Here is a 72,089-nt window from a genome sequence, read left to right as displayed (position 1 = left end):
GCTGCAAAGCACTGTGAAGCGGTATATAAGTCTAAGGACTATTGCTATTGCTCTTACTTACTTCCTCCCTCTCTCCCTCCCTCCCTCCCTCCTTCCTTCCTTCTTTCCTTCTTTCCTTCTTTCCTTCCTTCTTTCCTCTCTTCCTCCCTTCCTCTCTTCCTCCTTCCTTCCTTCCTTCCTTCCTTCCTTCCTTCCTTCCTTCCTTCCTTCCTTCCTCCCTCCCTCCCCCCTCCGTCCTTCCTTCCTTCCTTCCTTCCTTCCTCCCTCCCTCCCTCCCTCCCCCCTCCGTCCCTCCTTCCTTCCTTCCTTCCTTCCTTCCTTCCTTCCTTCCTTCCTTTCTTCCTCCCTTCCTCCCTCCCTCCCTCCTCCCTCCCTCCCTTGCCATGGCGCAGTGGTTAGAATGCAGTACTGCAGGCCAACTCTGCCCACTGTCTGCAGTTTGATCCTGACTAGCTCAAGGTCGACTCAGACTTCCACTCTTCTGAGGTCAGTAAAATGAGGACCCAGATTGTTTGGGGTAATAAACGGTTTAGAGAGGGCTGTAAAAGCACTGTGAAGCGGTATATAAGTCTAAGTACTATTGCTATATTCCTTCCTCCTTCCCTCCCTCCCTCCTTCCTTCCTTCCTTCCTTCCTTCCTTCCTTCCTTCCTTCCTTCTTTTCTTTCTCTCTTCCTCCTTCCCTCCCTTGCCGTGGTGGTGCAGTGGTTAGAATGCAGTACTGCAGGCCAACTCTGCCCACTGTCAGGAGTTCGATCCTGACTAGCTCAAGGTTGACTCAGCCTTCCATCCTTCCGAGGTGGGTAAAATGAGGACCCAGATTGTTGGGGGCAATAGGCTGACTCTGTAATCTGCCTAGAGAGGGCTGCAAAGCACTGTAAAGCGATATATAAGTCTAAATGCTATTGCTTATTGCTATCTGCAGCTCTCATTGAACTTGATTGACAAGTTACAGGAACACAGGTAGTCCTCGAGCCCAACAGCACCCCGAAATTTATGTTGCTAAGTGAGATATTTGTTAAGTGAGTTTTGTCCCCATTTACGACTTTTCTTGCCACATTTGTGAAGCGAATCACTGCAGTTGTTAAATGAGGAAAGCGGTGGCTCTGGTTTCCCCGTTGACTTGATTTGTCAGAAGGACGCAAAAGGGGATCAATTGACCCCGCTGCATGCTGCAACGGTCATAAATGTGAGTCAGTTGTCAAGTGTCCGAATACAAATCCTGTGACCACGGGGATTCTGCAAGGGTCATAAGTGTGAAAAACAAGTTGCTTTTTTCCGGGCTGTTGTAACTTCGAACAGTCACTAAGCGAACTGTTGTAAGTCGAGGACTACCCGCACACAAGAGAATGTACATAGAGAGGACTGTTGGTTTGAAAGAGAGGCGAAAGAGGCCATCAGTGTTAAAATTGAACACCCCTCCCTCAACAGAGGGGAAGGGATAACACACCATATATCTCCTGTCTATAACACCGTCCTTTCAGCAATCCCAAGAAGATTCCACAAAACAATTCATCTGAGGGCACAGATAAACCCCACCCCAAGTGGCCGCAACGGCTCTCAGAGAGAGTGCTAACGACCAGATGACTGCAAAGAACTATTCATTCCATTCGCCACCTCCCCATTCTATCAGAACTATTCCTTCCAGCCGGGGATGGAATTTGCTTCCTTTCCCTACCGGTTCGCATGCGCCCGACGTTTCGCACATGTGCTTTGCTCGCGTGCATACCTTCCGCGCATGCGGCCGGCCTCAAAAACATGCCTAAATAGGACAGCATTTCCACTACCGATTCGCCCAAACCGGTCTGAACCGGCTGAATACCACCTCTGCTTCCACCCCACCCACCATCCTGCCAGAACCGATGAAGCAGGGGTGAAATCCAGTAGATTCTGACAAGTTATGGAGAACCGGTAGCGGGAATTTTGAGCAGTTCCAAGAACCGGCAAATACCACCTGTGGCTGGCCCCAGGAGTGGGGAGGGAATGGATTTTTGCAGTATCCTTCCTCTGGAGTGGGGAGGGAATTATTTATTTATTTATTTATTTATTTATTTATTTATTTATTTATTTATTTATTTTTATACCGCCCCCTCTCCCGAAGGACTCGGGGCGGTGAACAGCCAAAATTAAAAACACACAATACAAACATTAAAATATTATAAAACGAAATTAAATTTATCTTTGGCTTCCCCAATTTAAAACCCCTTACCCATAAAATTCCCCAATTAAAAGATTGGAGGAATGGAGATTTTGCGGTATCCTTCCCCTAGAGTGGGGTGGGAATGGAGATTTTGCAGTATCCTTCCCCCAGGAGTGGGGTGGGAATGGAGATTTTGCGGAATCCTTCCCCCTGGAGTGGGGTGGGAATGGGGATTTTGCAGTATCCTTCCCCTGCCGCGCCCACCAAGCCACGCCCACCAAGTCACACTATGCCCACCAAGCGACGCCCACAGAACCGGTAGTAAAAAAAAATTGGATTTCACCACTGTGGATGAAGCTTCTCGGACGAGAAGCGAAACGTCTCCAAGGAAAAAAACGCAGGAAGAAAACCTGGTGCCTTTTGAAAAGGCACCTTTGAGAGAACCATGACCTGAATGGCTGAGACTCTCGGTAAACAAGAGGAATGTTTATTTGCTGAGATCCAGATGGCAAGGTCACCCAGGGTTAGGTTTTGGGCTGCGTGCACAAATATCCCATCAGAGAGAAGCAATTATTGTCCCCTGGCTTGAGAGATGAAAAATAGAAACGCAATTTTGTAAGAGGCGAAGATTTATCCCTAACAATAGAGTACAGCTATGCCAGGATTAGACTGCCTCTTTCATTGTTTTAATTTTCTGATGGAACCCTTGGTGGTTCTATTATTGATTGCTTTATTTTATGATTTCAGTGAAAGGCTGTTTTTATTCTGCCTGTATTTATGGTGGTTCCTAGTTTCTTTTGGTTGGAATAGGTTTAAAGATTGCATTGTTGTTGTTAGTCGCGAAGTTGTGTCCGACCCATCAGGACCCCATGGACAACGTTCCTCCAGGCCTTCCTGTCCTCTACCATCCTCTGGAGTCCATTTAAGATCACGCCGACTGCTTCAGTGACTCCATCCAGCCATCTCCTTCTCTGTCGTCCCCTTCTTCTTTTGCCCTCCATAGTTCCCAGCATTCGGCTCTTCTCCAGGGAGTCCTTCCTTCTCATTAGGTGGCCAAAGTATTTGAGTTTCATCTTCAGGATCTGGCCTTCTAAAGAGCAGTCAGGATTGATCTCCTCTAGGATCGCCTGGCAGTCCAAGGAACTTGCAGGAGTCTTCTCCAGCACCAGAGTTCAAAGGCCTCCATTCTTTGGCGCTCAGCAGTGGTGAAATTGAACTGGTTCTATCTGGCTTGGGTGAACTGGTAGTGCCGGCGGCGGGAGGCTCCGCCCAGCCTCCCAGATGTCATCATGTCCCATTTTTGACCATCTGCGCATGCGCAGAACTGTTGGCACATGCATAGAGGAGGCGCGCGCACTCACATTTAGCAAAGGGAAGTAAATTTCACCCCTGGCACTCAGCCTTCCTTACGGTCCAACTTTCACAGCCACACATTGCAACTGGGAAAACCATAGCCTTGACTCTACGCACTTTTGTTGTGTATAGTCAAGATTGCATAGGCCAGTGATGGCTAACCTTTTTGCCATCACGTGCCAAAGCGGGGGGGGGGATCACATGTGCACATGCCCATAATTCAATGCGCCCCACACATGCGTGCGCAACCCCCTGTCCCCCCCCGCTTTTACAATGTGATGGCACGGTGGGCCTAGTAAGCGCATTTTTCACCCTCCCCAGGCTCCAGAAGCTTTCTTGGAGCCTGGGGAGGGCAAAAACAGCCTTCCCCACCCCTCCGGAGGCCGGAAACAGCCCCTTTCCCAACTTCCAGTAGGCCTGGAAGTCCCAAAAATCTGCTGGCTGGCGCGCACATGTGCGCTGGAGCTGAGCTAGGACAACACTCCCATGCCCACAGATATGGCTCCACGTGCCACCTCTGGCACTCGTGCCATAAGTTCGCCATTACGGGCATAGGCAGTGGTAAGTAAGCTACAATGGCACTGACAAAAATGTTGTGTCCATTTTTTCACACTGTTGCAGAATCCCCCGTGGTCATGTGATCAAAATCAGGATGCTTGACAACTGACTCATATTTATGATGGTGACAAGAAACGTTGTAAAATGAGAAATATATGTTAGAATGGAGAAGATGGGTCGATTATATTCAAGGCAAATATCGGACTAAAAAAATTTCAAATAGCTTACGAATGAACAAAGAGATGTTATAAAGTACCTAAACTTAGTTTAGTAAAAGGGGAGTTAAAAGTTCAAGAGGGGGATAGGAGGCTATAGATAATTAGCTTATGTTAGCTTATGATTGTTAAATGTTATACTCTGTATTTTGCTCTGGGAAGCGGGGGGGGGGAGGGTTGGGGAGGGGAGGGTTGGAAGGGGAGGTAGGAGGGGGAAGGGGAAATGTTTGTAAACATTTTTAAAACTTTTCAATAAAAAAAAAAGAAAGAAACGTTGTAAAATGGGACAAAAACTCACATCATAACTGTCTCGCTTAGTAACAGAAATGTTGGGCTCAATTGTAATCATAAATCAAGGACTACCTGTATTATTTTGTATCGTCCCTACTTGAAAAGCGCCTGAATGTTTAAAATGCTGTGTTTTTGGTTCATTCCAAGTCAGAAATAAGGCACAAATAGTGGAGAGTTTCTTGGATGAGACACAAGCTGTTTTCAATGCAGGCTAATTCTGCTGACTGCCGACTGCCAGCAGTTCAGTAGTTCACCTTACACACACACACACACACACACACACTATTGTTTTACGCACACACACACACAAACCAACAAGAAATTATGCCTTCGTTTTTTTTAAGAGTTTGCCATGACAATGAAGTTTAATATAGAGATTCAGGGAGTTGTATAAGCCAAACGCTCATTTAAAATGAGCCATGATGGCACAGTGGTTAGAGTCAGTGGTGGGATTCAAATAATTTAACAACCCATTCTCTGCCCTAATGACCAGCTGGGTATGCGTGGCTTGGTGGTCATGTGACCGTGTGGGCGTGGCAACTCAACGTCACTCACGTCGACGGGCGCTTTGCCTTAGCTGTTACAATGTAATAAGGGTTAACCAGAGAGGCAGTTTCTGTAAGCAGGGCAATAAAGATTAGGCTAGAAACACCAGAACGTTTCCTTCCTGCCTTCCTTACAGGATTAGCCCTGTAAAGTGAAAAAAAACAAAAGGAGATTTCTTCCAACAACCAATTCTCCAAACTGCTTAAAAAGTTAACAACCGGTTCTCCCGAATAGATGCGAACTGGCTGAATCCCACCAGTGGTTAGAGTGCAGTACTGCAGTCTACTTCTGCTGACTGCCGGCTGCCGGCAATTTGGCAGTTCGATTCTCACCAGGCTCAAGGTTGACTCAGCCTCCCATGACCCTTCCGAGGTTGGTAAAATGAGAACCCAGATTGTTGGGGGCAATATGTTGACTCTATAAACCCCTTAGGGAGAGCTATAAAGCACTCTGAAGCGGTATATAAGTCTAAGTGCTATGGCTATTAAAGAAAAACCAAGGAAGTCCAGTTGTCTTTTGGACAAAGCACCTTTGGGACAACCATGTCCTGGAGGATTGAGAGTCTCCATAGATACTGGGTTCTTCTACAACCACACAAAGCTCCCTGGCTTTGTTTCCTGTGTTGCTTTTATTGCACAAACTAATGAAAAAGAACTCGACACTTCCCGTTGTAGCTTCACACATTCCCTGTTTATCCCAAAAGGTGCTTTTTCAGGAGGCTTGTGGTTGTTTTCTTGTTGTTTTCGTCTTCTTTTTTTGACCTGGAATGACTGAGAATCTCTACAAGACATTTCCTGTTTATGAATCTCTTCATCTAATTTTATCCTATTTTTCTTCCAAGAAATTCAGCATGGAAACCAGGGGTGAAATGCTCCCGGTTCAGACCGGATCGCCCGATCCGGTAGCGATGGTGGCGGGTGGTTCAGTGGTATTCACTTACCTTTGACACCGGTTCACAAATGTGAGCACACGCACAAAAACGGGACGTGATGACGTCCGGGCAGCTAGGTGGAGCCTCCCGCAGCCGCCGCTACTGATTCACCCGAACCGGATAGAACCAGCTCAATACCAGCACTGGTTGTACATACATGCCTGCTTCCAAGCACCTGAATTTTGATCACATGACTATGTAGTCATCATTGCCAGGATTGGTTGTAAGTTGCATTTTTCTGTGCCGTTGTAGCTTCAAGCAGTCACTAAACAAATGATTGTAAGCAGTGGGGAAACCCATTTTTTTTACTACCGGTTCTGTGGGCGTGGCTTGGTGGGCGTGGTGTGGCTTGGTGGGCAGGCTTGGTGGGCGGGGCAGGGGAAGGATACTGCAAAATCCCCATTCCCACCCCACTCCAGTGAAAGGATCCTGCAAAATCTCCATTCCCACCCTATTCCAAGGGAAGGATACTGCAAAATCTCCATTCCCACCCCATTCCAGGGGAAGGATATTGCAAAATCTCCATTTCCACCCCACTCTGGAACCAGCCAGAGGTGGTATTTACCGGTTCTCTGAACTACTCAAAATTTCCGCTACCAGTTCTCCAGAACCTGTCAGAACCTGCTGGATTTCACCGCTGGGTTGTAAGTCTTCACCTCAGAGCTGAAGAAGCTTTTTGGATGAGAAGTCACACATCTTCAAAGAAAAACCAGAAAGTCCAGTTGCCTCTTGAAAAAAAGGGACAACCGTGACTTGGATGACTGAGAATCTCCATAGATAAATAGTTGTAAGTCAAATACTACGTGCATTACAACTTGTTTCAGGTGAAATGTGTTCGGTTCCTGTATTTTGGGCTTTTCAGAACCATGATGAGTGCAAAATAACATATGCCACGAAGATGAGTAAGACAATAGGTTGCCGTAATGCCCTGGGAACTACAATTATGGGTATCCTTTGAAGAAATACAGCGAGGTGCATGTCATGTCCACGCTATGAGTGAGCTGCTGGGCTGATGCAGTAATAGCCCTGTTTCATAAGAGTTACGTGGGAGTAGCTAGACCAGTTTATTATGTGTGGGTATGATGTATTTTGACAGTCTTCCAAAGTGCCTTGTTTTTTTTCAAACCTCTCTTAATTTAACATTTCCTGGCACTCCAAGAACTCATGCAGCATGTTCAATATCCAAAAAATAAACCAGGACAGGAAGGTAGATACGAAGGGTAAAAAGTACTTTTGGTCCCAGAGAAATCCTGCTTCTCAACAAAACCAGGCCTAATTTTCAAACCTAATCTAAGATTTCAGATTTGATAGATAGCCGTTATAGGGTTATAAGGAGGGACGCGGTGGCTCAGTGGCGAAGACACCGAGCTTGTCGTTTGAAAGCTCGGCAGTTCAGCGGTTCGAATCCCCTACTGCCGCATAACAGAGTGAGCTCCCGTTACTTGTCCCAGCTTCTGCCAACCTAGCAGTTCGAAAGCACATAAAAAATGCAAGTAGAAAAATAGGGACCACCTTTGGTGGGAAGGGAACAGCGTTCCGTGCACCTTTGGCGTTGAGTCATGCCAGCCACATGACCATGGAGACGTCTTCGGACAGCGCTGGCTCTTCGGCTTTGAAATGGAGATGAGCACTGCCCCCTAGAATTGGGAACAACTAGCACTTATGTGCAAGGGGAACCTTTACCTTTACATTATAGGGCAGTGGTTAAAGGGCTGGACCAGCAGATAGTCCTCGACCTACGGCCACAATTTGAGCCCAAAATTTGTTGCTAAGTGAGAAATTTGTTAAGTGTGTTTTGTGCTCCGTTGTATGACTTTTCCTGTCACCATTGTTCTAAGCGAATCACGACAGTTCTTAAATTAGTTAAATAACATGGTTGTTAAGTCAACCTGGCTCCCATATTGACTTCGCTTGTCCGAAGGTCCGCAAAAAATGATCACGTGACCCCAATCGCGTGCCAAACATCCGAATGTAAATCGGGTGACCATGGGAATGCTGTAACCGTCATAATGGTCATAAGTCTCTTTTTTCCGTGGTGTTGTAACTTTGAACAGTCACTAAATGAAGTGTTGTAAATTGAGGACTAACTGTGGAGATGAACTCGGTGAGATTTCCTCGGTGATTTCCTCGGTGATTTCCTCGATTTCCTCGGTGAGAAAGCCTCCTGGGTAACTTTGTACCAGTTAGTCCTTCTTCACCATCAAAAGAAAGAGTGCAGAGAAGAGCAATCAGGATGATTAGGGGACTGGAGGCTAAAACATACGATGAACGGTTGCAGGAACTGGGCACGGCTAGTCTAGCGAAGAGAAGGACCAGGGGAGACAGGATAGCAGTCTTCCAATATTTGAGGGGCTGCCACAGAGAGGAGGGGGTCAAACTATTTTCCAAAGCACCCGAAGGCCAGATAAGGAATAATGGATGGAAACTGATCAAGGAGAGATTCAACCTGGAAATAAGGAGGAATTTTCTGACAGTGAGATCAACCAATGGAACAGAAGTTGCCTTCAGACGTTGTGGGAGCTTCATCACTGGAAGCTTTCAAGAAGAGGCTGGACTGCCCTCTGTCAGAAATGGTGTAGGGCACTGATGGCTAACCTTTTTGCCATCACGTACCAGGAGGGGGGAGGAGGTTCACACTCGCGTGTGTCCACACCCATAATTCTATGCGCCCTGCTCTGTGCATGCGTGCATGACCCCCCCCGCTCCTGGCACGCTATGGCCCGGTAGGCCCGTGTTTTTTTCTTACCTGGCTCCAGACCCTCTCTATGCATCTGGGGAGGGCGAAAACAGCCTTCCCCACCCCCTTGGAGGCACTCCAGAGGCCCAAAACAGCCTGTTTCCCAACTTCCGGTTGGACAGGAAGTGACATTTTTTGCTGTCCCCAGCCTCCAGAGCCTTTCTAGGAGTCTCTGGAAGCTGGGGACAGCAAAAAAGTCACTTCCTGTCCAACCGGAAGTTGAGAAACGGACCATTTCAGGCCTCTGAGGGGGTGAGGAAGGCTGTTTTCACCCTCCTCAGATGCATAGAGAGGATCTGGAGCTAGGTGAAAAAGAAAAACGGGCTTTCCCCAGCCCCCCAGGCCCTCTAGAGCCAGGAAACAGCCTGTTTCACTACTTCTGGTGGGCCCAGAAGGCCTGAAAATCAGCTGGCTGGTGCGCGCATGCACGCTGAGCTGAGCTGGCGTGCCCACGGATATGGCCACCAGTGCCACCTGTGGCATGCATGCGATAGGTTCGCCATACGGGTGTAGGGTTTGCTTGGGCAAGGGGAGATTGGACTAGATGACCTACAAGATCCCTTCCAAGTCTGTTAATCTGTATCTGTATCTGAAAAGCCTCAGGCCCTGTGATAAGCTAGCTGGTAAGCAAAACTTCTTGTGTCATGCATGAATAACTTCGCTGTAACAACCAGGCAACCTTGATGCCAAAACAGCAGAACTTGCAACCCTGCAGCTGAGCTCAGAAAAGCTACAACAACTTCAAATCTGATTGACAGATTTTTTTTAAAAAAGAAATGGTCACAAATTAACAAATCTCTTTCAGGATCCAGACATTTCTCACCCCATCCCGGTGTTATTTTGACTAAGTTTGCTGTAATTGATTAAACTGCAATTTTCAAGCTTTGGCAGCCTACGCTTGAAGGACTGACTGATTTCTGTTGTAAGCTTCATAGAGATTATGTAGATCTCCTTCGGTCATTCAGGCCCGGACGTGGGATGGAATTTATTTATTTATTTAATTTGATTTATATGCCGCCCTTCTCCGGAGACTCAGGGCGTCTTACAGTGCGTTAAGCAATAGCCTTCATACTTTTGTATATTTATACAAAGTCAGCTTATTGCCCCCACAAACTGGGTCCTCAATTTACCTACCTTAGAAAGGATGGAAGGCTGAGTCAACCTTGAGCCTGGGGAGATTTGATCTTACTTTAATTGCAGACAGCTGGTGTTAAATTACAGTGCTTCTGTCTGTTGAGCTAAACCAGGCTCCTGGAATCAACACTGATCTTGTTTTTAAGATGTAAAGTAGATCTGATAGGAGCAGAATGGGGGTCATCCATCCATCCTGGTTTTAACTGAACTTTAGAAGCTTTTTTTTTTTTAATTTGATTTATATGCCGCCCTTCTCCGGAGACTCAGGGCGGCTTACAAGGCATTAAGCAATACTTTCATACTTTTGTATATTTATACAAAGTCAGTTTATTGCCCCCACAAACTGGGTCCTCAATTACCTACCTTAGAAAGGATAGAAGGCTGAGTCAACCTTGAGCCTGGTGAGATTCGAACTTACAGTAATTGCAGACAGCTGGTGTTAATCACAAGGCTATCAGTCTGCTGAGCCACCAGCCACCAGGCCCTTTTAAGAGCATCTGCCATGATAGTCTTCCAGATCAGTTCCAAGGATTCGGAGTGGGCAAGACAAGATTGTGCTAGCTCCTTTCCTTCTGATAGTGTTGGAGAAGGAAGGACAGATTCTGGGGGTGGAGTCAAGAGAGGAATCAGTCTGGAGTCATTACGTTCCTACAATCAGTCTAAGTTCAACCCTTCTTGAATTCCGTTGACTCTTATCTAGGGCCAATTTAGTGTTGACCGTTCATTGACCACATTCTTGTGTACAAGCATGAGCAATGAATCAGCTTAATTTCAACTTAATGTGTGGTCCTGATTCTTCACAGATGCCAGTCAGGGTTGATCAGGAGCGAGAGATCCCACCTTCATCCCTAATTATGTGGGGTTGTTTCACCTCAGAGTTTGGTACTCTCTCTGCTTGTTTATCATCTACATCAGGGGTGTCAAACTCAATTTTATTGAGGGCTGCATCAGGGTTGCGTTTGACCTTGGGTGGATGGTGTGGGCATGGCCAGGGTGGGAGTGGCCAGCTCAATGTCACTAATGTTGGGGGCGCCTGTGGCCTGAGCACTGCCAGCAAAAACGGGCTCCATTTTCGGCCACGACAGCCTCCTGCAGCCTCTGCCAGCAAAAACGGAGCCACCCCAAGCTCTGTTTTTTTGCTGGCAGAGGGTTGCAGGATGCCGTCATGGCCGAAAATGAAACTCGGGAACCCATTTTCACTGGCAGAGGCTGCCCTGTGGGACAGTTCCGGCCCATGTGGCTTGAGTTTGACACGCCTGATCTACATGAAACTACTGGGGGAGATCCTCTGTCACCATGGGGTGAAGTATCATCAGTGATACTCAGTGATATATCTCTGCCCTGGAAACAGGTAAGTGATGTGGTGGATAGAAATTCTGGATTCAACTGTGCTCGTACATCAAAGACTACTTGTGTTATATACAGCAATCCCCTCTCTTGTGAACTCGATGTCAGCATCTCAGAACTGACATAGAAAAGGGAGGAGAAGCCTGAACTTTTGCCTGCTAAATCCCTTTGAAGATTCGGTCTCCTTGGAGATGGGGAGGGGGGGAGACATTCCTCTGACCTGACGAAGAAGGAATCAGGAAAGTGACTTGGAAGATAGCCAATGAGAAGCAGAGAATTGGGGATCGGAAAAGGAGGGATTGGGGGGCAAAGGTCAGTACTGACCGCGAAAGAGTCAGGATCAGATTGCTGTGCTCGAATAAAGAGAAAATTTCCTTAAAGATCGGCAGTTTGGAAGTTCATTTATTTTGAGATAGCATTGAAACCTGACACTCGATTTATTCTGTTTTTAACCCTGCTTATTGTTTCAACTGGTTTTATTGCATATTTTAATCTCTGTTTTTACTGGACGCGACCCAGAGTCACTTTGCGTCAGACGGGCAGCCATATAAATTTAACCAAGAGACAACTTGGGTGGCAATAAGGAATCTGGTACGTAGATCTCCACAAATCATTTCCAGGAGAACAAGCTGGTTCCTCTGACGTACAGACAGGACAAAGCTGCAGAAAATGAACTGCTATTCCGACTGGGGATCAGAGGGATAAATAATAACAGTGAAAAAATAAAAATAAAAATAAAAATTCAAAGTTGTTCAGAAAGACCAACAGGTTCTCCATTGAAGTCATTCACCAAAGACTATTAAAGTTGTGTCAGTTCTCCAAGGACCGTTCCCACGGACATTCTTGAGTCTGTGGGAGGGATGAGAGTGAGAAGGATAGTAGCTCCACCTTAATTTTTACTAGGTACAAGCTAGATAATCTCTCAACATCAGATTACATACTCAAGAAAGACTGTTCTAGAAACCCAGGTGTTTCCCACACTTCACAGCCTTATTGGGCTGGATGCAATAAAAATAAATGTTCTAAATGTTCTAAATGTTAATAAAACAAAGGAGGTCATTGTAGATTTTAGAAAGAGCCAGCATGCTCATACTCAACACAGCATCAAGGATGCAACTGCAGAAGTGGTCAACAGTATTAAGTATCTGGGGGTGCAGATAACTAACAATCTGAACTGGTCTCTCCACACGTCATCCTTAGTGAAGTGTGCAAACCAGCGTTTGCATTTTCTGCATCGGATGGATGAGGAGAGCATATCTTTCTCCTTCTATCCTGGCCACTTACAGAGGCACGATTGAGAGTGTTTTAGCAAACTGCATCACTGTTTGGTTTGGTGGCAGCAATGCCTCAGATAGAAAGTCCCTACAGAGAATGGTAAGGACAACCGAGAAGATTATAGGAAGCTCGCTTGACAAAATAAATAAATAAATTATCTGCAACACAAAAGACCTTCAGCTCCAGAGTGATGGGATTAAGACATGACCCTCAGGACACGATAGGATTAGAACCCTACCCATCTCACCACATGGCACCTGGGAAGATTACATCACCAAGCAAGGCTCAAACAAGCCTGGGACTCAGGACAGCCTACAGAGTTGCCCCTGCATGGCCCCATGGGAGTCTGACAACCAATCAGAATACAAGCTCAAATTCAAAAATCCAGAGAGGGTATAAAACTCAGGCACTCTCAGCATCTCTTCCCCCCACCCTGCTTTTTTTCTTCACCCAACATCCTCAAGGCATGTGATCCTGTCCACCATTAAAAACCTTCTTTCCAAGCAACTTCCATGAATCCAGTGTCTTTTCCCCCACTTGGAACTGAACCCAGATGGACATTTCTTCCAACAGTTCTTTAAACATTACACTTACATTACATTTGTTGGTAAATATCATTTGCCTCAAACTCAACTTGTGATCCATGAATCAGGAATAAAAGCCATACGGTGTTATCGCACAGGAGGGAAAATAATTGGTGCTTCCCTATCTGGCTTACGGGCTTTCCCATGGCTTAAATAAAATATTACCTCATCGACAAGCAGTCTGTTATTAGAATATTAATAATCGTATTCCTGCAGCCAGATTCCTTAATGCAGTGGTTCCCAGGGACAAGAAACTCACAGAAACATGTGGGTGGATCATCACCAGCAGGTGATCCGGTGGCGTACGAAATGTACCTATTGCCACAATAATATGCCCCATGTTGGGATAAAAACAGGCTACAGCTAAGCGTTCTCCAGGGTAACTGAAACGCTACAGTACAAATTACAGGTAGTTCTTAACTTACAACCATTTATTTAATGGTCGTGCACAAGAGAGAGAGGGGGAGGTAGGGGGAGAAAGAGAGGGAAGGAAGGAAGGAGAGAGAGAGAGAGAGAGGGAGAGGGAGGGAGGGAGAGAGAGAAAGCTAAGAGTTCTCCACAGTAATTGAAACTCTTACAGTCCAAATTACAGGTAGTTCTTAACTTACAACCATTTATTTAATGGTCGTGCAGAAGAGAGAGAGAGGGAGAGAGAGAGGGAAGGAGGGAGAGAGAGGGAGGGAGGGAGAGGGAGAGGGAGGGAGAGAGAGGGAGAGAGAGAGAGAAAGAGGGATAGAGGGAGGGAGGGATGGAGAGACAGAAGGAGGGAGAGGAAGAGAGGGAGAGAGGGAGAGGTATTCAGCCAGTTCGCACCAGTACAGGCGAACCTGTAATGGTGATCGCAGGTGATCTTTTATTTTTTAAAAAAGAAAAGAAACCCTAACTGATACATTTAACAGTCTGGGATGAAATTATTTATTTATTTATTTATTTATTTATTTATTTATTTATTTATGTCAACAAGTACAAGGACACAAGTAACAGTATAGACATAGACACGGACACATATAAAAGGAAATAAATAAGCAAAACGTAGCCATGAACACATAGAATGAGTACATATAAATGGGGACAGTAGGACAGGGATGGTAGACACGCTGGTGTGCTTATTTCCGCCCCCTTAGGGACCTCTTAAGAAACGTGTAAGGTCCACGGTAGACAGTTTAAGGTAAAAGGTATGGGGATTAGCGAGAATCCAACGTATTTTGAGAACACACAATTCCAGATATATTTTTTTTAAATTAAATTTATATACCGCCCTACTCCCGAAGGACTCAGGGCAGTGAACAGGCACAAAATAAAATACATAGATACAAAAGTTAGAAACATAATTAAAACCAGATTAAATAATTTAGCCCAAGACAATTAAAAATCCCAATAATTTAAAACAGATTAAAATTTCGATTTAAAAGAATTTTAAAACAGGGGAGAAAATTAGGCCAGGCCGGCTTGCTGGAATAGGAGGGTCTTAAGAGCACGGTGGAAAGTGCGCAGATCCGGGATCCTCCGTATCTCTGGGGGGAGCTCGTTCGAGATAGTGGGTGCCCCCACAGAGAAGGCCCTCCCCCTGAGGGCCGCCAGTCGACATTGTTTGGCTGATGGCACCCGGAGGAGCCCCTCTCTATGAGAGCGTACCGGCCGGTGGGAGGCTGTTTGTGGTAGTAGGCGGTCCTGTAAATAACTAGGTCCTAAGCCATGGAGCGCTCTAAAGGTGGTGACCAAAACCTTGAAGCACACCTGAAGATTGAGCAAATATAAGTCTTGCAGAATCTATTTCTGTTACTGTTGTTGTTGTTGCTGCTGCTATTGTTGTTAAAGCGACACAGTCATTCTTATTGAAATAAGGTCCAGGAATGTATTTTGAATTTCAGAAGAACCTCACAACCCTCCCTACACAAACACACACAAACAAAATATTTAAGAAATAGCATTTTATTATTTTATTCGCATGTGTTTGTGTAGAAAAGGTTGTGAGGTTCTTCTGAAATTCAAAATACAATTACTATTACTATTTTTTTCCCCCCATTTCTGCTATGGCAGATTATTATAACTTTATGATCACAGCAGTAAATTGTTTATTGTTTATAGGGGAAGTAGGAAAGGGAAGGAGAGGAAGAAAGTAGGAAGAAGTAGAGGAAGGAAGAGAAAGAGAGGAGAAGAAGAAGAAGAAGAAGAAAAGGTGGCAAAATAAAGAAGGGTAAATGGTAAAAGAGCAGCCCCAAACAACTAAAAATGAAAGTTAAAAGATAAGACGAATGGCAAATGATGGATAAAAGATTGTACATTTAAATATATTTATGAGAAATAAAAATAAAAACTTTTCTGGAAAAAAAAAAGATAAAGGCGAATCTGAAATTGTTGTCAATATCAATGCACAAATGCCCAGAAATTTCACCCTTGGATCCCAGGGTCTCTTCTAGGCATGCCTGATCCAGGAGGAGGTGTCTTGTCACTGCTCTGCTTTTAAAACTTTCAATAAACTTTCTAACTTCCTCTTAAACGCGTGTGCGGCTCTTTAGCATAATTCGGGAACGATGAGTGTTCAGTCAAATCGGATCGAGAGTATATACTGATCTGGGTGAGCATTGACCCTGGTCTCATGTGCCACTGCATCACGTAGCTGAGTCATACTGACTGTATTGACTGTGCAACGGGTGTGCCCGTTGCACGAAGGAAAAGCAACAGCTGTTTCCAGAAGTGTTGAAAAAAAAAAGAATTCCCACTTTGCACAATAACGTTGAAGAGAAAGAAAACAGATTTGCAAACTCTGGAATCCTTCAGATGTGATGGACTTTAATCATCAGCTCCTATGACCTGTAAACAATTGACTGGAAGTTGAATTACGTTAGCTGAAACCAGTGGTGAAATGTAAAATTTGTTCTGTAAAAAAATGCTTTTAAAAGCCTCTGACGATCCCAGCTGAGTTGCCTGATCATCAGAGGCTTTTTTTTTCTTTTAAGAACATTTTTTCTACAACCTCAAATGCTTTTAAAAGCCTCTGATGATCCCAGCTGAGCCGCGCAATCATCAGAGGCTTTTTTAAAAAAAAACTTTTAAAAGCATTTTTTCGGCCGAAGAGATTGTAGAAAAAATGCTTTTAAAAGTTAAAAAAAAAAAAAGTCTCTGATGGTCGTGTGGCTCAGCTGGGCATGTGGAGGGGGGCAGAGATTTTTGCTACCGGTTCTCCGAACCATCTGCCGCCATTGCTACCAGATTGGGCAATCCACTCTGAACCGGGAGCATTTCACCCCGGCTGTGTTCTAGTCCAACCCGCTGCTCAAGCAGGAGACCCAGGGATGAGTTGCTGGGGGTTCGGGAGAACCTCTAGCTAATTCTGTGCAATTCAGAGAACCCCAAATCCCACTCCTACCTGGCCCCGCCCACCCCACCCCTCCCAGGAGTCCCCACATGGCCCGTTTTGGATGCAGGTAAGTGCAGGGCATGCATGGAGGATCGGGGAGGGTGAGAAACAGGTGTACTGGAAGTTCTGAGGCCCTCCAGAGGGCTTCCGGAGCCTGGGGAGGCCATTTTTGCCCTCCCGGAGGCTCAAGGAAAGCCTCTGGAGCCTGGGGAGGGCAAAAACACCCACCCGCCCGCCATGGTGCAGGAGGCTGACTAGGGCACGCCCACCATGGCCACACCCATCCAGCAACCGGGCAGAGAACCCCTTGCTAAAATTTTGAAGCCCACCCCTGAGGAGATTTACAACATTCCAGACAGATGTCTGTCCAATGTCTCCTTAAAAACCTCCAGTGATAGAGGACCCCCAACTTCTCGAGATGAGCCATTCTACTGATTAATGGTTCTAAGTGTCGGGAAAGTTCTCCTTGGTTCTGTAGTTTCTGCGCACGCATGCATGCCAGCCAGCAAGTCTTCTGGTTAATGCTGTGCATGCATACCAGTGGTGGGTTTCAAATTTTTTTACTAACAGTTGTGTGGGCATGGCTTGGTGGGCATGGCATGGCATGGCTTGGTGGGCGTGGCAGGAAAGGATACTGTAAAATCTCCATTTCCTCCCAATCAGCTGGGATTCGGGAGACAGAGAATAGATGGGGTTCACCCTCATGGCTATGGATGTTGTTAATGTCTATGTGTCTATTGATGGCTGATTTGTCAGAGTGCCAGGCTTCTAGAAATTCCCTGCCATTTTGGGACTCGGCCCAGTCTAGGACGGTCACATTTTCCCAATTGAAACTATGGTTAGAGGGTAGGTGCTAATTTCCACAGAGATTTATTAGGGAAAAAACCTGTTCGAATCCTTTTTTTTTTTTTCCAGAAAAGATTGAAGTAGGACTAATTGGAATCTTCCTGAGGAGCATATTCCAGAGAGTCAGGGCATCAATAAAGAAATATTAGTTCACCATCTTCACTTCCCACTTCAGAAAACACTTACAACTATAGTATCCCATGTAATCCTAACCCGAACGCCATCACTCTGCTAAACAAATAATTCCCTCAACACTACCAAACTATTTACTAAGTCTGCACTACTATTAATCTTCTCATCGTTCCCACCACCCATCTCCTTCCATTTATGACTGTATGACTGTAACTTTGTTGCTTGTATCCTCACGATTTATATTGATATTGTTTCCTGATTGCTTATTTGTACCCTATGACAGTGGTGGGTTGCCCCTGGTTAGCACCAGTTCGCAAGAACCGGTAGTAAAACCAGCGGGAGGCCCCGCCCACAGCCCCAGATGTCATCATCAGCAATCTGTGCATGGGCAGAAGCTTTTGCGCATGTGTAGAAGTAAGATGCACGAGTGAAGCAATCCCGTTGCGAACCAATAGTAAAGGTAAGTAGAACCCACCTCTGCCCTATGACTATCATTAAGTGTTGTACCTTATGGTATCTTTTCTTTTATGTACACTGAGAGCATATGCACCAAGGCAAATTCCTTGTGTGTCCAATCACACTTGGCCAATAAAAAATTCTATGCTATTCTAACATAAGTATATTTATTAAACACTTTTAAATCCTTTGGGGAAAGTCACCCCAATGTGAATGTCATCTTAGCAGAAATAAAGCAGGAGAGATTATTTATTATTATCATATGTATTTCTCTCCTAGATCAAATGGGCAAGTGATTTCTCTCGAGGAACTTCCTGCCAAGTCAATTTTACCTACCTGATGTTCTGTTGAACTTTTGAAGCCCTGACTCATGTTCATACTCCTCTCCCATCGGAAGGGATGTTGGGAGATGCCCTAACCACTTCCCGCCTGGACTACTGTAATGCTCTCTACATGGGGCTTCCCTTGAGGAGTACCCGGAGGCTCCAACTGGCGCAGAGTGCGGCCACGCGGGTGGTTATGGGAGCAACATGGCGTTCCCATGTAACACCTCTCCTGCGTGAGCTGCACTGGCTCCCGGTGGTCTTCTGTGTGAGCTTCAAGGTTTTGGTTACCACCTTTAGAGCGCTCCATGGCTTAGGACCTGGTTATCTACGGGACTGCCTGCTGCCATCAGTAGCCTCCTACCGGCCGGTACGCTCTCATAGAGAGGGTGCCGTCGGCCAAACAATGTCAACTGGTGGCCCCCAGGGGGAAAGCCTTCTCTGTGGGGGCACCTACTATCTGGAATGAGCTCCCCCCAGAGGTACGGAGGATCCCGGATCTACGCACCTTCCGCCACGCTCTAAAGACCTTTTTATTTCATCTGGCTGGCCTGGCCTAATTTTTTCCCTTTTTTCCCTTTTTAAAATGCAAATTTTAATCTGTTCTTAATTATTGGGGTGTTTTAAATCTGTCTTTGGCCAAATTGTTTAATTCGGTTTTATTCTGCTTTTAAATTTTGTATTTATGTGTTTTATCTTGTGGCTGTTCACCACCCTGAGTCCTTCGGGAGTAGGGCAGTATATAAATCAAATAAAAATAAAACTAAAACCAGAACTTTTCGACGATGGTTTGTTGTTTCATAGAAATTCTACTGAGGAGGCCTAGTTTCTGGAGAGAAGATGGTGAAATCATGACTTTTAGAAATATTGTCTGGGTTGACTTTACCTGCCATGAGCTGTAGTTGAAAGCTATTTTATTGCAACGCTCGTCTGTTTTTGCTTTATGTTGCCTTCAGCAAAGAATCACAGGTCAAGGCCACACATGATTTAAATGTTGACATACCGAGGACCAGGTCCCAGCATGTTGAAGTAAAATAAATAAATAAATCAGGAATAGATTATGAAAATAGCTCTCCTCTGTTTGAAACCTTGAAGAAGTGTTAGTCAACTAAACAATACTGGAGCAGATGGACCATTGTCCTAACTGGGTATGAGTATTGCATGTAATCTATTTTCTGTCTTTGCACTTTGCTCTCTCTATTGTTATCTTTAATTCATTTCATAAGTCGCTCGGGGCTTATGTCTTTCAGGATCTAAAATGAATGATATAAAGTTCAGCAAATATAATTCCGATCACACTACATGTCACTTACAAGGGCAATGTAGAGAATGTGTAATTTCCCTAAAAACTGATGGTAATAAATGAGGACATACTCAAGAATGAGATTAAACTTTGTGGGGCTGGAATTCTAAGCAGGACTGTAAACCAATAACTATCCAATGCCATGACAGGTGCTCCTCACTTAACAACCAATCATCGAGCAACCCATTGATGTTACAACAGTGCCATTAAAAGTGATTTATGGCCTGTCCTTGCACTTACAACCTCCCACAGTCGTGTGGTTGCCATTTGTCACCTCCCACACCAACTTCTGACAGACAAAGTCAATGGAGACGTCAACAGTAAAATCGCAAGTTGTCAAAAGGCAATTGGACTTTCCTGGGTTTTTGCCTTGAAGACGTTTCGCTGTTCATCCGAGAAGCTTTTTCAGTTCTCCTGAAGAAGCTCCTTGAAGAACTGGCAAAGCTTCTTGGATGAGAAGGGAAATGTCTTCAAGGAAAAAAGAGCCTGTAGTACAGTGGACTAAAGCACTGTTATTAACAGATTAACATCTGCTGCTTGCAATTACTGCAAGTTCAAATCTCACCAGGCTCAAGGTTGACTCAGCCTTCCATCCTTTCCAAGGTAGGTGAAATGAGGACCCAGATTGTGAGGGCGATAAGCTGACTTTGTATAAATATACAAAAGTATGAAGGCTGTTGCTTAACGCATTGTAAGCCACCCTGAGTCTCCGGAGAAGGGTGGCATATTTATTTATTTATTTATTTATTTATTTATTTATTTATTTATTTATTTATTTATTTATTTATTTATCTATCTATCTATCTATCTATCTATCTATCTATCTATCTATCTATTTATTTATTTAATTTTGATTTATATGCCGCCCTTCTCCGGAGACTCAGGGCGGCTTACAATGCATTCAGCAATAGCCTTCATCCTTTTGTATATTTATACAAAGTCAGCTTATTGCCCCCACAACTGGGTCCTCAATTTACCTACCTTAGAAAGGATGGAAGGCTGAGTCAACCTTGAGCCTGGGGAGATTCAAACCTGCAGTAATTGCAGGCAGCTGTGTTAATAACAGGGTGCTTTAAACCACTGTACTACCAAGGCTCATATAAATTAAAAATAAAAAAAAAATAAAAAAAAAAGCAAGAAAGTCCGATTGCTTTTTAAAAAAGCACCTTTGAGACAACCATCACCTGGATCAGTGCTGGTATTCAGCCGGTTTGTATCGGTTCAGGGGAACCAGTAGAGGAGATCACAGGTGGGCCTGTCCACCCGCCCTGGCACTATGCTGTCCTATTTAGACATGTTTTCGAGGCCGGGCACATGCGCAGAAGGCATGCGCGCAAGCAGAGTGCATGCATGGAAGTCCGGGCGCAATCGGGGAAGGTGTCCGCGCAAGCATGAGGCGAACTGGTGGTAAAAATCTGTGAAACCCACCTCTGACCTGGATGATTGAGAATCTCCATAGACATTGATCCAGTAAAGTTTGGCTTAATGACCATGAATGATTCACTTACCGTATTTTTCAGAGTATAAGACGCACCTTAGTTTTTGGGGAGGAAAATAAGAAAAAAGCTGATTGGCGGGTGGATCGGCCTCCCGGAATACCCCCAATCAGCTGTTCCCAGAGGTGAATTTTAGCAACAGGTTCCTTGGTTGTGAGCTCTGTGCCTTGCATTTTTTTCTGCCTCTGAAACTTCTGAAACTCTGTTTCAGAAAAAAACTTTTCCTGCCTCTGAAAGCCTCCAAAACAGCTTCAGAAAAAGAGCCTCTGAAGCTCTGTTTCTGAGGCTTTTTTTTTTTCTGAAGCTCTGTTTGGCGGCTTCTTTTCTGAGGCTGTGTTTGGCGGCTTCTTTTCTGAAGCTCTGTTTCTGATACTTTTTTCAGCCTCTGAAACCTCCATTTTTGGAGTATAAGACGCACCTAGATTTTCACCCTCTTTTTGGGGGGAAAAAGGTGCGTCTTATACTCTGAAAAATACGGTAATAATTGGGTGGGGGGAAGGCTGTAAAATTGAATGTCATCACATGACGGTTCAATTTAATGACTGCACTGCACAATGATGAATTTTCCGGTCCTGTTGAAGTTATAAGTCAAGGACTACCTATATGCCACAGGATATAAGTATAACTTGCTCTTTTGGCTGAATAGCCTCTGAGATTCTCACGGATAATGTTCTTATCCGGAAAACAGCTGGGGGAAAAAATGACATTTCTCACCCAGTTCTAGATAGAGCACTCAGCACTGAGACTGTACATTGACTGTACTTTATGTATAGGTCAAATGCAAGCATTATTCCCAAAATAGCATCTATTCTTCTTATGAAAGATTTGCAGCTGCAGAAATGTAGTTTAGGCAGGACCGAGCTATCACAAGATGCTGCTGCTGGGTGGGAATTGCCAAATGCCTTATGCAATCTCTTTCCAGAGAAATATCGGAAGCTTAGAAATGCTGCTGTGGTTGTTGCTGGGTGCTATTACTCCAGCTCCTAGCTAGTTAAGATTCCAAAGTCACCTCCCACAAAGCCTTGGCTTTGTAATTGTTTTAGAGAACTTGTCTGTGCATACCAAAGTCAGGTGATCATAATAAAGAGAGACGCCCAGCATGTGATAGCTAGATGATTTGAGTTTGTAGAGTTGTTTCTTTCCTCCTTCTCCTCCTTCTCCTTTCTCTTCCTCCTCCTCCTCCTTTTCCTCTTTCTCTTTCTCTTTCTCCTCCTCCTCCTCCTCCTTCTCTTTCTTCTCCTTCTGCTTCTCCTTCTTCTCCTTCTTCTGCCTCTGCTTCTCCTCCTTCTCCTCCTGCTTCTTCTGCCTCTGCTTCTGCCTCTGCTTCTCTTCCTCTTCTTCCTCCTCCTCCTCCTCTTCCTCCTCCTCCTTCTCAGCTGCAAACTCTGGTTACAATATATAAATAGGGATACATGGGAGAAAATGTGTAGCTCAGTGTCAAACTTATCCAGTATCATAATTTAAGAGAAAATTTATGTAAAACAATGTCCCATTGGTATACGACACTGGTCAAGCTGTCAAAAATGTGCAAAGGGATAGCAAAACAGTGTTGGAAGTGTAAAAAGGATGAGGGGACATTTTATCTTGCATGATGGACTTGGGAAAAAACCAAGAAATTTGGGTGTGAATCCATAGTGTGATTCAAAAGGTATGGCCACTGATATTATGATGAAACCAGAATTATTTTTAATTGGGTTTTATAGAATAGAATAGAATAGAATAGAATAGAATAGAATAGAATAGAATAGAATAGAATAGAATAGAATAGAATTCTGTATTGGTCAAGTGCAATAGGAGAAAAAGACAGAGAGAGAGATTATGATAGGTAGAAATAGCCATGGAGAAATAGATAATAAATATTCCCCCTTTTCAGTTCCTACTTTCTTGTAGAGATGGATTCATGTTTTGTTGTTAACTTTGTTCAAAGTATGAACTCCTTGTGGCATGCTAATACTGAATCACCAATACCTTTTCGGTTAAAAGGGGTCAGTTGGAAGCTGTCACATTTCACAGCATAGTAATAAATATCAACTCCAGAAACAACCTTGCATTTAATAACAATCAGAAGCCTCCCAGACTTGACATGACTCGATAAGTTATTTATTGTAGACCAGAAAGAAATAATTTATACACATGAGATTCGCTAATTGCGGATCTCAAGAATTAAGCCCGATATTCATACATCCGCTCCGGAGTTTAAATCCTAGGTTCCCACTTTTTAAAGACAACAAACTTTGGGCCATTTTTTTTTCCCACTGGCCATCAGAGTAAAAAAAAAAACAAAACAAAACTAGATGTTTTCTGCTTCCATATCAATCTTGAGGCTCCTGCTTCACTTTTTATAGAAGCCCATCATCAAAAGAAGGGAGAATTGAAGGAACTGGTGTGGGAGAAGAAATCAGATTAAGCTTCACCCTCTTAGATTTCTTTTTTTTTTTAAAGTAATATTTATTAAATTTCCAAAGATTAAAATACACAGTACAAAAAGAAACATAATACACACAAAAAAAGCAAGAAAAACACACACAGACAGACAAAAAACAAAAAAATATAAACAACCCAAAACAAACATATCAAAATTTCAATACTAAGAACAACTTTTCTCCATCGGTATCTCTAGCCTCTTTAACCTCTTTACACAAATTCTAAATATCTCTAAAGATTTGGGAGCACCCACAATTTCTGGAGGCAAGCTGTTCCGCTGATTTTATTTTTTTTTGTAAAACAAATTTTTATTGAGTATAAATATTAAAAAAGACATAACATAACATATACACAACAAACATTTATACAACATATACACAAAAAGATTATGTTTTCTTCTTAAGCATTTTTTCAAAGTGACATTCTACAATTCTACTTAGAATATATTTCTTCACCTCTCCTTAATCTAATAACATTTTTTTAAAAAATCGGTAATATTTCCCCCTATATTTTTTTGTTTATTTCTCATTTTTAACCAATTATACCAATTATTCCATATTTTGTAATAATCTGATTCTTCTCTTTCTTGTATTTCTTTGGTTAACCTATCCATTTCAGCACATTCTAATGATTTTTTTCTATTACTTCTGTTTCATTTGGTGTTTTTTTCTTGCTTCCAATTTTTTGCGTAAGTTATTCTTGCAGCTGTTAGTATGTGAATTGTGAGATATTTGATCTCTTTAGGATATGATTTCTTAAAAATCCCTAATAAAAAATGTTTCTGGTTCTTTTTCTATCTGTGTTTCTGTTATTTGTTCCAACCGTTTTTTAATGTTAGACCAAAATTTCTTTGCTGCCGGGCATGTCCACCATAAATGATAGAAGGTTCCTTGTGTCTTCTTACACTTCCAGCAAATCGGGCTATTTTTAGGCTGTATTTTTGCCAGTCTGGTTGGAGACATGTGCCACCTATAAAACATTTTCAGTTGATTTTCCTTGTACGCCGCTGCTTTCGTTAATTTTATGTTTACCTGCCAGAGCTTTTCCCATTTTTCCAAAGGTATTGTATGTTTGATGTTTTGAGCCCATTTAATCATCGTTTCTTTGTTCCGCTGATTAATTGTCCTCACTGTTAGGAAGTTTCTCCTTAATTCCAGGTTGCTTCTCTCCTTGATTAGTTTCCATTCTTTGTTTCTTGTCCTGCCCTCCGGTGCTTTGGAGAATAATTTGACCCCCCCCCTTCTGTATGCGGGTGTGTGGAACTCGGCTGGTATAGATACTTGGTTACTGACTTAATGAGATGTTACTTATTTATTTATTATCTCACCTTTATTGTTTTTATACATAACTCAAGGTGCCTTCCTTACTCCTTTTATTTTCCCCACACAGCAACCACCCTGAGAGAGAGAGAGAGAGAGAGAGAGAGAGAGAGAGAGAGAGAGAGAGAGGGAGGGAGGGAGGGAGGGAGGGAGGGAGAGAGAGAGAGATACAGATACAGATACAGATACAGATACAGATACAGATACAGATACAGATACAGATACAGATAGGTAGGTAGATAGATAGATAGATAGATAGATAGATAGATAGATAGATAGATAGATAGATAGATAGATATCAGGCCTATGAAACTGGCGGCCTGAGGGCCGGGTACAGCCCAACCCAATCCTGATATGTCACAATACGGCCTACAATGAGATTGGATTTGACACTTGTGATATAGATAGACAGATGATAGATAGATGATAGACAGACAGACAGACAGACAGACAGACAGAGAATAGAGAGGGAGGGGGGAACTACATAGAGTTTTGTCTAGTGATTAAGGCACTAGGGTAGAAACCAGATGACTGAATTCAAGTTCTACCTTAGGCATGAAAGCAACCTTACTTTGGCCAATCACCAGGAAACTGTGTGAGTTCTAATCTCACTTTAGGCAGGAAAGCCAGCTGGGCTGGGTTACCTTAAACCGGTCTCTCTCTCTCTCTCTCTCTCTCTCTCTCTCTCTCTCTCTCTCTCTCTCTCTCTCTCTCTCTCTCTCCCCCTATCTATCTATCTATCTATCTATCTATCTATCTATCTATCTATCTATCTCCATCTCTCTATCTGTCGTCTATCTATCTATTTTTCATCTATCATCTATATCTATTTATCTCCATCTCTCTTTCTCTCTATCATCTATCTATCTCTATCTATCTATCATCTATCTATCTATCTATCTATCTATCTATCTATCTATCTATCTATCTATCTCCATCTCTCTATCTATTGTCTATCTATCTATTTTTCATCTATCATCTATATCTATTTATCTCCATCTCTCTTTCTCTCTATCATCCATCCATCCATCTATCCATCTATCTATCTATCTATCTATCTATCTATCTATCTATCTATCTATCTATCTATCTTTATCTATCGGTATCTATCGGTATCTATCATCCATCTACCCTCTCTCTCTCTCTCTATCATCTCAGACCACTAGAACTGAATTGTAGAAGGGATCATTTAGGCCATCAAATCTAAACAATTGCTCAGTTTAGGAATCCAAAGTTAAGCAGCCCCGGCAGTCCCTGTTCAACCATTGTTTGAACATAGCTACTGAATTGATCTAGTCAAGATCTCTCTTAACAATTAGAGCCACTGTCAAACTCCTGCTAAATAGTTGTTCCTAACATTCAGGTGGCATCTGCCAATTTATAGCTTAAGGGTATTATTCTGTGTCTGTACTCTGAGACAAGAAAACAGGGCTAGAGAATGATAGAGAGTCTTTAATCTTGTGTGTCGATTCGTCTTTCTGGAAGCATTAAACGACAAAACGTGCTAGCTCCATGTTCTGCTGGCATCAAAGGGAAGCAGACAGCAGGCCAATGGCTCCCTCTTATGGTATAGTAGCATGCTAGTTGTGCTCGTAACAAGCCACAAACCAGCCAACCACATTGTAACCTTACATGGCGATAGGACTGCCTTGTGGTATGTGCCTTAGTATGTCATATGATCCAAGTGAATTGAAGTTGAAGTCCACACCTCTTACAGTTGTTAAGGTTGGGAAACACTGCTCTAGAACTTTTATTGTCTTTCGTCGTGCTGTGTCACAACTGTGCCATGCCTTATGCAAACATTTGCTCATCGTTTCAGATCCAGCGCCCGATAGACGTGCATATACAAAACGCCTTTGTTTGAAATGTGCATGCCTCAGACATCACGTTCTATATTTTTCCCCCCAGTTTAGAGAGACAAACAGGAAAGAACAAGAAAACATGTCATGCCTATCATTCCAATATTTTTTTTATTGAAGTTTTCCAAAAACAAGTTTTCCCCCCACCCCTTTTTCCACCCAACCCCCCCCTCCCCCCCCAACTTCCCAGAGCAAAACACAAGGTATTTCAATTAACAATTAACAATAAACTAAATTGCTTAACTATCCTTTAAACTGTCATATCCCCCTTAAAAAACAATACTTAACCCCACCTTAGATAATATAATACTTCAAGGATATAATACTACTAGAGTTAAACATTCACTCATAAGCTATTTGATATTTTTTAGTCTGATACTTATTTTGAATATAATCAATCCATTTTCTCCATTCCAGTATGTATCTTTCTTGGTTATAGTCCTTCAAATATGCTGAAATTTTAGCCATTTCAGCTAGGTTAGCCTCTTTCAGTATCCAGACATCAATAGTAGGCAAAGAGTCCTTCTTCCAGTGTTGACCTATCAACAATCTTGCTGCTGTTATTAGATTCAAGATCAATTTAGTCTCTACATCTGTACAGTCCGTGATTATACCCAATAAAAACAATTGCGGAGTAAATTTCAACCTTCTTTTCAAAATATTCTGCATCACCCACCAAATCTTTATCCAAAATGCTTTGATTTTCTTGCAAGGCCACCATATGTGGTAATAAGTTGCATCATCACAATCACATCTCCAACATTTAGCTTGCACATTAGAATACATACGTGATAATTTTTTAGGATCTAAATGCCATCTATAAAACATTTTATAAAAATTTTCTCTTAGGTTTCCTATCATTCCGATATTGATGGCATGGATTTTCATTCAGAGGGATGAATATATATTCCCACAGTTGTCACACTGGGGTACTGCAGGCTCACTGTGGGAAGCAATATACATCTGGTTCAGTTCCAAGCTGGGAGAAAGGCACTGGAGACAAAATGGAGGCTGGAGGCTGATTGGAAAGAGGCTCCATTTACTGATGAAAAGAAGCACATGATTTCACCACATGGAGTTGAGATAGGGTTGCCAGGTCTGCTTCCAAAAAATAGCGGACAAGCGGGGGGGGGGGGTTAAGTAGTAAAAAAATAATAATTTACAATTAAATTATATATTTTCTTACAAACATTTTAACACGTATTAAAATAATCACTTCAAAACTTAAAATTCAAAACATCAAATATATTATAATAATATGTAAAATATTAAATTACATTTTACTTTGCTGTCGTGTGTATTTTTTATTTGACTGCGCAGCTTTGATCAATTCTTTGTGTTTAAGGAATAATTCTTTAATTTCAGTACAACGTTGAGAAATATTAAAAAAATATGCAAAGTTCACTTCGAACTGATACAAGCAGTTGGTTACGTTCGTCAGTCCACAAATTTCCCATGACGCTGAAAATTCGTTCAACGTTTGCATTTGATACCGGAATTGATGCACAATACTGGAACAGTTTCAGTAAACTCGGAGCTGGCTTTTTCTTGAAAAAGTATGTCCACTTATCAAGGGATGAATTGCCCTGCAGATGAACATAAACTTCTTCTAAGGCAGAAATTTCATCGAAGAGAGTGTTGGGTGGAAGTTCTTCTCGCCATGGTGATAATAACCAGATGTTCGTCATTTCTTCTAAAGTTGGAATATTATTGCGATCAATTAGATTGAAACAACTTAGCGTCTCATATACTGAATCGGTGAAATTATACCACTTTTCTAGGTACGCAATGGCTCTTTGATACACGTTGATGGCTTCTTTCTTGAACTTTTGCACGGCATTCTCAGGCAAATGTTTTTTACGTAAGGCAAATAAAACTTTCATTCCAAAAAACTGCTCATCGTATTTTTTTTTTGCAAAGAATCACACAGCTTACACATGATAATGTGAAGATCACATGCAAGAATTTTCTTGCTTTCCAGCTTCAGTAGGGTGTCTTGCATTATTGACATGAAGAAGTGCGTGAAATATAAATACAATTCTGAAATTGTTGGTTCATCGTCCTTTGCGAGTTCATTTTCCTGATCCGAAATAAGGTTCCAGATAACCTTATGGCACTCATCAGATCCAAGAGAAATAAAATAAGATTTTAGAGGTATCCAGTTTCAAAGAAGTCTTTCGACCGCTTTAAACAAACTTAACCAAAGTGTTGGAACATGGCGCAAAACTTCATGGAATTCTGACTCGCAAAACTCAAAAAATGATTTCAACTCTTCTCGTTTCTTCGCAGAATTCAAAAATTCGGCAAAAACCTTCAGCACTACATTTTCAATATCAAAAGATAACTACTTTAATGCAATTTTTGCGCTATTGTGTAAAATATGATTATTGCAATGAGCATTCGATCTTTGTCTCATTCAAACTTATGAAAAACAAAACAAAACACGATTCTCCTATTATTATTCTCTTAGACTGTACAGCTTTAGATTACATACCATTTCATCAAAAAGCTTTTGAATAAAAAAAATGTCCACTATTTTGTGAAAAAAAATAGTGAACATAATGTTAAAAAAGTGGACTGTCCGCTCAAATAGTGGACACCTGGCAACCCTACTTTTTAAAAATCAAGCCTTTTTGGTGACTGGGGAAGAAAATGCTGCCCAGGAACCAAAATGTTTTTTGAAGCCAATTTTTTTTTCTTTTTGAAAACAAAGGCAAAAAAGGACACCAGGACAAGATTGAGGGTGGAATTCCACGTTTAAAAATGGTTTTCCTTCTATTTTTAAAAAATCGAGACTTTTTGGTGCCTGGGGAAGAAAACGCTTCACTCCGCGGTCAGGAAAAATGCTGCCCAGGAACCAAAATGTTTTTTGAAGCCAATTTTTTTTTTTGAAACCAAATCCAAAAACGGACACCAGGATGAGTTTCGGGATGAAATTCCATGTCTAAAAATGGTGTTGCTTCCACTTTTTAAAAATCGAGCCTTTTTGGCGCCTGGAGAAGAAAAAGCATGGCTCCACGGTCAGGAAAATGCTGCCCAGGATCCAAAATCTTTTTTTGAAGTCAATTTTTTTTTTAAACCAAATGCAAAAACGGACCCCAGGATGAATTTTGGGATGAAATTCCATGTCTAAAAATGGTGTTGCTTCCACTTTTTAAAACTCGAGCCTTTTTGGTGCCTGGGGAAGAAAACGCGTGACTCCACGGTCAGGAAAATGTTGCCCAGGATCCAAAATCTTTTTTTGAAGTCAATTTTTTTTTAAACCAAATGCAAAAACGGACCCCAGGATGAATTTTGGGATGAAATTCCATGTCTAAAAATGGTGTTGCTTCCACTTTTCAAAACTCGAGCCTTTTTGGTGTCTGGGGAAGAAAACGCGTGACTCCGCGGTCAGGAAAATGCTGCTTAGGAAAAAAATGTTTTTTGAAGCCAATTTTTTTTTTCAACCAAATGCAAAAAAGGACCCCAGGATGAATTTTGGGATGAAATTCCATGTCTAGAAATGGTGTTGCTTCCACTTTTTAAAAATCAAGCCTTTCTGGTGCCTGGGGAAGAAAACGGGCGACTCCGCAGTCAGGAAAATGCTGCCTAGGAAAAAAATCTTTTTTTGAAGCCAAATTTGTTTTTTTCAACCAAATGCAAAAACGGACCCCAGGATGAATTTTGGGATGAAATTCCATGTCTAAAAATGGTGTTGCTTCCACTTTTTAAAAATCAAGCCTTTTTGGTGCCTGGGGAAGAAAACGCGTGACTCCGCGGTCAGGAAAATGCTGCCTAGGAAAAAAATGTTATTTGAAGCCAATTTTCTTTTTTCAACCAAATGCAAAAACGGACCCCAGGATGAATTTTGGGATGAAATTCCATGTCTAAAAATGGTGTTGCTTCCACTTTTTAAAAATCAAGCCTTTTTGGTGCCTGGAGAAGAAAACGCGTGACTCCGCGGTCAGGAAAATGATGCTTAGGAGAAAAATGTTTTTTGAAGCCAATTTTTTTTTTCAACCAAATGCAAAAACGAATCCCAGGATGAATTTTGGGATGAAATTCCATGTCTAAAAATGGTGTTGCTTCCACTTTTTAAAAATCAAGCCTTTTTGGTGCCTGGGGAAGAAAACGCGTGATTCCGCGGTCAGGAAAATGCTGCCTAGGAAAAAAATGTTTTTTGAAGCCAATTTTTTTTTTCAACCAAATGCAAAAACGGACCCCAGGATGAATTTTGGGATGAAATTCCATGTCTAAAAATGGTGTTGCTTCCACTTTTTAATAATCAACCGTTTTTGGTGCCTGGGGAAGAAAACGCGTGACTCCGCGGGCAGGAAAATGCTGCCTAGGAAAAAAATGTTTTTTGAAGCCAATATTTTTTTTTCAACCAAATGCAAAAACGGACCCCAGGATGAATTTTGGGATGAAATTCCATGTCTAGAAATGGTGTTGCTTCCACTTTTTTAAAATCAAGCCTTTCTGGTGCCTGGAGAAGAAAACGCGTGACTCCGCGGTCATGAAAAATGCTGCTCAGGAACCAAAATGTTTTTTGAAGCCAAATTTGTTTTTTTCAACCAAATGCAAAAACGGACCCCAGGATGAATTTTGGGATGAAATTCCATGTCTAAAAATCGTGTTGTTTCCACTTTTTAAAACTCGAGCCTTTTTGGTGCCTGGGGAAGAAAACGCGTGACTCCGCGGTCAGGAAAATGCTGCCTAGGAAAAAAATGTTTTTTGAAGCCAATTTTTTTTTTCAACCAAATGCAAAAACGGACCCCAGGATGAATTTTGGGATGAAATTCCATGTCTAAAAATGGTGTTGCTTCCACTTTTTAAAAATCAAGCCTTTTTGGTGCCTGGGGAAGAAAACGCGTGACTCCGCGGTCAGGAAAATGCTGCCTAGGAAAAAAATGTTTTTTGAAGCCAATTTTTTTTTTCAACCAAATGCAAAAACGGACCCCAGGATGAATTTTGGGATGAAATTCCATGTCTAAAAATGGTGTTGCTTCCACTTTTTAATAATCAACCATTTTTGGTGCCTGGGGAAGAAAACGCGTGACTCCGCGGGCAGGAAAATGCTGCCTAGGAAAAAAATGTTTTTTGAAGCCAATATTTTTTTTTCAACCAAATGCAAAAACGGACCCCAGGATGAATTTTGGGATGAAATTCCATGTCTAAAAATGGTGTTGCTTCCACTTTTTAAAAATCAAGCCTTTTTGGTGCCTGGGGAAGAAAACGCGTGACTCCGCGGTCAGGAAAATGCTGCTTAGGAAAAAAATGTTTTTTGAAGCCAATTTTCTATTTTCAACCAAATGCAAAAACGGACCCCAGGATGAATTTTGGGATGAAATTCCATGTCTAAATATGGTGTTGCTTCCACTTTTTAAAAATCAACCGTTTTTGGTGCCTGGGGAAGAAAACGCGTGACTCCGCGGTCAGGAAAATGCTGCCTGGGAAAAAAATGTTTTTTGAAGCCAATTTTTTTTTTCAACCAAATGTAAAAATGGACCCCAGGATGAATTTTGGGATGAAATTCCATGTCTAAAAATGGTGTTGCTTCCACTTTTTAAAAATCAACCGTTTTTGGTGCCTGGGGAAGAAAACGCGTGACTCCGCGGTCAGGAAAATGCTGCCTAGGAAAAAAATGTTTTTTGAAGCCAATTTTTTTTTTCAACCAAATGCAAAAACGGACCCCAGGATGAATTTTGGGATGAAATTCCATGTCTAAAAATGGTGTTGCTTCCACTTTTTTAAAATGAAGCCTTTTTGGTGCCTGCAGAATAAAACGCGTGACTCCGCGGTCAGGAAAATGCTGCTTAGGAAAAAAATGTTTTTTGGAGCCAATTTTCTTTTTTCAACCAAATGCAAAAACGGACCCCAGGATGAATTTTGGGATGAAATTCCATGTCTAAAAATGGTGTTGCTTCCACTTTTTAAAAATCAAGCCTTTTTGGTGCCTGGGGAAGAAAACGCGTGACTCCGCGGTCAGAAAAAATGCTGCTCAGGAACCAAAATATTTTTTGAAGCCAAATTTGTTTTTTTAAACCAAATGCAAAAACGGACCCCAGGATGAATTTTGGGATGAAATTCCATGTCTAAAAATGGTGTTGCTTCCACTTTTTAAAAATCAAGCCTTTTTGGTGCCTGGGGAAGAAAACGCGTGACTCCGCGGTCAGAAAAAATGCTGCTCAGGAACCAAAATGTTTTTTGAAGCCAAATTTGTTTTTTTCAACCAAATGCAAAAACGGACCCCAGGATGAATTTTGGGATGAAATTCCATGTCTAAATATGGTGTTGCTTCCACTTTTTAAAAATCAAGCCTTTTTGGTGCCTGGGGAAGAAAACGCGTGACTCCGCGGTCAGGAAAATGCTGCCTGGGAAAAAAATGGTTTTTGAAGCCAATTTTTTTTTTTCAACCAAATGCAAAAACGGACCCCAGGATGAATTTTGGGATGAAATTCCATGTCTAAAAATGGTGGTGCTTCCACTTTTTAAAAATGAAGCCTTTTTGGTGCCTGGGGAAGAAAACGCGTGACTCCGCGGTCAGGAAAATGCTGCTTAGGAAAAAAATGTTTTTTGAAGCCAATTTTCTTTTTTCAACCAAATGCAAAAACGGACCCCAGGATGAATTTTGGGATGAAATTCCATGTCTAAATATGGTGTTGCTTCCACTTTTTAAAAATCAACCGTTTTTGGTGCCTGGGGAAGAAAACGCGTGACTCCGCGGTCAGGAAAATGCTGCCTGGGAAAAAAATGTTTTTTGAAGCCAATTTTTTTTTTCAACCAAATGTAAAAATGGACCCCAGGATGAATTTTGGGATGAAATTCCATGTCTAAAAATGGTGTTGCTTCCAGTTTTTAAAAATCAAGCCTTTCTGGTGCCTGGGGAAGAAAACGCGTGACTCCGCGGTCAGGAAAATGGTGCCTGGGAAAAAAATGTTTTTTGAAGCCAATATTCTTTTTTCAACCAAATGCAAAAACGGACCCCAGGATGAATTTTGGGATGAAATTCCATGTCTAAAAATGGTGTTGCTTCCACTTTTTTAAAATGAAGCCTTTTTGGTGCCTGCAGAATAAAACGCGTGACTCTGCGGTCAGGAAAATGCTGCTTAGGAAAAAAATGTTTTTTGAAGCCAATTTTCTTTTTTCAACCAAATGCAAAAACGGACCCCAGGATGAATTTTGGGATGAAATTCCATGTCTAAAAATGGTGTTGCTTCCACTTTTTAAAAATCAAGCCTTTTTGGTGCCTGGGGAAGAAAACGCGTGACTCCGCGGTCAGAAAAAATGCTGCTCAGGAACCAAAATGTTTTTTGAAGCCAAATTTGTTTTTTTAAACCAAATGCAAAAACGGACCCCAGGATGAATTTTGGGATGAAATTCCATGTCTAAAAATGGTGTTGCTTCCACTTTTTAAAAATCAAGCCTTTTTGGTGCCTGGGGAAGAAAACGCGTGACTCCGCGGTCAGAAAAAATGCTGCTCAGGAACCAAAATGTTTTTTGAAGCCAAATTTGTTTTTTTCAAACAAATGCAAAAACGGACCCCAGGATGAATTTTGGGATGAAATTCCATGTCTAAATATGGTGTTGCTTCCACTTTTTAAAAATCAAGCCTTTTTGGTGCCTGGGGAAGAAAACGCGTGACTCCGCGGTCAGGAAAATGCTGCCTGGGAAAAAAATGGTTTTTGAAGCCAATTTTTTTTTCAACCAAATGCAAAAACGGACCCCAGAATGAATTTTGGGATGAAATTCCATGTCTAAAAATGGTGGTGCTTCCACTTTTTAAAAATGAAGCCTTTTTGGTGCCTGGGGAAGAAAACGCGTGACTCCGCGGTCAGGAAAATGCTGCCTAGGAAAAAAATGTTTTTTGAAGCCAATTTTGTTTTTTTAAACCAAATGCAAAAACGGACCCCAGGATGAATTTTGGGATGAAATTCCATGTCTAAAAATGGTGTTGCTTCCACTTTTTAAAAATCAAGCCTTTTTGGTGCCTGGGGAAGAAAACGCGTGACTCCGCGGTCAGGAAAATGCTGCCTGGGAAAAAAATGGTTTTTGAAGCCAATTTTTTTTTTCAACCAAATGCAAAAACGGACCCCAGGATGAATTTTGGGATGAAATTCCATGTCTAAAAATGGTGGTGCTTCCACTTTTTAAAAATGAAGCCTTTTTGGTGCCTGGGGAAGAAAACGCGTGACTCCGCGGTCAGAAAAAATGCTGCTCAGGAACCAAAATGTTTTTTGAAGCCAATTTTGTTTTTTTAAACCAAATGCAAAAACGGACCCCAGGATGAATTTTGGGATGAAATTCCATGTCTAAAAATGGTGTTGCTTCCACTTTTTAAAAATCAAGCCTTTTTGGTGCCTGGGGAAGAAAACGCGTGACTCCGCGGTCAGAAAAAATGCTGCTCAGGAACCAAAATGTTTTTTGAAGCCAAATTTGTTTTTTTCAACCAAATGCAAAAACGGACCCCAGGATGAATTTTGGGATGAAATTCCATGTCTAAATATGGTGTTGCTTCCACTTTTTAAAAATCAAGCCTTTTTGGTGCCTGGGGAAGAAAACGCGTGACTCCGCGGTCAGGAAAATGCTGCCTGGGAAAAAAATGGTTTTTGAAGCCAATTTTTTTTTTCAACCAAATGCAAAAACGGACCCCAGGATGAATTTTGGGATGAAATTCCATGTCTAAAAATGGTGGTGCTTCCACTTTTTAAAAATGAAGCCTTTTTGGTGCCTGGGGAAGAAAACGCCTGACTCCGCGGTCAGAAAAAATGCTGCTCAGGAACCAAAATGTTTTTTGAAGCCAAATTTTTTTTTTACACCAAATACAAAAACGGACCCCAGGATGAATTTTGGGATGAAATTCCATGTCTAAAAATGGTGTTGCTTCCACTTTTTAAAAATCAAGCCTTTTTGGTGCCTGGGGAAGAATACGCGTGACTCCGCGGTCAGGAAAATGCTGCCTAGGAAAAAAATGTTTTTTGAAGCCAATTTTTTTTTCAACCAAATTCAAAAACTGACCCCAGGATGAATTTTGGGATGAAATTCCATGTCTAAAAATGGTGTTGCTTCCAGTTTTTAAAAATCAAGCCTTTCTGGTGCCTGGGGAAGAAAACGCGTGACTCCGCGGTCAGGAAAATGGTGCCTGGGAAAAAAATGTTTTTTGAAGCCAATTTTTTTTTTCAACCAAATGTAAAAATGGACCCCAGGATGAATTTTGGGATGAAATTCCATGTCTAAAAATGGTGTTGCTTCCACTTTTTAAAAATCAAGCCTTTTTTGTGCCTGGGGAAGAAAACGCGTGACTCCGCGGTCAGGAAAATGCTGCCTAGGAAAAAAATGGTTTTTGAAGCCAATTTTTTTTTTCAACCAAATGCAAAAACGGACCCCAGGATGAATTTTGGGATGAAATTCCATGTCTAAAAATGGTGTTGCTTCCACTTTTTAAAAATCAAGCCTTTTTGGTGCCTGGGGAAGAAAACGCGTGACTCCGCGGTCAGAAAAAATGCTGCTCAGGAACCAAAATGTTTTTTGAAGCCAAATTTGTTTTTTTCAACCAAATGCAAAAACGGACCCCAGGATGAATTTTGGGATGAAATTCCATGTCTAAATATGGTGTTGCTTCCACTTTTTAAAAATCAAGCCTTTTTGGTGCCTGGGGAAGAAAACGCGTGACTCCGCGGTCAGGAAAATGCTGCCTGGGAAAAAAATGGTTTTTGAAGCCAATTTTTTTTTTCAACCAAATGCAAAAACGGACCCCAGGATGAATTTTGGGATGAAATTCCATGTCTAAAAATGGTGGTGCTTCCACTTTTTAAAAATGAAGCCTTTTTGGTGCCTGGGGAAGAAAACGCCTGACTCCGCGGTCAGAAAAAATGCTGCTCAGGAACCAAAATGTTTTTTGAAGCCAAATTTTTTTTTTACACCAAATACAAAAACGGACCCCAGGATGAATTTTGGGATGAAATTCCATGTCTAAAAATGGTGTTGCTTCCACTTTTTAAAAATCAAGCCTTTTTGGTGCCTGGGGAAGAAAACGCGTGACTCCGCGGTCAGGAAAATGCTGCCTAGGAAAAAAATGTTTTTTGAAGCCAATTTTTTTTTCAACCAAATTCAAAAACTGACCCCAGGATGAATTTTGGGATGAAATTCCATGTCTAAAAATGGTGTTGCTTCCAGTTTTTAAAAATCAAGCCTTTCTGGTGCCTGGGGAAGAAAACGCGTGACTCCGCGGTCAGGAAAATGGTGCCTGGGAAAAAAATGTTTTTTGAAGCCAATTTTTTTTTTCAACCAAATGTAAAAATGGACCCCAGGATGAATTTTGGGATGAAATTCCATGTCTAAAAATGGTGTTGCTTCCACTTTTTAAAAATCAAGCCTTTTTGGTGCCTGGGGAAGAAAACGCGTGACTCCGCGGTCAGGAAAATGCTGCCTAGGAAAAAAATGGTTTTTGAAGCCAATTTTTTTTTTTCAACCAAATGCAAAAACGGACCCCAGGATGAATTTTGGGATGAAATTCCATGTCTAAAAATGGTGTTGCTTCCACTTTTTAAAAATCAAGCCTTTTTGGTGCCTGGGGAAGAAAACGCGTGACTCCGCGGTCAGAAAAAATGCTGCTCAGGAACCAAAATGTTTTTTGAAGCCAAATTTGTTTTTTTAAACCAAATGCAAAAACGGACCCCAGGATGAATTTTGGGATGAAATTCCATGTCTAAAAATGGTGTTGCTTCCACTTTTTAAAAATCAAGCCTTTTTGGTGCCTGGGCAAGAAAACGCGTGACTCCGCGGTCAGAAAAAATGCTGCTCAGGAACCAAAATGTTTTTTGAAGCCAAATTTGTTTTTTTCAACCAAATGCAAAAACGGACCCCAGGATGAATTTTGGGATGAAATTCCATGTCTAAATATGGTGTTGCTTCCACTTTTTAAAAATCAAGCCTTTTTGGTGCCTGGGGAAGAAAACGCGTGACTCCGCGGTCAGGAAAATGCTGCCTGGGAAAAAAATGGTTTTTGAAGCCAATTTTTTTTTCAACCAAATGCAAAAACGGACCCCAGGATGAATTTTGGGATGAAATTCCATGTCTAAATATGGTGTTGCTTCCACTTTTTAAAAATCAACCGTTTTTGGTGCCTGGGGAAGAAAACGCGTGACTCCGCGGTCAGGAAAATGCTGCCTGGGAAAAAAATGTTTTTTGAAGCCAATTTTTTTTTTCAACCAAATGTAAAAATGGACCCCAGGATGAATTTTGGGATGAAATTCCATGTCTAAAAATGGTGTTGCTTCCAGTTTTTAAAAATCAAGCCTTTCTGGTGCCTGGGGAAGAAAACGCGTGACTCCGCGGTCAGGAAAATGGTGCCTGGGAAAAAAATGTTTTTTGAAGCCAATATTCTTTTTTCAACCAAATGCAAAAACGGACCCCAGGATGAATTTTGGGATGAAATTCCATGTCTAAAAATGGTGTTGCTTCCACTTTTTTAAAATGAAGCCTTTTTGGTGCCTGCAGAATAAAACGCGTGACTCTGCGGTCAGGAAAATGCTGCTTAGGAAAAAAATGTTTTTTGAAGCCAATTTTCTTTTTTCAACCAAATGCAAAAACGGACCCCAGGATGAATTTTGGGATGAAATTCCATGTCTAAAAATGGTGTTGCTTCCACTTTTTAAAAATCAAGCCTTTTTGGTGCCTGGGGAAGAAAACGCGTGACTCCGCGGTCAGAAAAAATGCTGCTCAGGAACCAAAATGTTTTTTGAAGCCAAATTTGTTTTTTTAAACCAAATGCAAAAACGGACCCCAGGATGAATTTTGGGATGAAATTCCATGTCTAAAAATGGTGTTGCTTCCACTTTTTAAAAATCAAGCCTTTTTGGTGCCTGGGGAAGAAAACGCGTGACTCCGCGGTCAGAAAAAATGCTGCTCAGGAACCAAAATGTTTTTTGAAGCCAAATTTGTTTTTTTCAAACAAATGCAAAAACGGACCCCAGGATGAATTTTGGGATGAAATTCCATGTCTAAATATGGTGTTGCTTCCACTTTTTAAAAATCAAGCCTTTTTGGTGCCTGGGGAAGAAAACGCGTGACTCCGCGGTCAGGAAAATGCTGCCTGGGAAAAAAATGGTTTTTGAAGCCAATTTTTTTTTCAACCAAATGCAAAAACGGACCCCAGAATGAATTTTGGGATGAAATTCCATGTCTAAAAATGGTGGTGCTTCCACTTTTTAAAAATGAAGCCTTTTTGGTGCCTGGGGAAGAAAACGCGTGACTCCGCGGTCAGGAAAATGCTGCCTAGGAAAAAAATGTTTTTTGAAGCCAATTTTGTTTTTTTAAACCAAATGCAAAAACGGACCCCAGGATGAATTTTGGGATGAAATTCCATGTCTAAAAATGGTGTTGCTTCCACTTTTTAAAAATCAAGCCTTTTTGGTGCCTGGGGAAGAAAACGCGTGACTCCGCGGTCAGGAAAATGCTGCCTGGGAAAAAAATGGTTTTTGAAGCCAATTTTTTTTTTCAACCAAATGCAAAAACGGACCCCAGGATGAATTTTGGGATGAAATTCCATGTCTAAAAATGGTGGTGCTTCCACTTTTTAAAAATGAAGCCTTTTTGGTGCCTGGGGAAGAAAACGCGTGACTCCGCGGTCAGAAAAAATGCTGCTCAGGAACCAAAATGTTTTTTGAAGCCAATTTTGTTTTTTTAAACCAAATGCAAAAACGGACCCCAGGATGAATTTTGGGATGAAATTCCATGTCTAAAAATGGTGTTGCTTCCACTTTTTAAAAATCAAGCCTTTTTGGTGCCTGGGGAAGAAAACGCGTGACTCCGCGGTCAGAAAAAATGCTGCTCAGGAACCAAAATGTTTTTTGAAGCCAAATTTGTTTTTTTCAACCAAATGCAAAAACGGACCCCAGGATGAATTTTGGGATGAAATTCCATGTCTAAATATGGTGTTGCTTCCACTTTTTAAAAATCAAGCCTTTTTGGTGCCTGGGGAAGAAAACGCGTGACTCCGCGGTCAGGAAAATGCTGCCTGGGAAAAAAATGGTTTTTGAAGCCAATTTTTTTTTTCAACCAAATGCAAAAACGGACCCCAGGATGAATTTTGGGATGAAATTCCATGTCTAAAAATGGTGGTGCTTCCACTTTTTAAAAATGAAGCCTTTTTGGTGCCTGGGGAAGAAAACGCCTGACTCCGCGGTCAGAAAAAATGCTGCTCAGGAACCAAAATGTTTTTTGAAGCCAAATTTTTTTTTTACACCAAATACAAAAACGGACCCCAGGATGAATTTTGGGATGAAATTCCATGTCTAAAAATGGTGTTGCTTCCACTTTTTAAAAATGAAGCCTTTTTGGTGCCTGGGGAAGAATACGCGTGACTCCGCGGTCAGGAAAATGCTGCCTAGGAAAAAAATGTTTTTTGAAGCCAATTTTTTTTTCAACCAAATTCAAAAACTGACCCCAGGATGAATTTTGGGATGAAATTCCATGTCTAAAAATGGTGTTGCTTCCAGTTTTTAAAAATCAAGCCTTTCTGGTGCCTGGGGAAGAAAACGCGTGACTCCGCGGTCAGGAAAATGGTGCCTGGGAAAAAAATGTTTTTTGAAGCCAATTTTTTTTTTCAACCAAATGTAAAAATGGACCCCAGGATGAATTTTGGGATGAAATTCCATGTCTAAAAATGGTGTTGCTTCCACTTTTTAAAAATCAAGCCTTTTTTGTGCCTGGGGAAGAAAACGCGTGACTCCGCGGTCAGGAAAATGCTGCCTAGGAAAAAAATGGTTTTTGAAGCCAATTTTTTTTTTCAACCAAATGCAAAAACGGACCCCAGGATGAATTTTGGGATGAAATTCCATGTCTAAAAATGGTGTTGCTTCCACTTTTTAAAAATCAAGCCTTTTTGGTGCCTGGGGAAGAAAACGCGTGACTCCGCGGTCAGAAAAAATGCTGCTCAGGAACCAAAATGTTTTTTGAAGCCAAATTTGTTTTTTTCAACCAAATGCAAAAACGGACCCCAGGATGAATTTTGGGATGAAATTCCATGTCTAAATATGGTGTTGCTTCCACTTTTTAAAAATCAAGCCTTTTTGGTGCCTGGGGAAGAAAACGCGTGACTCCGCGGTCAGGAAAATGCTGCCTGGGAAAAAAATGGTTTTTGAAGCCAATTTTTTTTTTCAACCAAATGCAAAAACGGACCCCAGGATGAATTTTGGGATGAAATTCCATGTCTAAAAATGGTGGTGCTTCCACTTTTTAAAAATGAAGCCTTTTTGGTGCCTGGGGAAGAAAACGCCTGACTCCGCGGTCAGAAAAAATGCTGCTCAGGAACCAAAATGTTTTTTGAAGCCAAATTTTTTTTTTACACCAAATACAAAAACGGACCCCAGGATGAATTTTGGGATGAAATTCCATGTCTAAAAATGGTGTTGCTTCCACTTTTTAAAAATCAAGCCTTTTTGGTGCCTGGGGAAGAAAACGCGTGACTCCGCGGTCAGGAAAATGCTGCCTAGGAAAAAAATGTTTTTTGAAGCCAATTTTTTTTTCAACCAAATTCAAAAACTGACCCCAGGATGAATTTTGGGATGAAATTCCATGTCTAAAAATGGTGTTGCTTCCAGTTTTTAAAAATCAAGCCTTTCTGGTGCCTGGGGAAGAAAACGCGTGACTCCGCGGTCAGGAAAATGGTGCCTGGGAAAAAAATGTTTTTTGAAGCCAATTTTTTTTTTCAACCAAATGTAAAAATGGACCCCAGGATGAATTTTGGGATGAAATTCCATGTCTAAAAATGGTGTTGCTTCCACTTTTTAAAAATCAAGCCTTTTTGGTGCCTGGGGAAGAAAACGCGTGACTCCGCGGTCAGGAAAATGCTGCCTAGGAAAAAAATGGTTTTTGAAGCCAATTTTTTTTTTTCAACCAAATGCAAAAACGGACCCCAGGATGAATTTTGGGATGAAATTCCATGTCTAAAAATGGTGTTGCTTCCACTTTTTAAAAATCAAGCCTTTTTGGTGCCTGGGGAAGAAAACGCGTGACTCCGCGGTCAGAAAAAATGCTGCTCAGGAACCAAAATGTTTTTTGAAGCCAAATTTGTTTTTTTCAACCAAATGCAAAAACGGACCCCAGGATGAATTTTGGGATGAAATTCCATGTCTAAATATGGTGTTGCTTCCACTTTTTAAAAATCAAGCCTTTTTGGTGCCTGGGGAAGAAAACGCGTGACTCCGCGGTCAGGAAAATGCTGCCTGGGAAAAAAATGGTTTTTGAAGCCAATTTTTTTTTCAACCAAATGCAAAAACGGACCCCAGGATGAATTTTGGGATGAAATTCCATGTCTAAATATGGTGTTGCTTCCACTTTTTAAAAATCAACCGTTTTTGGTGCCTGGGGAAGAAAACGCGTGACTCCGCGGTCAGGAAAATGCTGCCTGGGAAAAAAATGTTTTTTGAAGCCAATTTTTTTTTTTCAACCAAATGTAAAAATGGACCCCAGGATGAATTTTGGGATGAAATTCCATGTCTAAAAATGGTGTTGCTTCCACTTTTTAAAAATCAACCGTTTTTGGTGCCTGGGGAAGAAAACGCGTGACTCCGCGGTCAGGAAAATGCTGCCTAGGAAAAAAATGTTTTTTGAAGCCAATTTTTTTTTTCAACCAAATGCAAAAACGGACCCCAGGATGAATTTTGGGATGAAATTCCATGTCTAAAAATGGTGTTGCTTCCACTTTTTAAAAATCAAGGCTTTTTGGTGCCTGGGGAAGAAAACGCGTGACTCCGCGGTCAGGAAAATGCTGCTTAGGAAAAAAATGTTTTTTGGAGCCAATTTTCTTTTTTCAACCAAATGCAAAAACGGACCCCAGGATGAATTTTGGGATGAAATTCCATGTCTAAAAATGGTGTTGCTTCCACTTTTTAAAAATCAAGCCTTTTTGGTGCCTGGGGAAGAAAACGCGTGACTCCGCGGTCAGAAAAAATGCTGCTCAGGAACCAAAATGTTTTTTGAAGCCAAATTTGTTTTTTTCAACCAAATGCAAAAACGGACCCCAGGATGAATTTTGGGATGAAATTCCATGTCTAAATATGGTGTTGCTTCCACTTTTTAAAAATCAAGCCTTTTTGGTGCCTGGGGAAGAAAACGCGTGACTCCGCGGTCAGGAAAATGCTGCCTGGGAAAAAAATGGTTTTTGAAGCCAATTTTTTTTTTTCAACCAAATGCAAAAACGGACCCCAGGATGAATTTTGGGATGAAATTCCATGTCTAAAAATGGTGGTGCTTCCACTTTTTAAAAATGAAGCCTTTTTGGTGCCTGGGGAAGAAAACGCGTGACTCCGCGGTCAGGAAAATGCTGCCTAGGAAAAAAATGTTTTTTAAAGCCAATTTTTTTTTCCACCAAATTCAAAAACTGACCCCAGGATGAATTTTGGGATGAAATTCCATGTCTAAAAATGGTGTTGCTTCCAGTTTTTAAAAATCAAGCCTTTCTGGTGCCTGGGGAAGAAAACGCGTGACTCCGCGGTGAGGAAAATGGTGCCTGGGAAAAAAATGTTTTTTGAAGCCAATATTCTTTTTTCAACCAAATGCAAAAACGGACCCCAGGATGAATTTTGGGATGAAATTCCATGTCTAAAAATGGTGTTGCTTCCACTTTTTAAAAATCAAGCCTTTTTGGTGCCTGGGGAAGAAAACGCGTGACTCCGCGGTCAGAAAAAATGCTGCTCAGGAACCAAAATGTTTTTTGAAGCCAAATTTGTTTTTTTAAACCAAATGCAAAAACGGACCCCAGGATGAATTTTGGGATGAAATTCCATGTCTAAAAATGGTGTTGCTTCCACTTTTTAAAAATCAAGCCTTTTTGGTGCCTGGGGAAGAAAACGCGTGACTCCGCGGTCAGAAAAAATGCTGCTCAGGAACCAAAATGTTTTTTGAAGCCAAATTTGTTTTTTTCAAACAAATGCAAAAACGGACCCCAGGATGAATTTTGGGATGAAATTCCATGTCTAAATATGGTGTTGCTTCCACTTTTTAAAAATCAAGCCTTTTTGGTGCCTGGGGAAGAAAACGCGTGACTCCGCGGTCAGGAAAATGCTGCCTGGGGAAAAAATGGTTTTTGAAGCCAATTTTTTTTTCAACCAAATGCAAAAACGGACCCCAGAATGAATTTTGGGATGAAATTCCATGTCTAAAAATGGTGGTGCTTCCACTTTTTAAAAATGAAGCCTTTTTGGTGCCTGGGGAAGAAAACGCGTGACTCCGCGGTCAGGAAAATGCTGCCTAGGAAAAAAATGTTTTTTGAAGCCAATTTTGTTTTTTTAAACCAAATGCAAAAACGGACCCCAGGATGAATTTTGGGATGAAATTCCATGTCTAAAAATGGTGTTGCTTCCACTTTTTAAAAATCAAGCCTTTTTGGTGCCTGGGGAAGAAAACGCGTGACTCCGCGGTCAGGAAAATGCTGCCTGGGAAAAAAATGGTTTTTGAAGCCAATTTTTTTTTTCAACCAAATGCAAAAACGGACCCCAGGATGAATTTTGGGATGAAATTCCATGTCTAAAAATGGTGGTGCTTCCACTTTTTAAAAATGAAGCCTTTTTGGTGCCTGGGGAAGAAAACGCGTGACTCCGCGGTCAGAAAAAATGCTGCTCAGGAACCAAAATGTTTTTTGAAGCCAATTTTGTTTTTTTAAACCAAATGCAAAAACGGACCCCAGGATGAATTTTGGGATGAAATTCCATGTCTAAAAATGGTGTTGCTTCCACTTTTTAAAAATCAAGCCTTTTTGGTGCCTGGGGAAGAAAACGCGTGACTCCGCGGTCAGAAAAAATGCTGCTCAGGAACCAAAATGTTTTTTGAAGCCAAATTTGTTTTTTTCAACCAAATGCAAAAACGGACCCCAGGATGAATTTTGGGATGAAATTCCATGTCTAAATATGGTGTTGCTTCCACTTTTTAAAAATCAAGCCTTTTTGGTGCCTGGGGAAGAAAACGCGTGACTCCGCGGTCAGGAAAATGCTGCCTAGGAAAAAAATGGTTTTTGAAGCCAATTTTTTTTTTTCAACCAAATGCAAAAACGGACCCCAGGATGAATTTTGGGATGAAATTCCATGTCTAAAAATGGTGTTGCTTCCACTTTTTAAAAATCAAGCCTTTTTGGTGCCTGGGGAAGAAAACGCGTGACTCCGCGGTCAGAAAAAATGCTGCTCAGGAACCAAAATGTTTTTTGAAGCCAAATTTGTTTTTTTAAACCAAATGCAAAAACGGACCCCAGGATGAATTTTGGGATGAAATTCCATGTCTAAAAATGGTGTTGCTTCCACTTTTTAAAAATCAAGCCTTTTTGGTGCCTGGGCAAGAAAACGCGTGACTCCGCGGTCAGAAAAAATGCTGCTCAGGAACCAAAATGTTTTTTGAAGCCAAATTTGTTTTTTTCAACCAAATGCAAAAACGGACCCCAGGATGAATTTTGGGATGAAATTCCATGTCTAAATATGGTGTTGCTTCCACTTTTTAAAAATCAAGCCTTTTTGGTGCCTGGGGAAGAAAACGCGTGACTCCGCGGTCAGGAAAATGCTGCCTGGGAAAAAAATGGTTTTTGAAGCCAATTTTTTTTTCAACCAAATGCAAAAACGGACCCCAGGATGAATTTTGGGATGAAATTCCATGTCTAAATATGGTGTTGCTTCCACTTTTTAAAAATCAACCGTTTTTGGTGCCTGGGGAAGAAAACGCGTGACTCCGCGGTCAGGAAAATGCTGCCTGGGAAAAAAATGTTTTTTGAAGCCAATTTTTTTTTTTCAACCAAATGTAAAAATGGACCCCAGGATGAATTTTGGGATGAAATTCCATGTCTAAAAATGGTGTTGCTTCCACTTTTTAAAAATCAACCGTTTTTGGTGCCTGGGGAAGAAAACGCGTGACTCCGCGGTCAGGAAAATGCTGCCTAGGAAAAAAATGTTTTTTGAAGCCAATTTTTTTTTTCAACCAAATGCAAAAACGGACCCCAGGATGAATTTTGGGATGAAATTCCATGTCTAAAAATGGTGTTGCTTCCACTTTTTTAAAATGAAGCCTTTTTGGTGCCTGCAGAATAAAACGCGTGACTCCGCGGTCAGGAAAATGCTGCTTAGGAAAAAAATGTTTTTTGGAGCCAATTTTCTTTTTTCAACCAAATGCAAAAACGGACCCCAGGATGAATTTTGGGATGAAATTCCATGTCTAAAAATGGTGTTGCTTCCACTTTTTAAAAATCAAGCCTTTTTGGTGCCTGGGGAAGAAAACGCGTGACTCCGCGGTCAGAAAAAATGCTGCTCAGGAACCAAAATGTTTTTTGAAGCCAAATTTGTTTTTTTCAAACAAATGCAAAAACGGACCCCAGGATGAATTTTGGGATGAAATTCCATGTCTAAATATGGTGTTGCTTCCACTTTTTAAAAATCAAGCCTTTTTGGTGCCTGGGGAAGAAAACGCGTGACTCCGCGGTCAGGAAAATGCTGCCTGGGGAAAAAATGGTTTTTGAAGCCAATTTTTTTTTCAACCAAATGCAAAAACGGACCCCAGAATGAATTTTGGGATGAAATTCCATGTCTAAAAATGGTGGTGCTTCCACTTTTTAAAAATGAAGCCTTTTTGGTGCCTGGGGAAGAAAACGCGTGACTCCGCGGTCAGGAAAATGCTGCCTAGGAAAAAAATGTTTTTTGAAGCCAATTTTGTTTTTTTAAACCAAATGCAAAAACGGACCCCAGGATGAATTTTGGGATGAAATTCCATGTCTAAAAATGGTGTTGCTTCCACTTTTTAAAAATCAAGCCTTTTTGGTGCCTGGGGAAGAAAACGCGTGACTCCGCGGTCAGGAAAATGCTGCCTGGGAAAAAAATGGTTTTTGAAGCCAATTTTTTTTTTCAACCAAATGCAAAAACGGACCCCAGGATGAATTTTGGGATGAAATTCCATGTCTAAAAATGGTGGTGCTTCCACTTTTTAAAAATGAAGCCTTTTTGGTGCCTGGGGAAGAAAACGCGTGACTCCGCGGTCAGAAAAAATGCTGCTCAGGAACCAAAATGTTTTTTGAAGCCAATTTTGTTTTTTTAAACCAAATGCAAAAACGGACCCCAGGATGAATTTTGGGATGAAATTCCATGTCTAAAAATGGTGTTGCTTCCACTTTTTAAAAATCAAGCCTTTTTGGTGCCTGGGGAAGAAAACGCGTGACTCCGCGGTCAGAAAAAATGCTGCTCAGGAACCAAAATGTTTTTTGAAGCCAAATTTGTTTTTTTCAACCAAATGCAAAAACGGACCCCAGGATGAATTTTGGGATGAAATTCCATGTCTAAATATGGTGTTGCTTCCACTTTTTAAAAATCAAGCCTTTTTGGTGCCTGGGGAAGAAAACGCGTGACTCCGCGGTCAGGAAAATGCTGCCTGGGAAAAAAATGGTTTTTGAAGCCAATTTTTTTTTTCAACCAAATGCAAAAACGGACCCCAGGATGAATTTTGGGATGAAATTCCATGTCTAAAAATGGTGGTGCTTCCACTTTTTAAAAATGAAGCCTTTTTGGTGCCTGGGGAAGAAAACGCCTGACTCCGCGGTCAGAAAAAATGCTGCTCAGGAACCAAAATGTTTTTTGAAGCCAAATTTTTTTTTTTACACCAAATACAAAAACGGACCCCAGGATGAATTTTGGGATGAAATTCCATGTCTAAAAATGGTGTTGCTTCCACTTTTTAAAAATCAAGCCTTTTTGGTGCCTGGGGAAGAAAACGCGTGACTCCGCGGTCAGGAAAATGCTGCCTAGGAAAAAAATGTTTTTTGAAGCCAATTTTTTTTTCAACCAAATTCAAAAACTGACCCCAGGATGAATTTTGGGATGAAATTCCATGTCTAAAAATGGTGTTGCTTCCAGTTTTTAAAAATCAAGCCTTTCTGGTGCCTGGGGAAGAAAACGCGTGACTCCGCGGTCAGGAAAATGGTGCCTGGGAAAAAAATGTTTTTTGAAGCCAATTTTTTTTTTCAACCAAATGTAAAAATGGACCCCAGGATGAATTTTGGGATGAAATTCCATGTCTAAAAATGGTGTTGCTTCCACTTTTTAAAAATCAAGCCTTTTTGGTGCCTGGGGAAGAAAACGCGTGACTCCGCGGTCAGGAAAATGCTGCCTAGGAAAAAAATGGTTTTTGAAGCCAATTTTTTTTTCAACCAAATGCAAAAACGGACCCCAGGATGAATTTTGGGATGAAATTCCATGTCTAAAAATGGTGTTGCTTCCACTTTTTAAAAATCAAGCCTTTTTGGTGCCTGGGGAAGAAAACGCGTGACTCCGCGGTCAGGAAAATGCTGCTTAGGAAAAAAATGTTTTTTGAAGCCAATTTTCTTTTTTCAACCAAATGCAAAAACGGACCCCAGGATGAATTTTGGGATGAAATTCCATGTCTAAAAATGGTGTTGCTTCCACTTTTTAAAAATCAAGGCTTTTTGGTGCCTGGGGAAGAAAACGCGTGACTCCGCGGTCAGGAAAATGCTGCTTAGGAAAAAAATGTTTTTTGGAGCCAATTTTCTTTTTTAAACCAAATGCAAAAACGGACCCCAGGATGAATTTTGGGATGAAATTCCATGTCTAAAAATGGTGTTGCTTCCACTTTTTAAAAATCAAGCCTTTTTGGTGCCTGGGGAAGAAAACGCGTGACTCCGCGGTCAGAAAAAATGCTGCTCAGGAACCAAAATGTTTTTTGAAGCCAAATTTGTTTTTTTCAACCAAATGCAAAAACGGACCCCAGGATGAATTTTGGGATGAAATTCCATGTCTAAATATGGTGTTGCTTCCACTTTTTAAAAATCAAGCCTTTTTGGTGCCTGGGGAAGAAAACGCGTGACTCCGCGGTCAGGAAAATGCTGCCTGGGAAAAAAATGGTTTTTGAAGCCAATTTTTTTTTTCAACCAAATGCAAAAACGGACCCCAGGATGAATTTTGGGATGAAATTCCATGTCTAAAAATGGTGGTGCTTCCACTTTTTAAAAATGAAGCCTTTTTGGTGCCTGGGGAAGAAAACGCCTGACTCCGCGGTCAGAAAAAATGCTGCTCAGGAACCAAAATGTTTTTTGAAGCCAAATTTTTTTTTTTACACCAAATACAAAAACGGACCCCAGGATGAATTTTGGGATGAAATTCCATGTCTAAAAATGGTGTTGCTTCCACTTTTTAAAAATCAAGCCTTTTTGGTGCCTGGGGAAGAAAACGCGTGACTCCGCGGTCAGGAAAATGCTGCCTAGGAAAAAAATGTTTTTTGAAGCCAATTTTTTTTTCAACCAAATTCAAAAACTGACCCCAGGATGAATTTTGGGATGAAATTCCATGTCTAAAAATGGTGTTGCTTCCAGTTTTTAAAAATCAAGCCTTTCTGGTGCCTGGGGAAGAAAACGCGTGACTCCGCGGTCAGGAAAATGGTGCCTGGGAAAAAAATGTTTTTTGAAGCCAATTTTTTTTTTCAACCAAATGTAAAAATGGACCCCAGGATGAATTTTGGGATGAAATTCCATGTCTAAAAATGGTGTTGCTTCCACTTTTTAAAAATCAAGCCTTTTTGGTGCCTGGGGAAGAAAACGCGTGACTCCGCGGTCAGGAAAATGCTGCCTAGGAAAAAAATGGTTTTTGAAGCCAATTTTTTTTTCAACCAAATGCAAAAACGGACCCCAGGATGAATTTTGGGATGAAATTCCATGTCTAAAAATGGTGTTGCTTCCACTTTTTAAAAATCAAGCCTTTTTGGTGCCTGGGGAAGAAAACGCGTGACTCCGCGGTCAGGAAAATGCTGCTTAGGAAAAAAATGTTTTTTGAAGCCAATTTTCTTTTTTCAACCAAATGCAAAAACGGACCCCAGGATGAATTTTGGGATGAAATTCCATGTCTAAAAATGGTGTTGCTTCCACTTTTTAAAAATCAAGGCTTTTTGGTGCCTGGGGAAGAAAACGCGTGACTCCGCGGTCAGGAAAATGCTGCTTAGGAAAAAAATGTTTTTTGGAGCCAATTTTCTTTTTTCAACCAAATGCAAAAACGGACCCCAGGATGAATTTTGGGATGAAATTCCATGTCTAAAAATGGTGTTGCTTCCACTTTTTAAAAATCAAGCCTTTTTGGTGCCTGGGGAAGAAAACGCGTGACTCCGCGGTCAGAAAAAATGCTGCTCAGGAACCAAAATGTTTTTTGAAGCCAAATTTGTTTTTTTAAACCAAATGCAAAAACGGACCCCAGGATGAATTTTGGGATGAAATTCCATGTCTAAAAATGGTGTTGCTTCCACTTTTTAAAAATCAAGCCTTTTTGGTGCCTGGGCAAGAAAACGCGTGACTCCGCGGTCAGAAAAAATGCTGCTCAGGAACCAAAATGTTTTTTGAAGCCAAATTTGTTTTTTTCAACCAAATGCAAAAACGGACCCCAGGATGAATTTTGGGATGAAATTCCATGTCTAAATATGGTGTTGCTTCCACTTTTTAAAAATCAAGCCTTTTTGGTGCCTGGGGAAGAAAACGCGTGACTCCGCGGTCAGGAAAATGCTGCCTGGGAAAAAAATGGTTTTTGAAGCCAATTTTTTTTTCAACCAAATGCAAAAACGGACCCCAGAATGAATTTTGGGATGAAATTCCATGTCTAAAAATGGTGTTGCTTCCACTTTTTAAAAATGAAGCCTTTTTGGTGCCTGGGGAAGAAAACGCGTGACTCCGCGGTCAGGAAAATGCTGCCTAGGAAAAAAATGTTTTTTGAAGCCAATTTTTTTTTCAACCAAATGCAAAAACGGACCCCAGGATGAATTTTGGGATGAAATTCCATGTCTAAAAATGGTGTTGCTTCCACTTTTTAAAAATCAAGCCTTTTTGGTGCCTGGGGAAGGAAACGCATGACTCCACGGTCAGGAAAATGCTGCCTAGGAAAAAAATCTTTTTTTGAAGCCAAATTTGCTTTTTCAACCAAATTAAAAAACGGACGCCAGGATGAATTTTGGGATGAAATTCCATGTCTAGAAATGGTGTTGCTTCCACTTTTTTAAAATCAAGCCTTTCTGGTGCCTGGGGAAGAAAACGCGTGACTCCGCGGTCAGGAAAATGCTGCCTAGGAAAAAAATGTTTTTTGAAGCCAATTTTTTTTTCAACCAAATGCAAAAACGGACCCCAGGATGAATTTTGGGATGAAATTCCATGTCTAAAAATGGTGTTGCTTCCACTTTTTAAAAATCAAGCCTTTTTGGTGCCTGGGGAAGGAAACGCATGACTCCACGGTCAGGAAAATGCTGCCTAGGAAAAAAATCTTTTTTTGAAGCCAAATTTGCTTTTTCAACCAAATTAAAAAACGGACGCCAGGATGAATTTTGGGATGAAATTCCATGTCTAGAAATGGTGTTGCTTCCACTTTTTTAAAATCAAGCCTTTCTGGTGCCTGGGGAAGAAAACGCGTGACTCCGCGGTCATGAAAAATGCTGCTCAGGAACCAAAATGTTTTTTGAAGCCAAAATTGCTTTTTCAACCAAATTAAAAAACGGACGCCAGGATGAATTTTGGGATGAAATTCCATGTCTAAAAATGGTGGTGCTTCCACTTTTTAAAAATGAAGCCTTTTTGGTGCCTGGGGAAGAAAACGCGTGACTCCGCGGTCAGGAAAATGCTGCCTAGGAAAAAAATGTTTTTTGAAGCCAATTTTGTTTTTTTAAACCAAATGCAAAAACGGACCCCAGGATGAATTTTGGGATGAAATTCCATGTCTAAAAATGGTGTTGCTTCCACTTTTTAAAAATCAAGCCTTTTTGGTGCCTGGGGAAGAAAACGCGTGACTCCGCGGTCAGGAAAATGCTGCCTGGGAAAAAAATGGTTTTTGAAGCCAATTTTTTTTTTCAACCAAATGCAAAAACGGACCCCAGGATGAATTTTGGGATGAAATTCCATGTCTAAAAATGGTGGTGCTTCCACTTTTTAAAAATGAAGCCTTTTTGGTGCCTGGGGAAGAAAACGCGTGACTCCGCGGTCAGAAAAAATGCTGCTCAGGAACCAAAATGTTTTTTGAAGCCAATTTTGTTTTTTTAAACCAAATGCAAAAACGGACCCCAGGATGAATTTTGGGATGAAATTCCATGTCTAAAAATGGTGTTGCTTCCACTTTTTAAAAATCAAGCCTTTTTGGTGCCTGGGGAAGAAAACGCGTGACTCCGCGGTCAGAAAAAATGCTGCTCAGGAACCAAAATGTTTTTTGAAGCCAAATTTGTTTTTTTCAACCAAATGCAAAAACGGACCCCAGGATGAATTTTGGGATGAAATTCCATGTCTAAATATGGTGTTGCTTCCACTTTTTAAAAATCAAGCCTTTTTGGTGCCTGGGGAAGAAAACGCGTGACTCCGCGGTCAGGAAAATGCTGCCTGGGAAAAAAATGGTTTTTGAAGCCAATTTTTTTTTTTCAACCAAATGCAAAAACGGACCCCAGGATGAATTTTGGGATGAAATTCCATGTCTAAAAATGGTGGTGCTTCCACTTTTTAAAAATGAAGCCTTTTTGGTGCCTGGGGAAGAAAACGCCTGACTCCGCGGTCAGAAAAAATGCTGCTCAGGAACCAAAATGTTTTTTGAAGCCAAATTTTTTTTTTTACACCAAATACAAAAACGGACCCCAGGATGAATTTTGGGATGAAATTCCATGTCTAAAAATGGTGTTGCTTCCACTTTTTAAAAATCAAGCCTTTTTGGTGCCTGGGGAAGAAAACGCGTGACTCCGCGGTCAGGAAAATGCTGCCTAGGAAAAAAATGTTTTTTGAAGCCAATTTTTTTTTCAACCAAATTCAAAAACTGACCCCAGGATGAATTTTGGGATGAAATTCCATGTCTAAAAATGGTGTTGCTTCCACTTTTTAAAAATCAAGCCTTTCTGGTGCCTGGGGAAGAAAACGCGTGACTCCGCGGTCAGGAAAATGGTGCCTGGGAAAAAAATGTTTTTTGAAGCCAATTTTTTTTTTCAACCAAATGTAAAAATGGACCCCAGGATGAATTTTGGGATGAAATTCCATGTCTAAAAATGGTGTTGCTTCCACTTTTTAAAAATCAAGCCTTTTTGGTGCCTGGGGAAGAAAACGCGTGACTCCGCGGTCAGGAAAATGCTGCCTAGGAAAAAAACGGTTTTTGAAGCCAATTTTTTTTTTCAACCAAATGCAAAAACGGACCCCAGGATGAATTTTGGGATGAAATTCCATGTCTAAAAATGGTGTTGCTTCCACTTTTTAAAAATCAAGCCTTTTTGGTGCCTGGGGAAGAAAACGCGTGACTCCGCGGTCAGGAAAATGCTGCTTAGGAAAAAAATGTTTTTTGAAGCCAATTTTCTTTTTTCAACCAAATGCAAAAACGGACCCCAGGATGAATTTTGGGATGAAATTCCATGTCTAAAAATGGTGTTGCTTCCACTTTTTAAAAATCAAGGCTTTTTGGTGCCTGGGGAAGAAAACGCGTGACTCCGCGGTCAGGAAAATGCTGCTTAGGAAAAAAATGTTTTTTGGAGCCAATTTTCTTTTTTCAACCAAATGCAAAAACGGACCCCAGGATGAATTTTGGGATGAAATTCCATGTCTAAAAATGGTGTTGCTTCCAGTTTTTAAAAATCAAGCCTTTTTGGTGCCTGGGGAAGAAAACGCGTGACTCCGCGGTCAGAAAAAATGCTGCTCAGGAACCAAAATGTTTTTTGAAGCCAAATTTGTTTTTTTAAACCAAATGCAAAAACGGACCCCAGGATGAATTTTGGGATGAAATTCCATGTCTAAAAATGGTGTTGCTTCCACTTTTTAAAAATCAAGCCTTTTTGGTGCCTGGGCAAGAAAACGCGTGACTCCGCGGTCAGAAAAAATGCTGCTCAGGAACCAAAATGTTTTTTGAAGCCAAATTTGTTTTTTTCAACCAAATGCAAAAACGGACCCCAGGATGAATTTTGGGATGAAATTCCATGTCTAAATATGGTGTTGCTTCCACTTTTTAAAAATCAAGCCTTTTTGGTGCCTGGGGAAGAAAACGCGTGACTCCGCGGTCAGGAAAATGCTGCCTGGGAAAAAAATGGTTTTTGAAGCCAATTTTTTTTTCAACCAAATGCAAAAACGGACCCCAGAATGAATTTTGGGATGAAATTCCATGTCTAAAAATGGTGTTGCTTCCACTTTTTAAAAATGAAGCCTTTTTGGTGCCTGGGGAAGAAAACGCGTGACTCCGCGGTCAGGAAAATGCTGCCTAGGAAAAAAATGTTTTTTGAAGCCAATTTTTTTTTCAACCAAATGCAAAAACGGACCCCAGGATGAATTTTGGGATGAAATTCCATGTCTAAAAATGGTGTTGCTTCCACTTTTTAAAAATCAAGCCTTTTTGGTGCCTGGGGAAGAAAACGCATGACTCCACGGTCAGGAAAATGCTGCCTAGGAAAAAAATCTTTTTTTGAAGCCAAATTTGCTTTTTCAACCAAATTAAAAAACGGACGCCAGGATGAATTTTGGGATGAAATTCCATGTCTAGAAATGGTGTTGCTTCCACTTTTTTAAAATCAAGCCTTTCTGGTGCCTGGGGAAGAAAACGCGTGACTCCGCGGTCATGAAAAATGCTGCTCAGGAACCAAAATGTTTTTTGAAGCCAATTTTCTTTTTTCAACCAAATGCAAAAACGGACCCCAGGATGAATTTTGGGATGAAATTCCATGTCTAAATATGGTGTTGCTTCCACTTTTTAAAAATCAAGCCTTTTTGGTGCCTGGGGAAGAAAAAGCGTGACTCCGCGATCAGGAAAATGCTGCCTGGGAAAAAAATGGTTTTTGAAGCCAATTTTTTTTTTCAACCAAATGCAAAAACGGACCCCAGGATGAATTTTGGGATGAAATTCCATGTCTAAAAATGGTGGTGCTTCCACTTTTTAAAAGTCAAGCCTTTTTGGTGCCTGGGGAAGAAAACGTGTGACTCCACGGTCAGGAAAATGCTGCCTAGGAAAAAAATCTTTTTTTGAAGCCAAATTTGTTTTTTTCAACCAAATTAAAAAACGGACGCCAGGATGAATTTTGGGATGAAATTCCATGTCTAAAAATGGTGTTGCTTCCACTTTTTAAAAATCAAGCCTTTTTGGTGCCTGGGGAAGAAAACGCATGACTCCACGGTCAGGAAAATGCTGCCTAGGAAAAAAATCTTTTTTTGAAGCCAAATTTGCTTTTTCAACCAAATTAAAAAACGGACGCCAGGATGAATTTTGGGATGAAATTCCATGTCTAGAAATGGTGTTGCTTCCACTTTTTAAAAATCAAGCCTTTTTGGTGCCTGGGGAAGAAAACGTGTGACTCCGCGGTCAGGAAAATGCTGCTTAGGAAAAAAATGTTTTTTGAAGCCAATTTTCTTTTTTCAACCAAATGCAAAAATGGACCCCAGGATGAATTTTGGGATGAAATTCCATGTCTAAAAATGGTGTTGCTTCCACTTTTTAAAAATCAAGGCTTTTTGGTGCCTGGGGAAGAAAACGCGTGACTCCACGGTCAGGAAAATGCTGCTTAGGAAAAAAATGTTTTTTGGAGCCAATTTTCTTTTTTCAACCAAATGCAAAAACGGACCCCAGGATGAATTTTGGGATGAAATTCCATGTCTAAAAATGGTGTTGCTTCCACTTTTTAAAAATCAAGCCTTTTTGGTGCCTGGGGAAGAAAACGCGTGACTCCGCGGTCAGAAAAAATGCTGCTCAGGAACCAAAATGTTTTTTGAAGCCAAATTTCTTTTTTTAAACCAAATGCAAAAACGGACCCCAGGATGAATTTTGGGATGAAATTCCATGTCTAAAAATGGTGTTGCTTCCACTTTTTAAAAATCAAGCCTTTTTGGTGCCTGGGGAAAAAAACGCGTGACTCCGCGGTCAGAAAAAATGCTGCTCAGGAACCAAAACGTTTTTTGAAGCCAAATTTGTTTTTTTCAACCAAATGCAAAAACGGACCCCAGGATGAATTTTGGGATGAAATTCCATGTCTAAATATGGTGTTGCTTCCACTTTTTAAAAATCAAGCCTTTTTGGTGCCTGGGGAAGAAAACGCGTGACTCCGCGGTCAGGAAAATGCTGCCTGGGAAAAAAATGGTTTTTGAAGCCAATTTTTTTTTTCAACCAAATGCAAAAACGGACCCCAGAATGAATTTTGGGATGAAATTCCATGTCTAAAAATGGTGGTGCTTCCACTTTTTAAAAATGAAGCCTTTTTGGTGCCTGGGGAAGAAAACGCGTGACTCCGCGGTCAGGAAAATGCTGCCTAGGAAAAAAATGTTTTTTGAAGCCAATTTTTTTTTCAACCAAATATAAAAACGGACCCCAGGATGAATTTTGGGTTGAAATTCCATGTCTAAAAATGGTGTTGCTTCCACTTTTTAAAAATCAAGCCTTTTTGGTGCCTGGGGAAGAAAACGCGTGACACCACGGTCAGGAAAATGCTGCCTAGGAAAAAAATCTTTTTTTGAAGCCAAATTTGTTTTTTTCAACCAAATTAAAAAACGGACGCCAGGATGAATTTTGGGATGAAATTCCATGTCTAGAAATGGTGTTGCTTCCACTTTTTGAAAATCAAGCCTTTCTGGTGCCTGGGGAAGAAAACGCGTGACTCCGCGGTCATGAAAAATGCTGCTCAGGAACCAAAATGTTTTTTGAAGCCAAATTTGTTTTTTTCAACCAAATGCAAAAATGGACGCCAGGATGAATTTTGGGATGAAATTCCATGTCTAGAAATGGTGTTGCTTCCACTTTTTGAAAATCAAGGCTTTTTGGTGCCTGGGGAAGAAAACGCGTGACTCCGCGGTCAGGAAAATGCTGCTTAGGAAAAAAATGTTTTTTGGAGCCAATTTTCTTTTTTCAACCAAATGCAAAAACGGACCCCAGGATGAATTTTGGGATGAAATTCCATGTCTAAAAATGGTGTTGCTTCCACTTTTTAAAAATCAAGCCTTTTTGGTGCCTGGGGAAGAAAACGCGTGACTCCGCGGTCAGAAAAAATGCTGCTCAGGAACCAAAATGTTTTTTGAAGCCAAATTTCTTTTTTTAAACCAAATGCAAAAACGGACCCCAGGATGAATTTTGGGATGAAATTCCATGTCTAAAAATGGTGTTGCTTCCACTTTTTAAAAATCAAGCCTTTTTGGTGCCTGGGGAAAAAAACGCGTGACTCCGCGGTCAGAAAAAATGCTGCTCAGGAACCAAAATGTTTTTTGAAGCCAAATTTGTTTTTTTCAACCAAATGCAAAAACGGACCCCAGGATGAATTTTGGGATGAAATTCCATGTCTAAATATGGTGTTGCTTCCACTTTTTAAAAATCAAGCCTTTTTGGTGCATGGGGAAGAAAACGCGTGACTCCGCGGTCAGGAAAATGCTGCCTGGGAAAAAAATGGTTTTTGAAGCCAATTTTTTTTTTCAACCAAATGCAAAAACGGACCCCAGAATGAATTTTGGGATGAAATTCCATGTCTAAAAATGGTGGTGCTTCCACTTTTTAAAAATGAAGCCTTTTTGGTGCCTGGGGAAGAAAACGCGTGACTCCGCGGTCAGGAAAATGCTGCCTAGGAAAAAAATGTTTTTTGAAGCCAATTTTTTTTTCAACCAAATATAAAAACGGACCCCAGGATGAATTTTGGGTTGAAATTCCATGTCTAAAAATGGTGTTGCTTCCACTTTTTAAAAATCAAGCCTTTTTGGTGCCTGGGGAAGAAAACGCGTGACACCACGGTCAGGAAAATGCTGCCTAGGAAAAAAATCTTTTTTTGAAGCCAAATTTGTTTTTTTCAACCAAATTAAAAAACGGATGCCAGGATGAATTTTGGGATGAAATTCCATGTCTAGAAATGGTGTTGCTTCCACTTTTTGAAAATCAAGCCTTTCTGGTGCCTGGGGAAGAAAATGCGTGACTCCGCGGTCATGAAAAATGCTGCTCAGGAACCAAAATGTTTTTTGAAGCCAAATTTGTTTTTTTCAACCAAATGCAAAAACGGACCCCAGGATGAATTTTGGGATGAAATTCCATTTCTAAAAATCGTGTTGTTTCCACTTTTTAAAACTCGAGCCTTTTTGGTGCCTGGAGAAGAAAACGCGTGACTCCGCGGTCAGGAAAATGATGCTTAGGAGAAAAATGTTTTTTGAAGCCAATTTTTTTTTCAACCAAATGCAAAAACGGACCCCAGGATGAATTTTGGGATGAAATTCCATGTCTAAAAATGGTGTTGCTTCCACTTTTTAAAAATCAAGCCTTTTTGGTGCCTGGGGAAGAAAACGCGTGACTCCGCGGTCAGGAAAATGCTGCCTGGGAAAAAAATGGTTTTTGAAGCCAATTTTTTTTTTCAACCAAATGCAAAAACGGACCCCAGAATGAATTTTGGGATGAAATTCCATGTCTAAAAATGGTGGTGCTTCCACTTTTTAAAAATGAAGCCTTTTTGGTGCCTGGGGAAGAAAACGCGTGACTCCGCGGTCAGGAAAATGCTGCCTAGGAAAAAAATGTTTTTTGAAGCCAATTTTTTTTTCAACCAAATATAAAAACGGACCCCAGGATGAATTTTGGGTTGAAATTCCATGTCTAAAAATGGTGTTGCTTCCACTTTTTAAAAATCAAGCCTTTTTGGTGCCTGGGGAAGAAAACGCGTGACACCACGGTCAGGAAAATGCTGCCTAGGAAAAAAATCTTTTTTTGAAGCCAAATTTGTTTTTTTCAACCAAATTAAAAAACGGATGCCAGGATGAATTTTGGGATGAAATTCCATGTCTAGAAATGGTGTTGCTTCCACTTTTTGAAAATCAAGCCTTTCTGGTGCCTGGGGAAGAAAATGCGTGACTCCGCGGTCATGAAAAATGCTGCTCAGGAACCAAAATGTTTTTTGAAGCCAAATTTGTTTTTTTCAACCAAATGCAAAAACGGACCCCAGGATGAATTTTGGGATGAAATTCCATTTCTAAAAATCGTGTTGTTTCCACTTTTTAAAACTCGAGCCTTTTTGGTGCCTGGAGAAGAAAACGCGTGACTCCGCGGTCAGGAAAATGATGCTTAGGAGAAAAATGTTTTTTGAAGCCAATTTTTTTTTCAACCAAATGCAAAAACGGACCCCAGGATGAATTTTGGGATGAAATTCCATGTCTAAAAATGGTGTTGCTTCCACTTTTTAAAAATCAAGCCTTTTTGGTGCCTGGGGAAGAAAACGCGTGACTCCGCGGTCAGGAAAATGCTGCTTAGGAAAAAAATGGTTTTTGAAGCCAATTTTCCTTTTTCAACCAAATGCAAAAACAGACCCTAGGATGAATTTTGGGATGAAATTCCATGTCTAAAAATGGTGTTGCTTCCAGTTTTTAAAAATCAAGCCTTTCTGGTGCCTGGGGAAGAAAACGCGTGACTCCGCGGTCAGGAAAATGGTGCCTGGGAAAAAAATGTTTTTTGAAGCCAATTTTTTTTTTCAACCAAATGTAAAAATGGACCCCAGGATGAATTTTGGGATGAAATTCCATGTCTAAAAATGGTGTTGCTTCCACTTTTTAAAAATCAAGCCTTTTTGGTGCCTGGGGAAGAAAACGCGTGACTCCGCGGTCAGGAAAATGCTGCCTAGGAAAAAAATGGTTTTTGAAGCCAATTTTTTTTTTTCAACCAAATGCAAAAACGGACCCCAGGATGAATTTTGGGATGAAATTCCATGTCTAAAAATGGTGTTGCTTCCACTTTTTAAAAATCAAGCCTTTTTGGTGCCTGGGGAAGAAAACGCGTGACTCCGCGGTCAGGAAAATGCTGCTTAGGAAAAAAATGTTTTTTGAAGCCAATTTTCTTTTTTCAACCAAATGCAAAAACGGACCCCAGGATGAATTTTGGGATGAAATTCCATGTCTAAAAATGGTGTTGCTTCCACTTTTTAAAAATCAAGGCTTTTTGGTGCCTGGGGAAGAAAACGCGTGACTCCGCGGTCAGGAAAATGCTGCTTAGGAAAAAAATGTTTTTTGGAGCCAATTTTCTTTTTTCAACCAAATGCAAAAACGGACCCCAGGATGAATTTTGGGATGAAATTCCATGTCTAAAAATGGTGTTGCTTCCACTTTTTAAAAATCAAGCCTTTTTGGTGCCTGGGGAAGAAAACGTTTGACTCCGCGGTCAGAAAAAATGCTGCTCAGGAACCAAAATGTTTTCTGAAGCCAAATTTGTTTTTTTAAACCAAATGCAAAAACGGACCCCAGGATGAATTTTGGGATGAAATTCCATGTCTAAAAATGGTGTTGCTTCCACTTTTTAAAAATCAAGCCTTTTTGGTGCCTGGGGAAGAAAACGCATGACTCCGCGGTCAGAAAAAATGCTGCTCAGGAACCAAAATGTTTTTTGAAGCCAAATTTGTTTTTTTCAACCAAATGCAAAAACGGACGCCAGGATGAATTTTGGGATGAAATTCCATGTCTAAATATGGTGTTGCTTCCACTTTTTAAAAATCAAGCCTTTTTGGTGCCTGGGGAAGAAAACGCGTGACTCCGCGGTCAGGAAAATGCTGCTTAGGAAAAAAATGTTTTTTGAAGCCAATTTTCTTTTTTCAACCAAATGCAAAAACGGACCCCAGGATGAATTTTGGGATGAAATTCCATGTCTAAAAATGGTGTTGCTTCCACTTTTTAAAAATCAAGGCTTTTTGGTGCCTGGGGAAGAAAACGCGTGACTCCGCGGTCAGGAAAATGCTGCTTAGGAAAAAAATGTTTTTTGGAGCCAATTTTCTTTTTTCAACCAAATGCAAAAACGGACCCCAGGATGAATTTTGGGATGAAATTCCATGTCTAAAAATGGTGTTGCTTCCACTTTTTAAAAATCAAGCCTTTTTGGTGCCTGGGGAAGAAAACGTTTGACTCCGCGGTCAGAAAAAATGCTGCTCAGGAACCAAAATGTTTTCTGAAGCCAAATTTGTTTTTTTAAACCAAATGCAAAAACGGACCCCAGGATGAATTTTGGGATGAAATTCCATGTCTAAAAATGGTGTTGCTTCCACTTTTTAAAAATCAAGCCTTTTTGGTGCCTGGGGAAGAAAACGCATGACTCCGCGGTCAGAAAAAATGCTGCTCAGGAACCAAAATGTTTTTTGAAGCCAAATTTGTTTTTTTCAACCAAATGCAAAAACGGACGCCAGGATGAATTTTGGGATGAAATTCCATGTCTAAATATGGTGTTGCTTCCACTTTTTAAAAATCAAGCCTTTTTGGTGCCTGGGGAAGAAAACGCGTGACTCCGCGGTCAGGAAAATGCTGCCTGGGAAAAAAATGTTTTTTGAAGCCAATTTTTTTTTCAACCAAATGCAAAAACGGACCCCAGGATGAATTTTGGGATGAAATTCCATGTCTAAAAATGGTGTTGCTTCCACTTTTTAAAAATCAAGCCTTTTTGGTGCCTAGGGAAGAAAACGCGTGACACCACGGTCAGGAAAATGCTGCCTAGGAAAAAAATCTTTTTTTGAAGCCAAATTTGTTTTTTTCAACCAAATTAAAAAACGGACACCAGGATGAATTTTGGGATGAAATTCCATGTCTAGAAATGGTGTTGCTTCCACTTTTTTAAAATCAAGCCTTTCTGGTGCCTGGGGAAGAAAACGCGTGACTCCGCGGTCAGGAAAATGCTGCTTAGGAAAAAAATGTTTTTTGAAGCCAATTTTCTTTTTTCAACCAAATGCAAAAATGGACCCCAGGATGAATTTTGGGATGAAATTCCATGTCTAAAAATGGTGTTGCTTCCACTTTTTAAAAATCAAGCCTTTTTGGTGCCTGGGGAAGAAAACGCGTGACTCCGCGGTCAGAAAAAATGCTGCTCAGGAACCAAAATGTTTTTTGAAGCCAAATTTCTTTTTTTAAACCAAATGCAAAAACGGACCCCAGGATGAATTTTGGGATGAAATTCCATGTCTAAAAATGGTGTTGCTTCCACTTTTTAAAAATCAAGCCTTTTTGGTGCCTGGGGAAAAAAACGCGTGACTCCGCGGTCAGAAAAAATGCTGCTCAGGAACCAAAATGTTTTTTGAAGCCAAATTTGTTTTTTTCAACCAAATGCAAAAACGGACCCCAGGATGAATTTTGGGATGAAATTCCATGTCTAAATATGGTGTTGCTTCCACTTTTTAAAAATCAAGCCTTTTTGGTGCCTGGGGAAGAAAACGCGTGACTCCGCGGTCAGGAAAATGCTGCCTGGGAAAAAAATGGTTTTTGAAGCCAATTTTTTTTTTCAACCAAATGCAAAAACGGACCCCAGAATGAATTTTGGGATGAAATTCCATGTCTAAAAATGGTGGTGCTTCCACTTTTTGAAAATCAAGCCTTTCTGGTGCCTGGGGAAGAAAACGCGTGACACCACGGTCAGGAAAATGCTGCCTAGGAAAAAAATCTTTTTTTGAAGCCAAATTTGTTTTTTTCAACCAAATTAAAAAACGGACGCCAGGATGAATTTTGGGATGAAATTCCATGTCTAGAAATGGTGTTGCTTCCACTTTTTGAAAATCAAGCCTTTCTGGTGCCTGGGGAAGAAAACGCGTGACTCCGCGGTCATGAAAAATGCTGCTCAGGAACCAAAATGTTTTTTGAAGCCAAATTTGTTTTTTTCAACCAAATGCAAAAACGGACCCCAGGATGAATTTTGGGATGAAATTCCATTTCTAAAAATCGTGTTGTTTCCACTTTTTAAAACTCGAGCCTTTTTGGTGCCTGGAGAAGAAAACGCGTGACTCCGCGGTAGGAAAATGATGCTTAGGAGGAAAATGTTTTTTGAAGCCAATTTTTTTTTAAACCAAATGCAAAAACGGACCCCAGGATGAATTTTGGGATGAAATTCCATGTCTAAAAATGGTGTTGCTTCCACTTTTTAAAAATCAAGCCTTTTTGGTGCCTGGGGAAGAAAACGCGTGACTCCGCGGTCAGGAAAATGCTGCTTAGGAAAAAAATGGTTTTTGAAGCCAATTTTCCTTTTTCAACCAAATGCAAAAACAGACCCTAGGATGAATTTTGGGATGAAATTCCATGTCTAAAAATGGTGTTGCTTCCAGTTTTTAAAAATCAAGCCTTTCTGGTGCCTGGGGAAGAAAACGCGTGACTCCGCGGTCAGGAAAATGCTGCCTGGGAAAAAAATGTTTTTTGAAGCCAATTTTTTTTTCAACCAAATGTAAAAATGGACCCCAGGATGAATTTTGGGATGAAATTCCATGTCTAAAAATGGTGTTGCTTCCACTTTTTAAAAATCAAGCCTTTTTGGTGCCTGGGGAAGAAAACGCGTGACTCCGCGGTCAGGAAAATGCTGCCTAGGAAAAAAATGGTTTTTGAAGCCAATTTTTTTTTTTCAACCAAATGCAAAAACGGACCCCAGGATGAATTTTGGGATGAAATTCCATGTCTAAAAATGGTGTTGCTTCCACTTTTTAAAAATCAAGCCTTTTTGGTGCCTGGGGAAGAAAACGCGTGACTCCGCGGTCAGGAAAATGCTGCTTAGGAAAAAAATGTTTTTTGAAGCCAATTTTCTTTTTTCAACCAAATGCAAAAACGGACCCCAGGATGAATTTTGGGATGAAATTCCATGTCTAAAAATGGTGTTGCTTCCACTTTTTAAAAATCAAGGCTTTTTGGTGCCTGGGGAAGAAAACGCGTGACTCCGCGGTCAGGAAAATGCTGCTTAGGAAAAAAATGTTTTTTGGAGCCAATTTTCTTTTTTCAACCAAATGCAAAAACGGACCCCAGGATGAATTTTGGGATGAAATTCCATGTCTAAAAATGGTGTTGCTTCCACTTTTTAAAAATCAAGCCTTTTTGGTGCCTGGGGAAGAAAACGTGTGACTCCGCGGTCAGAAAAAATGCTGCTCAGGAACCAAAATGTTTTCTGAAGCCAAATTTGTTTTTTTAAACCAAATGCAAAAACGGACCCCAGGATGAATTTTGGGATGAAATTCCATGTCTAAAAATGGTGTTGCTTCCACTTTTTAAAAATCAAGCCTTTTTGGTGCCTGGGGAAGAAAACGCATGACTCCGCGGTCAGAAAAAATGCTGCTCAGGAACCAAAATGTTTTTTGAAGCCAAATTTGTTTTTTTCAACCAAATGCAAAAACGGACCCCAGGATGAATTTTGGGATGAAATTCCATGTCTAAATATGGTGTTGCTTCCACTTTTTAAAAATCAAGCCTTTTTGGTGCCTGGGGAAGAAAACGTGTGACTCCGCGGTCAGGAAAATGCTGCCTGGGAAAAAAATGTTTTTTGAAGCCAATTTTTTTTTCAACCAAATGCAAAAACGGACCCCAGGATGAATTTTGGGATGAAATTCCATGTCTAAAAATGGTGTTGCTTCCACTTTTTAAAAATCAAGCCTTTTTGGTGCCTAGGGAAGAAAACGCGTGACACCACGGTCAGGAAAATGCTGCCTAGGAAAAAAATCTTTTTTTGAAGCCAAATTTGTTTTTTTCAACCAAATTAAAAAACGGACGCCAGGATGAATTTTGGGATGAAATTCCATGTCTAGAAATGGTGTTGCTTCCACTTTTTTAAAATCAAGCCTTTCTGGTGCCTGGGGAAGAAAACGCGTGACTCCGCGGTCAGGAAAATGCTGCTTAGGAAAAAAATGTTTTTTGAAGCCAATTTTCTTTTTTCAACCAAATGCAAAAACGGACCCCAGGATGAATTTTGGGATGAAATTCCATGTCTAAAAATGGTGTTGCTTCCACTTTTTAAAAATCAAGGCTTTTTGGTGCCTGGGGAAGAAAACGCGTGACTCCGCGGTCAGGAAAATGCTGCTTAGGAAAAAAATGTTTTTTGGAGCCAATTTTCTTTTTTCAACCAAATGCAAAAACGGACCCCAGGATGAATTTTGGGATGAAATTCCATGTCTAAAAATGGTGTTGCTTCCACTTTTTAAAAATCAAGCCTTTTTGGTGCCTGGGGAAGAAAACGCGTGACTCCGCGGTCAGAAAAAATGCTGCTCAGGAACCAAAATGTTTTTTGAAGCCAAATTTCTTTTTTTAAACCAAATGCAAAAAGGGACCCCAGGATGAATTTTGGGATGAAATTCCATGTCTAAAAATGGTGTTGCTTCCACTTTTTAAAAATCAAGCCTTTTTGGTGCCTGGGGAAAAAAACGCGTGACTCCGCGGTCAGAAAAAATGCTGCTCAGGAACCAAAATGTTTTTTGAAGCCAAATTTGTTTTTTTCAACCAAATGCAAAAACGGACCCCAGGATGAATTTTGGGATGAAATTCCATGTCTAAATATGGTGTTGCTTCCACTTTTTAAAAATCAAGCCTTTTTGGTGCCTGGGGAAGAAAACGCGTGACTCCGCGGTCAGGAAAATGCTGCCTGGGAAAAAAATGGTTTTTGAAGCCAATTTTTTTTTTCAACCAAATGCAAAAACGGACCCCAGAATGAATTTTGGGATGAAATTCCATGTCTAAAAATGGTGGTGCTTCCACTTTTTAAAAATGAAGCCTTTTTGGTGCCTGGGGAAGAAAACGCGTGACTCCGCGGTCAGGAAAATGCTGCCTAGGAAAAAAATGTTTTTTGAAGCCAATTTTTTTTTCAACCAAATATAAAAACGGACCCCAGGATGAATTTTGGGTTGAAATTCCATGTCTAAAAATGGTGTTGCTTCCACTTTTTAAAAATCAAGCCTTTTTGGTGCCTGGGGAAGAAAACGCGTGACACCACGGTCAGGAAAATGCTGCCTAGGAAAAAAATCTTTTTTTGAAGCCAAATTTGTTTTTTTCAACCAAATTAAAAAACGGACGCCAGGATGAATTTTGGGATGAAATTCCATGTCTAGAAATGGTGTTGCTTTCACTTTTTGAAAATCAAGCCTTTCTGGTGCCTGGGGAAGAAAACGCGTGACTCCGCGGTCATGAAAAATGCTGCTCAGGAACCAAAATGTTTTTTGAAGCCAAATTTGTTTTTTTCAACCAAATGCAAAAACGGACCCCAGGATGAATTTTGGGATGAAATTCCATGTCTAAAAATGGTGTTGCTTCCACTTTTTTAAAATGAAGCCTTTTTGGTGCCTGCAGAATAAAACGCGTGACTCCGCGGTCAGGAAAATGCTGCTTAGGAAAAAAATGTTTTTTGGAGCCAATTTTCTTTTTTCAACCAAATGTAAAAATGGACCCCAGGATGAATTTTGGGATGAAATTCCATGTCTAAAAATGGTGTTGCTTCCACTTTTTAAAAATCAAGCCTTTTTGGTGCCTGGGGAAGAAAACGCGTGACTCCGCGGTCAGGAAAATGCTGCCTGGGAAAAAAATGTTTTTTGAAGCCAATTTTTTTTTCAACCAAATGCAAAAACGGACCCCAGGATGAATTTTGGGATGAAATTCCATGTCTAAAAATGGTGTTGCTTCCACTTTTTAAAAATCAAGCCTTTTTGGTGCCTAGGGAAGAAAACGCGTGACACCACGGTCAGGAAAATGCTGCCTAGGAAAAAAATCTTTTTTTGAAGCCAAATTTGTTTTTTTCAACCAAATTAAAAAACGGACGCCAGGATGAATTTTGGGATGAAATTCCATGTCTAGAAATGGTGTTGCTTCCACTTTTTTAAAATCAAGCCTTTCTGGTGCCTGGGGAAGAAAACGCGTGACTCCGCGGTCAGGAAAATGCTGCTTAGGAAAAAAATGTTTTTTGAAGCCAATTTTCTTTTTTCAACCAAATGCAAAAAAGGACCCCAGGATGAATTTTGGGATGAAATTCCATGTCTAAAAATGGTGTTGCTTCCACTTTTTAAAAATCAAGGCTTTTTGGTGCCTGGGGAAGAAAACGCGTGACTCCGCGGTCAGGAAAATGCTGCTTAGGAAAAAAATGTTTTTTGGAGCCAATTTTCTTTTTTCAACCAAATGCAAAAACGGACCCCAGGATGAATTTTGGGATGAAATTCCATGTCTAAAAATGGTGTTGCTTCCACTTTTTAAAAATCAAGCCTTTTTGGTGCCTGGGGAAGAAAACGCGTGACTCCGCGGTCAGAAAAAATGCTGCTCAGGAACCAAAATGTTTTTTGAAGCCAAATTTCTTTTTTTAAACCAAATGCAAAAAGGGACCCCAGGATGAATTTTGGGATGAAATTCCATGTCTAAAAATGGTGTTGCTTCCACTTTTTAAAAATCAAGCCTTTTTGGTGCCTGGGGAAAAAAACGCGTGACTCCGCGGTCAGAAAAAATGCTGCTCAGGAACCAAAATGTTTTTTGAAGCCAAATTTGTTTTTTTCAACCAAATGCAAAAACGGACCCCAGGATGAATTTTGGGATGAAATTCCATGTCTAAATATGGTGTTGCTTCCACTTTTTAAAAATCAAGCCTTTTTGGTGCCTGGGGAAGAAAACGCGTGACTCCGCGGTCAGGAAAATGCTGCCTGGGAAAAAAATGGTTTTTGAAGCCAATTTTTTTTTTCAACCAAATGCAAAAACGGACCCCAGAATGAATTTTGGGATGAAATTCCATGTCTAAAAATGGTGGTGCTTCCACTTTTTAAAAATGAAGCCTTTTTGGTGCCTGGGGAAGAAAACGCGTGACTCCGCGGTCAGGAAAATGCTGCCTAGGAAAAAAATGTTTTTTGAAGCCAATTTTTTTTTCAACCAAATATAAAAACGGACCCCAGGATGAATTTTGGGTTGAAATTCCATGTCTAAAAATGGTGTTGCTTCCACTTTTTAAAAATCAAGCCTTTTTGGTGCCTGGGGAAGAAAACGCGTGACACCACGGTCAGGAAAATGCTGCCTAGGAAAAAAATCTTTTTTTGAAGCCAAATTTGTTTTTTTCAACCAAATTAAAAAACGGACGCCAGGATGAATTTTGGGATGAAATTCCATGTCTAGAAATGGTGTTGCTTTCACTTTTTGAAAATCAAGCCTTTCTGGTGCCTGGGGAAGAAAACGCGTGACTCCGCGGTCATGAAAAATGCTGCTCAGGAACCAAAATGTTTTTTGAAGCCAAATTTGTTTTTTTCAACCAAATGCAAAAACGGACCCCAGGATGAATTTTGGGATGAAATTCCATGTCTAAAAATGGTGTTGCTTCCACTTTTTTAAAATGAAGCCTTTTTGGTGCCTGCAGAATAAAACGCGTGACTCCGCGGTCAGGAAAATGCTGCTTAGGAAAAAAATGTTTTTTGGAGCCAATTTTCTTTTTTCAACCAAATGTAAAAATGGACCCCAGGATGAATTTTGGGATGAAATTCCATGTCTAAAAATGGTGTTGCTTCCACTTTTTAAAAATCAAGCCTTTTTGGTGCCTGGGGAAGAAAACGCGTGACTCCGCGGTCAGGAAAATGCTGCCTAGGAAAAAAATGTTTTTTGAAGCCAATTTTTTTTTTTCAACCAAATGCAAAAACGGACCCCAGGATGAATTTTGGGATGAAATTCCATGTCTAAAAATGGTGTTGCTTCCACTTTTTTAAAATGAAGCCTTTTTGGTGCCTGCAGAATAAAACGCGTGACTCCGCGGTCAGGAAAATGCTGCTTAGGAAAAAAATGTTTTTTGGAGCCAATTTTCTTTTTTCAACCAAATGCAAAAACGGACCCCAGGATGAATTTTGGGATGAAATTCCATGTCTAAAAATGGTGTTGCTTCCACTTTTTAAAAATCAAGCCTTTTTGGTGCCTGGGGAAGAAAACGCGTGACTCCGCGATCAGAAAAAATGCTGCTCAGGAACCAAAATATTTTTTGAAGCCAAATTTGTTTTTTTAAACCAAATGCAAAAACGGACCCCAGGATGAATTTTGGGATGAAATTCCATGTCTAAAAATGGTGTTGCTTCCACTTTTTAAAAATCAAGCCTTTTTGGTGCCTGGGGAAGAAAACGCGTGACTCCGCGGTCAGAAAAAATGCTGCTCAGGAACCAAAATTTTTTTTGAAGCCAAATTTGTTTTTTTAAACCAAATTCAAAAACTGACCCCAGGATGAATTTTGGGATGAAATTCCATGTCTAAAAATGGTGTTGCTTCCAGTTTTTAAAAATCAAGCCTTTCTGGTGCCTGGGGAAGAAAACGCGTGACTCCGCGGTCAGGAAAATGCTGCCTGGGAAAAAAATGTTTTTTGAAGCCAAATTTTTTTTTCAACCAAATGTAAAAACGGACCCCAGGATGAATTTTGGGATGAAATTCCATGTCTAAAAATGGTGTTGCTTCCACTTTTAAGAAATCAAGCCTTTTTGGTGCCTGGGGAAGAAAACGCGTGACTCCGCGGTCAGGAAAATGCTGCCTAGGAAAAAAATGTTTTTTGAAGCCAATTTTTTTTTTCAACCAAATGCAAAAACGGACCCCAGGATGAATTTTGGGATGAAATTCCATGTCTAAAAATGGTGTTGCTTCCACTTTTTTAAAATGAAGCCTTTTTGGTGCCTGCAGAATAAAACGCGTGACTCTGCGGTCAGGAAAATGCTGCTTAGGAAAAAAATGTTTTTTGAAGCCAATTTTCTTTTTTCAACCAAATGCAAAAACGGACCCCAGGATGAATTTTGGGATGAAATTCCATGTCTAAAAATGGTGTTGCTTCCACTTTTTAAAAATCAAGCCTTTTTGGTGCCTGGGGAAGAAAACGCGTGACTCCGCGGTCAGAAAAAATGCTGCTCAGGAACCAAAATGTTTTTTGAAGCCAAATTTGCTTTTTTCAACCAAATGCAAAAACGGACCCCAGGATGAATTTTGGGATGAAATTCCATGTCTAAATATGGTGTTGCTTCCACTTTTTAAAAATCAAGCCTTTTTGGTGCCTGGGGAAGAAAACGCGTGACTCCGCGGTCAGGAAAATGCTGCCTGGGAAAAAAATGTTTTTTGGAGCCAATTTTCTTTTTTCAACCAAATGCAAAAACGGACCCCAGGATGAATTTTGGGATGAAATTCCATGTCTAAAAATGGTGGTACTTCCACTTTTTAAAAATGAAGCCTTTTTGGTGCCTGGGGAAGAAAACGCGTGACTCCGCGGTCAGGAAAATGCTGCCTAGGAAAAAAATGTTTTTTGAAGCCAGTTTTGTTTTTTAAACCAAATGCAAAAACGGACCCCAGGATGAATTTTGGGATGAAATTCCATGTCTAAAAATGGTGTTGCTTCCACTTTTTAAAAATCAAGCCTTTTTGGTGCCTGGGGAAGAAAACGCGTGACTCCGCGGTCAGAAAAAATGCTGCTCAGGAACCAAAATGTTTTTTGAAGCCAAATTTTTTTTTTTACACCAAATACAAAAACGGACCCCAGGATGAATTTTGGGATGAAATTCCATGTCTCAAAATGGTGTTGCTTCCACTTTTTAAAAATCAAGCCTTTTTGGTGCCTGGGGAAGAAAACGCGTGACACCACGGTCAGGAAAATGCTGCCTGGGAAAAAAATGGTTTTTGAAGCCAATTTTTTTTTTCAACCAAATGCAAAAACGGACCCCAGGATGAATTTTGGGATGAAATTCCATGTCTAAATATGGTGTTGCTTCCACTTTTTAAAAATCAAGCCTTTTTGGTGCCTGGGGAAGAAAACGCGTGACTCCGCGGTCAGGAAAATGCTGCCTGGGAAAAAAATGGTTTTTGAAGCCAATTTTTTTTTTCAACCAAATGCAAAAACGGACCCCAGGATGAATTTTGGGATGAAATTCCATGTCTAAAAATGGTGGTACTTCCACTTTTTAAAAATGAAGCCTTTTTGGTGCCTGGGGAAGAAAACGCGTGACTCCGCGGTCAGGAAAATGCTGCCTAGGAAAAAAATGTTTTTTGAAGCCAGTTTTGTTTTTTAAACCAAATGCAAAAACGGACCCCAGGATGAATTTTGGGATGAAATTCCATGTCTAAAAATGGTGTTGCTTCCACTTTTTAAAAATCAAGCCTTTTTGGTGCCTGGGGAAGAAAACGCGTGACTCCGCGGTCAGAAAAAATGCTGCTCAGGAACCAAAATGTTTTTTGAAGCCAAATTTTTTTTTTTACACCAAATACAAAAACGGACCCCAGGATGAATTTTGGGATGAAATTCCATGTCTCAAAATGGTGTTGCTTCCACTTTTTAAAAATCAAGCCTTTTTGGTGCCTGGGGAAGAAAACGCGTGACACCACGGTCAGGAAAATGCTGCCTGGGAAAAAAATGGTTTTTGAAGCCAATTTTTTTTTTCAACCAAATGCAAAAACGGACCCCAGAATGAATTTTGGGATGAAATTCCATGTCTAAAAATGGTGGTGCTTCCACTTTTTAAAAATGAAGCCTTTTTGGTGCCTGGGGAAGAAAACGCGTGACTCCGCGGTCAGGAAAATGCTGCCTAGGAAAAAAATGTTTTTTGAAGCCAATTTTTTTTTCAACCAAATATAAAAACGGACCCCAGGATGAATTTTGGGTTGAAATTCCATGTCTAAAAATGGTGTTGCTTCCACTTTTTAAAAATCAAGCCTTTTTGGTGCCTGGGGAAGAAAACGCGTGACACCACGGTCAGGAAAATGCTGCCTAGGAAAAAAATCTTTTTTTGAAGCCAAATTTGTTTTTTTCAACCAAATTAAAAAACGGACGCCAGGATGAATTTTGGGATGAAATTCCATGTCTAGAAATGGTGTTGCTTCCACTTTTTGAAAATCAAGCCTTTCTGGTGCCTGGGGAAGAAAACGCGTGACTCCGCGGTCATGAAAAATGCTGCTCAGGAACCAAAATGTTTTTTGAAGCCAAATTTGTTTTTTTCAACCAAATGCAAAAACGGACCCCAGGATGAATTTTGGGATGAAATTCCATGTCTAAAAATCGTGTTGTTTCCACTTTTTAAAACTCGAGCCTTTTTGGTGCCTGGAGAAGAAAACGCGTGACTCCGCGGTCAGGAAAATGCTGCCTGGGAAAAAAATGGTTTTTGAAGCCAATTTTTTTTTTCAACCAAATGCAAAAACGGACCCCAGGATGAATTTTGGGATGAAATTCCATGTCTAAAAATGGTGGTGCTTCCACTTTTTAAAAATGAAGCCTTTTTGGTGCCTGGGGAAGAAAACGCGTGACTCCGCGGTCAGGAAAATGCTGCCTAGGAAAAAAATGTTTTTTGAAGCCAATTTTGTTTTTTAAACCAAATGCAAAAACGGACCCCAGGATGAATTTTGGGATGAAATTCCATGTCTAAAAATGGTGTTGCTTCCACTTTTGAAAAATCAAGCCTTTTTGGTGCCTGGGGAAGAAAACGCGTGACTCCGCGGTCAGAAAAAATGCTGCTCAGGAACCAAAATGTTTTTTGAAGCCAAATTTGTTTTTTTCAACCAAATGCAAAAACGGACCCCAGGATGAATTTTGGGATGAAATTCCATGTCTAAAAATGGTGGTGCTTCCACTTTTTAAAAATGAAGCCTTTTTGGTGCCTGGGGAAGAAAACGCGTGACTCCGCGGTCAGAAAAAATGCTGCTCAGGAACCAAAATGTTTTTTGAAGCCAAATTTGTTTTTTTCAACCAAATGCAAAAACGGACCCCAGGATGAATTTTGGGATGAAATTCCATGTCTAAAAATGGTGTTGCTTCCAGTTTTTAAAAATCAAGCCTTTCTGGTGCCTGGGGAAGAAAACGCGTGA

The sequence above is a fragment of the Pituophis catenifer genome, unplaced genomic scaffold (assembly GCF_029215685.1).
Source record: "Pituophis catenifer annectens isolate HBS135680 unplaced genomic scaffold, rPitCat1.0.hap2 SCAF_12, whole genome shotgun sequence".
NCBI classification, from domain to species: Eukaryota; Metazoa; Chordata; class Lepidosauria; order Squamata; family Colubridae; genus Pituophis; species Pituophis catenifer.
This window is presented reverse-complemented; position numbering follows the sequence as displayed.